Raw genomic sequence first — 72,089 nt, 5'->3', positions numbered from 1 at the left:
GTTGAACTTTCTCAATTTTTTTTTTAAAGTTTAACTTCAAAGTATTTAAAAGATAACATATAAAATATTTAACTAAAAGTAAGGAGTATTAGTTAATCATAATCAATATTTTATACTTGACGCATACATATTTAATTGAATATATTAAAAAAAAATATAACGTGTTTTCTACCTTTTCATGGCGTTTATAATACTATATTACTTAATAATCATTACTTTTGTTTTGATTATTTAAATTTACTCGCGATCAATGTGTTACTGTGTACATACATACACCTTATCACACTATTTAAACCTATCAAAATCTCACATGTATTCAATTTCTCGCAATATAATTTTTTTCATTCTCACACTATAAAAATTTATCTCTTAGTAGTTTTCTTTAAGTTCTATTTTTAATTAAATACAATGACTCTCCCAAATATATTTTTCTTACCGGATTTAATGGTCTAAGTTTTATAACTTCTTCAAAATATTTTTTTACGTAAATGTAAAATATCAAAATATTTCAATAAATATAATCAAAATCATACTCGATTGAAAGCATTTTCGCAATGAATGTAACTATTTACATTTTTGAATTTTTATCAAAATAATTTTTTACTAAATTTAGAATCAAATTAGGGTAATCTTTTTCTGTAATTTTATAATAAATTTATTAAACTATAATTAATATTTTGCTGAGATTTATACAGTAATTATTATGCTCATATTAAATGATTAGCTGTAATTAATGCTTGTCATTAAGGCTGTATAGTTAGGACACATGGCACATCCACAGCGTTTCAACTCGTTTATATATATATATATATATATATATATATATATATATATATATATATATATATATATATATATATATATATATATATATATATATATATATATATATATATATATATATATATATATATTTGGGATCCTATGAGAACCATCAAGATAATGAGAACTGTGAGAACCACTCATAGGCCTTAGATCTAGATGAATCGGACGGATGAAAACTCATCTAACCCATTAGACATACGCACCCCAAATCCCTGTTATCTCAATTCATTTTTTATAATTTTTTTTCTTACTTATCTCTCACTCTTCGCACAGCACAGTATCAAACTCACAACTAATTCTTCATCTCCCTTCGATTATCAAGATGTCCCAGGACGATCAACTACCATTGTTATGATTTTGAGAACATTACTCGGCCATCTTCAAGCTTGTTTTCTTCTTCGTTATCGCTAATTTCATCTACAGTTCTCTTCATTTAGGTAATTTCTCAATTTCCCCCTTTTCTTTCTTTTTCCTGAATTCTCATAATTTTCATGCTTTAAATTAGTTCGTTAATTAGGTTTTGCATTCCTGATTTGTTCTGATTTTTTCTGTTTAGTAAACCTATTACTCGTTCACATGTTGATTAGTAACTAAACCTATTAATCGATTCAGTTAAGTATGTAGTTAATCATTGATCGATGTTTTTGGCCCTTTGATCATCATATTTTCGACGTTCTCACATTCGCTTATTAAATTAGGGTTGAACTCATTCATCATTGTTCACACAACAAGCATTATCGCTCCTCTAATTCTCTTCAACTGCAAGTACTGAGATTCATTCCTGCAAAATCAGGTAATATACTTCTCAAGTTGTGTCATACAATAACCCTAATTTTCAGTAATTTCATTAATTTAAGCTAATTCATTGTTCTTTCCCTAATTTAAGCTAATTCATTTTGGATTTGAGGTTTATACAAGTGACTGGTTTATTGGTGCTTTGGCTGTATTGTTTCTGCAATGCCGTCGGAAGTGCAACCAAAATTTTATATTGCTGCCCACAGGGGTGTACTAGCCTCCCTTCTCCTTATAAACGTCGTGTCTCGTTGAAACGGTAGTAGGGATTTTAGTTAGGATGAAAAAATTGCCATTAGTAAATACAACAGAAAACAAACTTATTACCTTAATTAAAGACTTCTCTTCTAGATTTTTTTCTCTAACAATGAGATAATAATCCAGAAACCATCCAAGTTCAAGGGATTGTTGACATTTGTGATGACGACTGCAATTCTTGAACTAAACAAACATGGTTAGGTCAGTTATTATAATACTATTTGCAGAGTTCCATAATGCAATTTTATCCATCATTTTAGTCATACTTATCTTTCATAAGGTGCCTATATGTGCTCTTCCCTCGCTTCGATATTATTTTATCCAAGTTTTGATGTAAACATATTGTTATTTTTTAGACTGAGCTTTCCTATAACAAAGTCATGTGTACTATCTATGATTTGTTGGCTATCAACTATCAAAAAATGAATTTAAGTTTTGTTTTATGAGCCTAGCTTGAGCTTGTTGGCTCTCTGGCCATGTTGCTGTAAAAGCCAAAGTAAACTTCTAGCATCAATTGTGATTTGAGTTTCTTCCATGGATTTTTAGATGTGCGGTTTTATAGAGTAGTTCTTTTAAGACATTTTATTTTCATGAAATAAGATTATATGTGCATGAAATATGGTTCTATGTGCATGAAATAAGGTTCTATGTGCATGAAATAAGTGTTAAATGGGCATGAAATAAAGTTATATGTGCATGAAATAAGGTACTATGTGCATGAAATAAGTTTCTATGTGCATTAAAAAGTTCTTCAGTAGCGTCAGTTGTTTATATTGTGATACTAATTACTGTTGGTTAAGGACGTTAATTATATATGTGCATGAAATAAGGTTTTACGTGCATGAAATAAGGTTCTATGTGCATTAAGAAGTTCTTCAGTTGCAATATATGTGAATTAAACAACCTTGTACATGCATGAAATATGTAAAATCGTGTTGTTACATTAAAATAAGCTAAACCCTTTCCCGTCCTAATAGAATGACAAGAGTTTTGGCCTATGCGTGAAGTAGCCTTGTAGATGCATAAAAAGGCAATATATATGCATTAAACAAGCTTGTATATGCATAAAATATGTAAAATCTCGTTGTTACTGCCTAATCCAAACTTAATCCAATCTTAAACCTTTTTCTGTCCAAAATTTTAGGATACCCGTCCCCCTCGTTTGATCTCATTCCCCTCGGAAATGGTTCACTCTTTCCCTCTAGGGTGTCTTTTGTTCTTGAGGCCATTCGAATGACTTTACCGAAAAAGGGTTTAAGGTAGGATTAGCCAACTTTATCGGCCTAGTTAAGGACACTCATTTTAATTTAATTCTTATCCGATAATAGGGGAAAGGGTGTAGGGTTGTGTAGGAAATATCGGTATATTTCATCAAGAAAAATTTCGGATTATAACGAAATTATGAAATATGAAATTGCTAGTCATAAACGAATTGTATAAACAAAAGAATAGAGATTAGAATTAACCTTCGGTCCTAGCAATTTGGCCTAAGAACAAATATCGAGATCGATATTCTCCTAATCGTTGCACCCAAAATGCTTTGAGAAATGCCTTTGTTCTTGCTAGAAAGAGATCCATAATTGTTATTTATTTTTAGGGTTTTTGAGTGATGAGAGTTGTTGACAAAATGAATGAATAAAAATGATCCTCCCTATCTCCTAATATAACCGAAAAAGGAGAGAAATAGGGAAGATATTTTTCTTCTTTTTTTTCTTCCTCAAACCGTGTAGCCCTCAACCAAAATAAGAAGAAAATCTTCTTATTTTAGGTTGTTGTCAAATTGTATATAATGTGTATCATATTAATTGTCAATTATGTCGACATGTATTAATAAGTCCACACACAACAGTTTGCAGTCAATTTATTAATACCAGTCTGTCTTCATTTATTATGACAATTTCGTATAATATATACATTAACTATAAATATCGCATATTTATAATTTGTTTATTAAATATAACCGTTTATGTTTAATTACGAATTAACATCTTAATTCGTTTAAGCTAACATTATATACATTGATTAAATATAACAGTTTATATTCAATTTACGAATTAACAATTAATTCGTCTCAGCTGATATTATTTAATTGTATTAAATAATCGACTCATCATCACATTGACTAACCTTTTAGTCAAATACACGGACTAACCATTTAGTCATATATGGCATCAATGTATTTACATTTTCATATAATCACATTTCTCAAACACATCCTTTAGGTGTGACTTTTAGGGACCAGTTGATCACCGCCATCAGTATGATAATAACGTCAAACTTCTAGCAAGCCAACCGTTATTAGTAAACGTTAATCAACTGATAAAATACTAAGTATACCCTGTGAACCTATAAGAGATTTATACACGTTATCACACTAACTGTGGAGGACACTAGCTCCAACAATCTCCCACTTGTCCTCACAAGTGTATGTGCGATAACCGATTCTCATATCCTTAATTTATCCCACTCAATGTAAAACAATTTGGAAAATCCGTATTCACAAAGGTCGTATTTTACAAGTGATCAATATCAAGAGTGGTTTTCCCGACTAGAGAGTAACTTAACTGATAAACGAATCATCATTCGAGCATGGCCATGCATTTCGATTCAACTCCTCGAGTGGCCCCGAGAAATGACTAAACCTGATAAAGGTTGTATATTTTCTTCAACTCGAATCCTGCAGATATAAGCACAGTATGAAATGACCCAGTGAAAATCTGCTTAGCCTCCTGTTATGGTCGACCATAAGAAAGAAACCAAAGTCACCCAAAAACTGCCTTAATCTCAAGAGACAGTCGATAGTCAAAAGAATCGACTCTAGGAACACAATGGACGTCCAATCCATGACCTGGCACCGAATGTTTTTAAACATTTAGGACTCCATTACGTTGTCACAATGTCCTACGAGGTATCGTTATAACTCGCATCTGTGATCGATCAGCCAACTGTTTGACTTATGGCTCGTTGAACCCACCATCAATCAATTTCACAAAATAATAGCCAGACTTATCAGCTCATGTAGGCGATTACGGACCAAAACAAATATAATATAATTCAGTTCACTTTATGGCATTCAATGTTGTCGTACAATCCACCTGAAAAACAAAATATGAAATGATACGATGATGTTATAAATAGCATATGAAAAAGATAATGTATCGAATCCATTAGCAACTAGTACAACTCAGGAACACGTTTAATTCCCATGGAAATAACGTGCCCTTCATGCTTATCATATTTCAATGGTTTAGTGAGAGGGTCCGCGATGTTGTCATCCGAAGCAATCTTGTCAATCACTATCTCCTCTTGCTCCACGTAATCACGAATCAGGTGAGCCTTCCGATGTACATGTCTAGACTTGTTGCTAGACTTAGGCTCCTTGGCCTGGAAGATGGCACCTCTATTGTCACAATAGATGGTGATTGGGTCATTCGAACTATGAACTATGGTTAGTCCTTGTAAAAATTGACGCATCCATATAGCTTCCTTTGTTGCTTCTGAAGCGGCATAGTACTCGGATTCAGTGGTAGAATCTGCTACAACTTCCTGTTTGGAACTCTTCAAGCTGACCGTAGCACTATTAAGAGTAAAGACAAATCCAGACTGAGATTTCGAATCATCTCGATCCGTTTGGAAGCTAGCATCTGCGTAACCGATTGCACATAGCTTAGTATCTCCTCCATAAGTTAATGCCCAATCCTTAGTTTTCCGTAGGTACTTAAGGATGTTTTTAACAGCTATCCAGTGTGTTTCACCTGGATTGCCTTGGTACCGACTTGTCATACTCAATGCATATACCACGTCTGGACATGTGCATATCATGTCATACATGATTGATCCTATGGCTGATGCATAAGGAACGCGACTCATGCGCTCGACCCCTTCAGGTGTCTTGGGTGACTGAGACTTGCTCAAATGCATCCCATAAGTCATTGGAATGTTCCCCTTCTTGGAGTTGGTCATGCAGAACCTTTCAAGAATCTTATCTAAATAAGACTTCTGACTCAGTGATAACATCCGTCGTGATCTATCTCGATAGATACGGATTCCCAATATGCGTTGTGCCTCACCCAGATCTTTCATCTGGAAATGGTTCTTCAACCATCCTTTTACCGAAGATAAGAGAGGAATGTCATTCCCAATCAAGAGTATGTCATCGATGTTGGAGCTTGTGTCCTCCACAGTTAGTGTGATAACATATATAAATCTCTTATAGGTTCACAAGGGTATACTTCGTATTTTATCAGTTGATTAACGATTACTTAATAACGTTTGGCTTGCTAAAAGTTTGACGTTATTATCATACTGATGGCGGTGATCAACTGGACCCTAAAAGTCACACCTAAAGAATGTGTTTGAGAGATGTGGTTATATGAAAATATAATCACATTGATGCCTGACTAAAAGGTTCGTCCAAGTATTTGACTAAACAGTTAGTCAATGTGATGATGAGACGATTATTTAATACAATTAAATAATACCAGCTGAGACGAATTAATTGTTAAATTCGTAAATTGAATATAAACTGTTATATTTAATTAATGTATATAATGTTAGCTTAAACGAATTAAGATGTTAATTCGTAATTAAACGTAACTAGTTACATTTAATTAGCAAATTATAAATATGTTATATTTATAGTTAAAGTATATATTATGCGAAATTGTCATAATAAAATGTTGACAGACCGGTATTAATAAATCGATTACAAACTGTTGTGTATAGACTTATTAATACATGTCGACATAAATTGACAATTAAAATAACTAATACACATTTATACATTTTGAAAAACCAACCTAAAATAAGAAGATATTTTTCTCCTTATTCTGGTGGTTGGTGAAAACCGAATGAGAGTAAAAAGAGGAAGAAAAAATCTTCCCCAATTCACTCCCCAGGGCACGGTTTTAAGAAGAGGAAAATGAGATCATTTTCTCTCTAATTTTTCCTTGACCTAATTCTCTCATCACTCACACAAAAACCCTAAAAATTTACAAAAATTGGGGATCTATTCTAGCAAAGAAAAGAGGCATTTCTCATCACATTTTGGGTGCAACGATTAGGAGAATATCGATTTCGATATTGTTCTTAGGCCGAATTTACTAGGACCAAAGGTTGATTCTTTATCTCTACTTTTGTTTATGTAAATTCGTTTATGACTAGTTTTTCATTATTATAATTTCGTTATAATCCTAATAATCTTATAGGAAGTATACCGATATTTCCCAAAAGTGGTATCAGAGACAAGGCCACGAAATTATTTTGTATGATTTTCATAAATGATTTAAACAAAAAATAATTTGAAGAATCGAAAAAAAAAATCGGCCGTGAAAAAAAAAAATTGCCGAATAAAATTTTTATTTGCTGAAAAGATTTTTTGTTTTTTGTTATCCCTTATTTCCATTTTGATTTATTCATATTGTTGTTTTAATTAGTTAAGATGATAATATGATAATTTGTAGATGTTTTGATTTAATGAGAATTAAATTAAAATGTAAATGGAAATTCTTTTTAATTGTTGATGATTTGTTTTTGTTATATAGTTTTGGCATACAAATTAATTTAATCATGTTCAAAACAATTGTGATGAATCATATATACGGATAGTCGATTTAACCATAATTTGGATATTCATTTTAAGAGGTTAAATTGAATCATCTAGTTTGAATCCAATTTTAAATTAAAAGATGATGTTTATGCCAATCTTGTCATATTAGCAACCATAAACAAATTTGTTCATCTAAAAGAATTTGTTTTCTAAAAGAAAACAAAAAAAAACTGTTTTTTTTATATTATGGCTAAATGCCGAGACAAAAAAAAAGGGAGAAAAAAAAAATTTCTAATTTTTTTCGGGTTTTGTTGATATGCCGAGAGAAAAGGAAGAAAAAAATTTCTGTTTTTTTTTTGTTATTTGGGCAAAATGCCGAAAGAAAAAAATATTTTGGGTATTTTGGCTAAAATGTCGTGAGCTGGTATTAAGAAATTTTTTTGCTTTTGTTATTTATTTTGGGCAATATTTATTATACATTAAATTTATAATGTATGATGTTAGTTGTGAAAAGGTTCACATATTAAAGATACCTAATTATTTTAAAGAGGTTTAAAATAATGTTGGATTAATTCATATTACAAGATTAATATGTATTAAGATTAAAATTATTGTGAGTAATTGAGGAATTGTCACATAATTTGATCATTTAAATAGGTGGTTTGGATAAATTACTCTACATAATTAAGGAATTATGTCTTGAATGATTAATTTTATAGTTGATGCATTTTTATTTAGTTGAATGTTTTGTTGAATGGTTTAATTTACATATTTTTGCAATCGGTTGTAATTTGTAATACCTAGTGTGGCCTTAGTTAATTATGTTTTCGTAATGATGGAAACATAATTTTTATGTAATTTTGAGATCTCGTATCTCCGTTTGGTTTTCTTTTATTTTATGGTTTTGAAATTAGAATGTCAATAGGTTTATTTTGTAATTTATTAATTGTAATTTTGAGAAGACTAAAGATGGAGATTGGATTGCTCACTCCCGCTACATGGACCAAGATGGAACATCAAGACAAGCTTCTCGGGTCCTAGGAAGGATTCCAAAGTTGTATTTATGATCATTTTGGTAGATAGGCCACACTAGGACTTTGTTTTTGTTTTACGTTTTTCCATTCTTATTGCTTTTCATTCACATGATAGTTAGTGCATCATATTTCGCCTAAACCAAACCACCTACTACTAAAATGCATGAAAATTGACTCACATAGTTTGGATGTTAGTTTTCATAGACATTCAGATGTCACACTATTATAAGCCATCATCTTAGTTTATTCATTCTCGCATGCTAGATATTAGTTCACTTAAAATGAATTAAAATAAAGTTGATTGGATCTTCCTCTTAAACTGAAATTAAGACTAGTCTTTATAGGGCCAAACAACTATGAATCCCTTCTTCGTCGGTAGGCATATAGGACCTTACTCTCCATATGACCCCTTCTATGTTGGGTAAGTAGTTTGTGTTGACTTACTTTACCTCAACATTATAATCTGAAGAGTTTCTCGTGATTATGATGGACTAAAGATAGAATTTACAGAAATTTATCGACCAAGAATTCTAAAAGTAGAATTAGCCAAAAGGTTGGCTTATCAATTTACAGATAATTGAGTCTTTGAATCATTTATATAATTCTTGAGGGAGGTCAATTGTATAAATGCTTGAGTCTTCGCGTTATAACAGTATTGCATTAGACTTAAATCATAACGATGAGTATGCTTATTATATTTTTCTTCTTTTCGCAGTGTAGAATACGTTTTATTTTGATAATACTGCTTACAACAAATGGCTGGAAATAATGATATCCCTTTGCCAAGTGCCACACTTGGACGCGAGTCCTGGCTAAAAGCTTTCATGGACCACATGTATCAGTTTACACGACTGAAGAATGACGGGTCCAACTTTGCGGACTGGGAGGCATCATTACGGAATGCTGCCATTGCTGACGGTAAGCTCAAGTACTTAACTGAGCTAATACCGCCAAACCCAGGCCCCAATGCAATAGATAACGAGTCAATTGCTTATAGTGACTTCGTTATGGAAGCGGGTGCGATAAAGAACGTACTCATTTTTGCAATGGAAACCAATTTGCAAAGACGCTTCATTGCCCAAGGTGCAAACAAGATTTTCACCACGCTCACTAATGAGTTCTCAAAAGCGCCGAGAATCGTTACTTATGAGCATACCTGTCGCTTCTTTGATGCGAAACTCCAGAAGGGCCAACCGGTTAGCCCACACTTTCTTAACATGATTGAGAATGTCGAGAAATTGGAGGCACTTCATTGCAAAATCAGTGAGAGCATAGTCATTGACCGTATGCTTCATTCACTTCATGATGGTTTTGCCCTCTTCAGGGCAAATTACTACATGAATGACATGAAGAAAAGTCCTCATGAGCTACACTCACTTCTCGTACAGACCGAGAAGGATATGAAATTGAGTGGGAGCGTGAAGCAAGATGTTCTCATGATTTCCAACAAGAATACGGGTAAGGGCAAAGCTCACGGCGATCTAACTGTAGGAAAGCCAAAGTTTAAAAAGTCAGGAAACGGTAAGAGTGGGCCTGGTGAGACTAGTGGCTCACAAGGCAAGGCAAAGAGCAAGGGCGGTGACATTGAGTGCCACCATTGTCACAAGACTGGACATTGGAGGAGGAACTGTCCCGTGTACCGTGAGGACATAAAAGCAGGCCGCGTCACTCCTTTTGGTATGTCATCTTATATTCATATGATTGAGATTAACCATGCAAGTTTCGGAACTTGGGTACTTGATACTGGTTGTGGTTCTCATCTGTGTAATCATTTGCAGGGCCTAAAAAACATCACACATCTCGCAAAGGGTGATGTGGACCTGCGAGTTGGGAATGGAGCTAGAGTTGCTGCAGTCTCAAAGGGAACATACGTAATCCAACTCCCAAGAGGTTTTGAGTTATATTTATATAACTGTTACTATGTACCCAGTTTATCTAAGAACATTATTTCTGTTTCCGTACTTGTTAAAGACGGTTTTTCATTTTCAATAAAGGATAATAGCTGTATTTTCTGTTTTAATGAAATGGTTAATGGCAAAGCAGTTTCCATGAATGGAATTTACATCTTAGATCAAACCACAGATATATTACACGTGAATAATAAGAAATTAAAGGTTGGTGACAAAGATCAAACTTATCTATGGCATTGTCGAATGGGACACATAAATGAAAAACGTGTAAAGAAACTCGTCGAGAATGGGACTATTCCCGCATTCGATTTTTCTACTTTTGGCACGTGTGAATCATGTCTTATCGGCAAAATGACTCGAATTTCCTTCAAAGGTGTTGGAATGCGCACTAGTGACCTATTAGGACTCATACATACTGATGTATGTGGACCTATGTCAATCACCGCTAGAGATGGCTATAGATATTTTATCACTTTCACGGACGATTTGAGTAGATACGGATATGTCTACTTAATGAAGCATAAAAGTGAGTCCTTTGAAAAATTCAAGGAATACCAGAATAAGGTTAAGAACCAACTGGGAAGAAAGGTTAAAGCACTCCGTTCAGATCGGGGTGGCGAATATCTTTCAATTGAGTTTGATCAACACCTTAAAGACTATGGAATAGTTTTACAGTTAACTCCACCTGAAACATCTCAATTAAATGGTGTGTCTGAACGGACAAATCGAACATTACTTGATATGGTTCGATCCATGATGAGTCACACGGTAGTACCTGATTCATTATGGGATTTTGCTCTTTTGTCAGCTGCTCTTATACTTAACCGAAGTCCGTCTAAAGCTGTCGACAAGACTCCATATGAAATGTGGAAGGGAACGGTACCTAACTTGTCCTTTATTTGGGTTTGGGGCTGCGAGGCTTATGTCAAGTGGAGATACAAGGATAAGTTCGGCCCGCGATCGGTCAAGACATACTTTATTGGTTATCCAAAAAGAATGTTTGGTCATTACTTCTATTCGCCTACCGAACATCGAGTTTTTGTTGCGGCTAGTGCGAAGTGCATAGAAAAAGAATTTCTCGAGAACAAGTGAAGTAATAGAACCTTCGAGCTGTCGGAGATTCAAGAACCAACAACCGAGGAACAGATGGAGGAAGTTGTTCCTTCAACTGATGATACGGTTAATATTCCTCAGGAACCTAGGAGGTCGGGTAGAGTCTCTAATCCTCCAGACAGATACATTGGTATGGTCGAGAAGAATGACGTTTTGCTCCTAGAGAGTAATGAACCCGCTACCTATAAAGGTACCATGACCTGTTCTGACTCAAAGCTATAGCTTGAAGCCATGCAATCCGAGATGGACTCCATGTATGAGAATGACGTATGGGATCTTGTTGATTTACCTAATAAGGTAAAACCTCTACAGTGCAAATGGCTTTACAAAATAAAGCATTATCTAGACGGGCAACCAGATACCTATAAGGCACGACTAGTGGCAAAAGGTTTCACACAAGTGCACGGATTGCATTATGATGAAATTTTTGCACCCGTAGTCATGCTACGTTCCATTCGGATAATCTAAGCGATTGCCGCTTTTCATGACTATGAAATTTGGCAAATGGATGTGAAAACCGCCTTCTTAAACGGTTATTTGGAGGAGGAGTTGTACATGGTGCAACCCGAAGGTTTCATAGATCCTGAAAATCCTAATAAAGTGTGCAAGCTTAAGCGTTCCATTTATGGACTTAAGCAAGCTTCTCGGAGTTGGAATCATCGTTTCGACCAGGTGATAAAAGAGTATGGTTTCACTCGATCGGTCGAGGAACCATGCTTATATATCAAGTCGAGTGGGAGCAAGATTGTTTTCTTGATATTGTATGTCGATGACATACTCTTGATTGGGAATGACATTCCTCTCTTATCTTCGGTTAAAGGATGGTTGAAGAACCATTTCCAGATGAAAGATTTGGGTGAGGCACAACGCATATTGGGAATCCGTATCTATCGAAATAGATCACGACGGATGTTATCACTGAGTCAGGAGTCTTATTTAGATAAGGTTCTTGAAAGGTTCAGCATTACCAACTCCAAGAAGGGGAACCTTCCAATGACGTCTGGGATGCATCTGAGCAAGTCTCAGTCACCCACGACGCCTGAAGGGGTTGAACGCATCAGTCGTGTTCCTTATGCATCTGCAATAGGATCAATCATGTATGCCATGATATGCACACGTCCAGACGTGGCATATGCATTGAGTATGACGAGTCGGTACCAAAAGAATCCAGGTGAAACACACTGGATAGTTGTTAAAAACATCCTTAAGTACCTACGGAGGACTAAGGATTGGGTATTGACTTATGGAGGAGATACTAAGCTATGCGCAATCGGTTACGCAGATGCTAGCTTCCAAACAGATCGAGATAATTCGAAATCTCAGTCTGGATTCGTCTTCACTCTTAATGGTGATGCGGTCAGCTGGAAGAGTTCCAAACAAGATGTTGTAGCAGATTCTACTACTGAATCCGAGTACTATGCCGCTTCAGAAGCAGATAAGGAAGCTATATGGATGCGTCAATTCTTACAAGGATTATCCGTAGCTCCTAGTTCGAGTGACCCAATCACTATCTATTATGACAATAGAGGTGCCATCTTCCAGACTAAGGAGCCTAAGTCTAGCAACAAGTCTAGACATGTACATCGGAAGGCTCACCTGATCCGTGATTACGTGGAGCAAGAGGAGATAGTGATTGACAAGATAGCTTCGGATGATAACATCGCGGACCCTCTCACTAAACCGTTGAACTATGATAAGCATGAAGGGCACGTTATTTTCATGGGAATTAAACGTGTTCCTGAGTTGTATTAGTTTATTATGGATTCGAAACATTATCTTTTTCATATGATATTTATAACTTCATCGTTTTATTTCATATTTTGTTTTTCATGTGGTTTGTACGAAAACATTGAACGCCACAAAGTGAACTGAATTACATTATATTTGTTTTGGTCCGTAATCATCTACATGAGCTGATAACTCTAGCTATTATTTTGTGAAGTTGATTGATGGTGGGTTCAACGAGCCATAAGTCAAACAGTTGGATGATCAATCACATATGCGAGTTATAACGATACCTCGTAGGACAAATTGTGACAACGTAATGGAGTCCTAAATGTTTAAAAACACTCGGTGTCAGGTCGTGGATTGGACGTCCATTGTGTTCCTAGAGTCGATGCTTTTGACTATCGACTGTCTCTTGAGATTAAGGCAGTTTTTGGGTGACTTTGGTTTCTTTCTCATGGTCGACCTTAGCTGGAGGCTAAGCAGATTTTCACTGGGTCATTTCATATTGTGCTTATATCTGCAGGATTCGAGTTGAAGAAAATATCCAACCTTTATCAGGTTTAGTTATTTCTCAGGGCCACTCGAGGAGTTGTAACTGAAATGCATGGCCATGCTCGAATGATGATTCTTTTATCAGTTAAGTTACCCTCTAGTCGGGAAAACCACTCTTGATATTGATCACTTGTAAAATACGACCTTTGTGAATACGGAGTTTGCAAATTGTTTTACATTGAGTGGGAGAAATTTTAGGATATGAGAATCGGTTATCGCACATACACTTGTGAGGACAAGTGGGAGATTGTTGGAGCTTGTGTCCTCCACAGTTAGTGTGATAACATATATAAATCTCTTATAGGTTCACAAGGGTATACTTCGTATTTTATCAGTTGATTAACGATTACTTAATAACGGTTGGCTTGCTAGAAGTTTGACGTTATTATCATACTGATGGCGGTGATCAACTGGTCCCTAAAAGTCACACATAAAGGATGTGTTTGAGAGATGTGGTTATATGAAAATATAATCACATTGATGCCTGACTAAAAAGTTAGTCCAAGTATTTGACTAAACAGTTAGTCAATGTGATGATGAGACGATTATTTAATACAATTAAATAATACCAGCTGAGACGAATTAATTGTTAAATTCGTAAGTTGAATATAAACTGTTATATTTAATTAATGTATATAATGTTAGCTTAAACGAATTAAGATGATAATTCGTAATTAAACGTAACTAGTTACATTTAATTAATGAATTATAAATATGTTATATTTATAGTTAAAGTATAAATTATGCGAAATTGTCATAATAAAATGTTGACAGACCGGTATTAATAAATCGACTACAAACTGTTGTGTATAGACTTATTAATACATGTCGACATAAATTGACAATTAAAATAATTAATACACATTTATACATTTTGAAAAACCAACCTAAAATAAGAAGATATTTTTCTCCTGATTCTGGTGGTTGTTGAAGACCGAATGAGAGTAAAAAGAGGAAGAAAAAATCTTCCCCAATTCACTCCCCAGGGCACGGTTTTAAGAAGAGGAAAATGAGATCATTTTCTCACTAATTTTTCCTTGACCTAATTCTCTCATCACTCACACAAAAATCCTAAAAATTTACAAAAATTGGGGATCTATTCTAGCAAAGAAAAGAGGGCATTTCTCATCACATTTTGGGTGCAACGATTAGGAGAATATCGATTTCGATATTGTTCTTAGGCCGAATTTGCTAGGACCAAAGGTTGATTCTTTATCTCTACTTTTGTTTATGTAAATTCGTTTATGACTAGTTTTTCATTATTATAATTTCGTTATAATCCTAATAATCTTAAAGGAAGTATACCGATATTTCCCATAATCGACATACAATATCAAGAAAACAATCTTGCTCCCACTCGACTTGATATATAAGCATGGTTCCTCGACCGATCGAGTGAAACCATACTCTTTTATCACCTGGTCGAAACGATGATTCCAACTCCGACAAGCTTGCTTAAGTCCATAAATGGAACGTTTAAGCTTGCACACTTTCTTAGGATTTTCAGGATCTATGAAACCTTCGGGTTGTACCATGTACAACTCCTCCTCCAAATAACCGTTTAAGAAGGCGGTTTCCACATCCATCTGCCAAATTTCATAGTCATGAAAAGCGGAAATCGCTAAGATTATCCGAATGGAACGCAGCATAACTACGGGTGCAAAAATTTCATCATAATGCAATCTGTGCACTTGAGTGAAACCTTTTGCCACTAGTCGTGCCTTATAGGTATCTGGTTGCCCGTCTATAGAATGCTTTATTTTGTAAAGCCATTTGCACTGAAGAGGTCTTACCTTGTTAGGTAAATCAACAAGATCCCATACGTCATTCTCATACATGGAGTCCATCTCGGATTGCATGGCTTCAAGCCATAGCTTAGAGTCGGAACAGGTCATGGCACCTTTATAGGTAGCGGGTTCATTACTCTCTAGGAGTAAAACGTCATTTTCCTCGACTATACCAATGTATCTGTCTGGAGGATTAGAGACTCTACCCAACCTCCTAGGTTCCTGAGGAATATTAACCGTATCATTAGTTGAAGGAACATCTTCCTCCATCTGTTCCTTGGTTGTTGGTGCTTGAATCTCCGACAGATCGAAGGTTCTATTACTTGACTTGTTCTCGAGAAATTCTTTCTCTAAGAACTTTGCACTAGCCGCAACAAAAACTCGATGTTCGGTAGGCGAATAGAAGTAATGACCAAACATTCCTTTTGGATAACCAATAAATTATATCTTGACCGATCGTGGGTCGGGCTTATGTCAGCTTATCCTCGTGTCTCCACTTGACATAAGCCCTCGCAACCCCAAACCCGAATAAAGGACAAGTTAGGGACCGTTCCCTTCCACATTTCATATGGAGTCTTGTCGACAGCTTTAGACGGACTTCGGTTAAGTATAAGAGCAGCTGACAAAAGAGAAAAACCCCATAATGAATCAGGTACTACCGTGTGACTCATCATGGATCGAACCATATCAAGTAATGTTCGATTTCTCCATTCGGACACACCATTTAATCGAGGTGTTCCACGTGGAGTTAACTGTAAAACTATTCCACAGTCTCTACGGTGTTGATCAAACTCATTTGAAAGATATTCGCCACCACGATCTGAACGGAATGCTTTAACCTTTCTTCCCAGTTGGCTCTCAACCTTATTCTGGTATTCTTTGAATTTTTCAAAAGACTCACTTGTATGCTTCATTAAGTAGACATATCCGTATCTACTCAAATCATCCGTGAAAATGATAAAATATCTATAGCCGTCTCTTGCGGTAATTGACATAGGTCCACATACATCAGTATGTATGAGTCCTAATAGATCATTAGCGCGTATTCCGACACCTTTGAAGGAAATTCGAGTCATTTTGCCGATAAGACATGATTCACACGTGCCAAAAGATGAGAAATCAAATGTGGGGATAGTCTCATTCTCAATGAGTTTCTTTACACGTTTTTCATTTATGTGTCCCATTTGACAATGTCATAGATAAGTTTGATCTTTGTCACCAACCTTTAATTTCTTATTATTCACATGTAATATATCTGTGGTTTGATCTTAGATATAAATTCCATTCATGGAAACTGCTTTGCCATAAACCATTTCATTAAAAGAGAAAATATAGCTATTTTCCTTTATTGAAAATGAAAAACCGTCTTTATCAAGTACGGAAATAGAAATAATATTCTTAGATAAACTGGGTACATAGTAACAATTATATAAATATAACTCAAAACCACTCGGGAGCTGGATTACGTATGTTCCCTTTGAGACTGCAGCAACTCTTGCTCCATACCCGACTCGCGGGTCCACATCACCCTTTGCGAGGGGTGTGATGTTTTTTAGGCCCTGCAAATGATTACATAGATGAGAACCACAACCAGTATCAAGTACCCAAGTTCCGAAACTTGCATGGTTAATCTCAATCATATGAATATAAGATGACATACCAACAGGAGTGACGCGACCTGCTTTTATGTCCTCACGGTACACGGGACAGTTCCTCCTCCAAGCCCAGTCTTGTGACAATGGTGGCACTCAACGTTACCGCCCTTGCTCTTTTCCTTGCCTTGTGAGCCACTAGTCTCACCAGGCCCACTCTTACCATTTCCTGACTTCTTAAACTTTGGCTTTCCTACAGTTAGGTCACCGTGAGCTTTGCCCTTACCCTTATTCTTGTTGGAAATCATGAGAACATCTTGCTTCATGCTCCCACTCAATTTCATATCCTTCTCGGTCTGTACGAGAAGTGAGTGTAGCTCATGAGGACTTTTCTTCAGGTCATTCATCAAGTAATTTGCCCTGAAGAGGGCAAAACCATCATGAAGTGAATGAAGCATACGGTCAATGATTATGCTCTCACTGATTTTGCAATCAAGTGCCTCCAGTTTCTCGACATTCTCAATCATGTTAAGAATGTGTGGGCTAACCGGTTGGCCCTTCTGGAGTTTCGCATCAAAGAAGCGACTAAGTAACGATTCTTGGTGCTTTTGAGAACTCATTAGTGAGCGTGGTGAAAATCTTGTTTGCACCTTGGGCAATGAAGCGTCTTTGCAAATTGGTTTCCATTGGAAAAATGAGTACGTTCTTTATCGCACCCGCTTCCATGACAAAGTCACTATAAGCAAGTGACTCGTTAGCTCTTGCATTGGGGCCTGGGTTTGGCGGTATCGGCTCAGTTAAGTACTTGAGCTTACCGTCAGCAATGGCAGCATTCCGTAATGATGCGTCCCAGTCCGCAAAATTGGACCCGTCATTCTTCAGTCGGGCGGACTGATTCATGTGGTCCATGAAAGTTTTGAGCCAGGACTCGCGTGCAAGTGTGGCACTTGGCATAGGGATATCATTATTTCCAGCCATTTGTTGTAACCAGTATTATCAATATAAAACGAATTATACACTGCGAAAAAGAAGAAAAATATAATAAGCATACTCATCGTTATGATTTAAGTCTAATGCAAAACTGTTATAAGCGAAGACTCAAGCATTTATACAATTAACCTCCCTCAAGAATTATATAAATGATCCCAAGACTCAATTATCTATAAATTGAGAAGCCAACCTCTTGGCTAATTCTACTGTTAGAATTCTTGGTTGATAAATTTCTGTAAATTCTATCTTTAGTCCATCATAATCACGAGAAACTCTTCGGATTATAATGTTGAGGTAAAATAAGTCAACACAAACTACTTACCCAACGTAGAAAGGGGCACATGGAGAGTAAGGTCCTATATGCCTACCGACGAAGAAGGGATTCATAGTTGTTTGCCCTTATAAAGACTAGTCTCAATTTTAGTTTTAGAGGAAGATCCCATCAACTTTATTTTAATTCATTTTAAGTGAACTAATATCTAGCATGCGAGAATGAATAAACTAAGATGATGGCTTAAAATTGTGTGACATCTTTATGTCCATGATAACTAACATTCAATCTATATGAGTCAATTTTCATGCATATTAGTAGGTGGTTTGGTTTAGGCGGAATATGATGCACTAATTATCATGTGAAGAAAAGCAACGAGAATGGAAAAACGTAAAACAAAAACAAAGTCCTAGTGTGGCCTATCTACCAAAATGAACATAAATACAACTTTGGAATCCTTCCTAGGACCCGAGAAGCTTGTCTTGATGTTCCATCTTGGTCCATGTAGCGGGAGTGAGCAATCCAATCTCCATCTTTAGTCTTCTCAAAAATACAATGAATAAATTACAAAATAAACCTATTTACATTCTAATTTCAAAACCATAATACTAAAGAAAACCAAAAGAGATTCGAGATCTCAAAATTACATCAAGATAATGTTTCCATCATTACGAAAACATAATCAACTAAGGCCACACTAGGTAATACATAAATTGCAACCGATAGCAAAAATACGTAAATAAACCATTCAACAATTCATACAACTAAATAAAAATGCATCAACAATAAATTAATCATTCAAGACATAATTCCTTAATTATGTAGAGTAATTTATCCAAACCACCTATTTTAAAATGATCAAAATTATGTGACAATTCCTCAATTACTCACAATCATTCCAATCTTAATTCACATTAACTAGTGATATGAATTAATCCAACATTATTTTAAACCACTTTAAAATAATTGGGTATCTAAAATTTGTGAACTTTTTCACAACAAACAATCATACATTATAGATATAATGTATAATAAAAATCGGCCAAAACAAAAAAAAATTTTTAAAATGCTCTCGACATTGCTCAAAACAAAACAAAAAACATTTTTTTTTATTTTAAATGCCCTCGACATTCCAATCCTAAAAAAACAAAAAACAGTTTTTTTTCTTGCGGCATTTTGCCCTAAATACAAAAAAACATATTTTTTTTTTCTTTTTAAAACCTCACGGCATTCAGCCGTTTTTTTTTTTTTTTCTTCTTTCTTTTCTCGGAAAACTTTTTATGTGAACAAAATGTTTAATGTTGCTAATATAACAAGATTGGCATAATCATCATCTTTTAATTTAAACATAGATTCAAACTAGATGATTCAATTTAACCTCTTAAAATGAATATCTAAATTATGATTAAATCGATTATCCGAATATTTGATTCATCACAATTGATTTGAACATTATAAATTAACTTGTATGCCAAAATTATATAGCAAAAACAAATTATCAACAATGAAAACGATTTCCATTTACATTTTAATTTAATTCTTATTAAATCAAAACATCTACAAATTTATCATATTATCATCTTAACATATTAAAACAACAATATCAATAAATCAAATGGAAACAAAACATCAAAAAACAGAAAAATGTCTCGGCAAAAAAAAAAATTTGATTCGGCCGAAACCCCTTTTTTTCCTCAAATTTTTTGTTTAAATCCATTTATGAAAATCATATAAAATAATTTCGTGGCATGTGCTCTGATACCACTTGTAAGAAATATCGGTATATTTCATCAAGAAAAATTTCGGATTATAACGAAATTATGAAATATGAAATTGCTAGTCATAAACGAATTGTATAAACAAAAGAATAGAGATTAGAATTAACCTTCGGTCCTAGCAATTTGGCCTAAGAACAAATATCGAGATCGATATTCTCCTAATCGTTGCACCCAAAATGCTTTGAGAAATGCCCTTGTTCTTGCTAGAAAGAAATCCCTAATTGTTAATTATTTTTAGGGTTTTTGAGTGATGAGAGTTGTTGAGAAAATGAATGAATAAAAATGATCCTCCCTATCTCCTAATATAACCGAAAAAGGAGAGAAATAGGGAAGATATTTTTCTTCTTTTTTTCCTTCCTCAAACCGTGTAGCCCTCAACCAAAATAAGAAGAAAATCTTCTTATTTTAGGTTGTTGTCAAATTGTATATAATGTGTATCATATTAATTGTCAATTATGTCGACATGTATTAATAAGTCCACACACAACAGTTTGCAGTCAATTTATTAATACCGGTCTGTCTTCATTTATAATGACAATTTCGTATAATATATACATTAACTATAAATATCGCATATTTATAATTTGCTTATTAAATATAACCGTTTATGTTTAATTACGAATTAACATCTTAATTCGTTTAAGCTAACATTATATACATTAATTAAATATAACAGTTTATATTCAATTTACTTATTAACAATTAATTGTCTCGGTGATATTATTTAATTGTATTAAATAATCGACTCATCATCACATTGACTAACCTTTTAGTCAAATACATGGACTAACCATTTAGTCATATAAGGCATCAATGTGATTACATTTTCATATAATCACATTTCTCAAACACATCCTTTAGGTGTGACTTTTAAGGACCAGTTGATCACCGCCATCAGTATGATAATAACGTCAAACTTCTAGCAAGCCAACCGTTATTAGTAAACGTTAATCAACTGATAAAATACTAAGTATACCATGTGAACCTATAAGAGATTTATACACGTTATCACACTAACTGTGGAGGACACTAGCTCCAACAGGTTGGATTAGGCGGGTACGCGGAATCAAACCCTAAACCCTTTTCCCGTCCTAAAAGAATGATAAGAGTTTTGGTTGCAATAGCCTTGTTAGTACATGAAGTAGCGTTTAAGGTGCATGAAAAAACAATATATGTGCATTAAACAATCTTGTACTTGCATGAAATATGTAAAATCGCGTTGTTACATTAAAATAAGTTAAGTTGGTTTATTCCGGGTTGCCACCATATAACCAAACTCTTTGGAGCAGTTGGTGTGCCTAAAGTATTGTTAGCTTGTTTGCCTTTTTCAGCTAAGACATTTCCCGTTGTCAAGAATCAGCATCGCTTGCTCTGTACTTTACTTATTGGCAATTCAATGGCGATGGAGGTATCCAAATGATGTTATTCTTCGAAGTTTAAACTGTTAGTCTTGAGCATTGTTGTCAGAATCCCGATTCGATCCTACGATTCTACGACTTTACGATCTAAAAATGCTTGACCGATCCTGGATCTTACGATTCTATCATGGTTGTAGAATCTTACGATCCTAGTCATATGAAAGTTTCTAGAGGTAGAATCATAATAGGATCCTATGATCTTACGATCCTACGATCCGATTTCATAGTAAAAAAAATTAATATATATTTTTATATAATGACATCGTAAAACTCAAATTTCGTGTAAGTTGTAGAAACATGTTCATATAATAATATTAAAATCAATAATTATCAGTATTTTATGGATAAATATGAATAAATAAATATTTTGATCTTCAATGATATGTTTTTACCAAATAAAAAACTATAGTTTGTGAGTTTGTAGAATCTTACGATTCTACGATCGGATTCTATCGATTCGATCCTATCCTCCTCATCGATCCAAAGTAGAATCCTGATCCTAACAACATTGGTCTTGAGAACTCCTTGCTAATTTGTTCAAATGGACTGCATCATGTTTTATGCTTTTGAGCAGGCTTTTCCTATATTTTTGGATAAACTTGTGCCTCCTTAGGTTGCAATCATAATTTCAGTCACTCTGATTCACATGTTTGGCGAGGTAACTATAATTCTCACATGATTCATGACCGGATATTTGCATAAATGGAATTATCTGGTTTTTAATTTTTTTTTTTACCTTCCAGATATTGCCACAGGAATCTCCACACGCTATGGTCCCCTTTGTTTGTGCTCTCCTTTGGGTTTTATTACCCTATTGCATATCCAATCAGAGGGTAGCCATTGAAATGGTTCACTCTGCCCTTCTAGATTTTCTCACTTTCTTATATTCTTGATTTCTGATAACACACTGCTGATCTTTTTAATGTATCTTTTACCTATTTTAACGTATGTTATAAACATTTTAGCATGCCTATGACAAATAGTGTAAAATTATCATTTTATTTGTGTTTGTTTTAATGTAACAAATGAAAAACGAAGTCGTGATACTTTAAGAAAAACCTTCCCCTGGGTCTTGACATATTTCTTCAGGCTTTTAGAATTTGAGTTCGGATAATCTTGGCATTATGATGTTGTTAAGGAGCCTGACTTGCGCAGCTGGTGAAGGGCCTGAGTTATGACGCATTGAGGGAGAACTGATAATTTTTCTACTAACAGACGTTGACAGACATTCCTGCCACATTTACTCGGGCTATATATCGTGTGTTTGTGTTTGACTCTCTTCTAAATTCTTTAATACTCTTATCATGATTGTTAGAATGTTTTTATTTATCACTTTGGAGTAATTGTGTTATGTATACCCCTCTTTTCATTCTTTTTTTTTATCGTATTTTAGAGGCTATTAGCTCAATGGTAGAGCGATGTGCAAATTTTGCACAAAGGTATGGGTTCGAATCCCATATAGCCTATTAAATAAAAAAACACATGATTGCAACATGTCGAGATGCAACGGTACACTACAACTATGATTAAAACATGCCATAATCATACTTAGCAAAGACGAGCATGCCATAATTTTACTCGTGTGTGCTGGAATAGGCAATGTGATAACTTTGTAATAATCACAATTTTGTAATAATCAAAATGGCAAAGACTAGCTTATGCATAGAATAATGACCATATATATTTCAGTCTTTGGTGATCTCAATGTAAAACAAATATTAATACTCCTAGCCGATGTGGGAGTTGAACCCACATCTTATGCGTTGCACAATGCTCTGCCGTTTGAGCTAATTGGCTTTCGAAAAAAATTTATACTCAAGTAAATATCAAGTACCTAACCAAGCAAACTCGTCATTCTGATGTTCTAGCACACAACTCCCAGTTCGGGATAATGGCCTAGACTTGACCAATGAACCAGATACTAATCGAACAAAAAACCCAATCTGTGATGCGCTTCATCTTCCGACTGAACACAAACAAGTCAAGCCTCAAGTTACACATATCGATTTGTGCATCTCAAATACTAATTTTCGCATCTAACATAAAATTTTATGTACCCGCAACCTACACCTAACCCAAATACAAACAAGGTGATCACCAAATTCAGCCTTTAGTCTGTGAAGAGCAGAATTGACTCGTTCTTTTGTGATAGGCGTGTCATTATAGCGGCTTTAAAAAGTGTGGAATAAAGTGCACATGAAGCAACGAAGTAATACTTATGTGATCTTGAACAACTAATGACTAGCTCTTACTTTTAGAAACTCTGTAGCAAGTGCATAACATACTCCTATTTGGGTTGCAAAACTTATAAGGATAAGTAGGTACGTAATGTTAAGATAACTACGACAACAATTATACCATAATCCATATCATCAATTATCAAAGTCAATTGAGTTCAAAGTGCATTTATAAAGTACAAAGACAAGAGAAGATTCTATATCAATCTTTCAGTAATTTGATTTTCTTAAAAGAATAATGAATTATTAAATTTATACTTCATACAATTGAGGAATGCGAACGAATTTATAGATAATATATCTCCACAATTTAAAAGATCTGATTTTTTTTTAAACAATTGTAATTTAAATAAGAGATCTCTAAAAAGCGCAGAAGAATCGCAAGGAAAAAACTAATATGTCGTCCCTTTTGCCTTCTGTCGCCGGCCTACTTGCAGAAACACCACCACAATTGGAGGGGTTTTATCACTTTAAGAAAAAATGGGGACTAATAGTTACAAACAATGTTAAATTAAGGTCTAACAACCAGATTCTATTGTTTATGAACCCTAATTCACTGCATATTACTCAAACTAATTCGACATCGCATCAACTTAGGTTAATATCGAAGTAATCAAACAAATCGGCACAAAATCATTGTGTTACTGCAATAACACGGAAATATCTTCTTGCGCACAAAGTTGAATAGATTTGAAATTTACCTGTATCAATGGTGCTAAAGAAGTATTACAGTGGTCGATCGCAGTGAAGAAGGAGAAACGTGGTGGTCGGCAACGGAGAAGCTGGAGAAGCGCGATGATCAAATGAGGACAAAGAGAAGAGAAAAGTGCGTGGTTGTAGTTTGTGATGAAAGAGGATCTAAAGTTTCCATGACTCTGACAAACAATAATAATGGCCGTATTGGACCGTGCCAAATCTAGCGGTCTTTGAATGCTTTACAAGTTCTCACGGTTCTCATTATCTTATAGGTTTTCATAGGATCTCGATTTATATATATATATATATATATATATATATATATATATATATATATATATATATATATATATATATATATATATATATATATATATATATATATATATATATATATATATATATAGAGTGAGATCCTATGGTGAGAACACTCATTCGGTGAGAACGGTGAGAACGCACTAGATACATTAGAATATATATATATAAAAGGTGCACCTTTTTTTTTTTTTTTTTTTTTTTTTACCAAATCTCGTATACACTTTTAACTAAAGCAGGTACACTTTTTTACCAAAATTCTATATACGCATTTTAAGAATGTAGATACACTTTTTTTTTTTTTTTTTTTTTACCAAATCTTATATACACTTTTAACTAAAGCAGATACACTTTTTTACAAAAATTCTATATACGCATTTTAAGAATGTAGATACACTTTTTTTTTACCAAATCTCATATACACTTTTAAATAAAGTAGGTACACATTTTACCAAAATTCTATATACACATTTTAAGAATGTAGATACACTTTTTTTTTAGTAGATATACTTTTTTATTCTAGGTACAATTTTTAAGTGAATTCTATATACACTTTTTTTTATCCTAGGTATACTTTTGACTTGCATTCTATGTACATTTTTTAAAGAATGTTAATACACTTTTTGCTAGCATATGTACAATTTTTTGATAGATTTTTTTTTAACTAATCATATAACAAAAATATTCAGTGAGAACGGGTATCTAACACAAATATCCACTAACTAACTAACATGCTGAATAGTCCATTAGTCCCTCGGTCATAATCCACTAATTAAAATATTCACTCCAAGGTTTAAATAATCCACAAATTTCAGAAATCCCAACATTCTCTTTCCTGTATACACAACACACATCGTCATCTATCAACCTCCATCACCTCGGGTTGCCATCATCGGAGGTCCGACATCACCTCGTCGGCGTGCACTAAATTACATCATGGGAAATGAACATTATTTCGTCTACTCCGCGCCACCACACATAAGGCAACCACTGCTTGATTCTCTCTTTGCACTCGACTACTCGATCCAACATGTGAAACACAAAATGGGTTTCGAAGGATTCAGCATTAAATGACAACAAAACTGCAATTTAGAACTCTTGATTAACCTCGTCTTCGATTCGAGGAAACTACAATATGAGAAGCATGAATGCATGATCGCCTGCTGGAGTTGTTATTATCGATGTGAAGGCGCCGGTGGCACGATTGTTGTGGTCAATGATAAGAGGGGCATACAAGAAGGGACAGCAGCGGGTGAAGATTGCGGAAGAAAGAGGTCGGGTTAATTGATTTTGACTATGAAAAGAACATGCACCAGCGAGTTGTGGTGTCGGCGTGGTATGTCGATGGAAATCCGGCGAGCACAATTTCCGGAGTATAGATGGAGAAGAGAAAGAGAACGACTACTGAATATTAGTGTGGTCAGTGGTCTTCTCAAACAATGTATATACACCATAATATTGCGTGAATTGAAGTGTATAGATTGACGAAGTAATTAAATTCGCGCGCTTCAATTTCGCTTCGAGACGGTAATTATTTACCTGAGATAGGACGGTGATGTGGTGTAAATGTAAGGAAGATGGACTGGTGGGTAAAGAGGGCGAAGGGTTGTGAGAGTGGAGGTTGATGGTGGCTACCGGAGCTTCGATGTCGGCATCAGTAAGTAAAGAACGACTACTGAATTCCTGAGCAACCTCTGAGTTGTGTTGCAAAGGAAACGTTCGCCTTGTGGTGATGGAGGTTGCCGGCGTCTGGTAATGGTGGTTGTCGCCGGCGTCAGGTCGTGGTTGTGGCTAATCGGAATTTGTGCTGGTGGTGGGTGGGGTTAAGAAAGAATAAGAATGACTTGGTTATACACAAATGATACGTGGGCTGGGTGCTTTAGTCTCAAGGCGTTGGATTGTTTTTAAATCCAATGGTTGTAGGTCGTTCTCACCGGATCCTAAATCTATATATATATATATATATATATATAGATTTAGGATCCGGTGAGAACGATCACTCGGTGAGAACGGTGAGAACCACTCTCCACCCTTGGATGAAGGTAAGATGAATGGCTTGGATTCTAATAAATTCACTCCCACATCTCTTATTTCCTTCCCACAACTTACTCCAAACTCTTTCCTCAACCACTCACTAACACTGACTACCACCATGAGTCCACAACCACAACTATCTCTCGCCGGCACCACCACGACCCACGCCGACGAAGTGACAATCCAGCCCAGAAGTTATCGGCGACGTCTCCGATCACCCTTAACGACGTCGGCAACGTCTCCGTTCACACTAAATGACGTCGGCGACATCACGAGCAACCCTCGACGGCCCCAATCCACCGTCTAGCTGCCGCCGTCGCGACGACATTCACCCATGAAAACAAGAGTCAAGAGGATGCGATTCGATCTAGCTCCTTCTTATAATCCTCATCTTAATTTTGATGAACAGACTGCTTAGCTTATGCAATGCAAGCCTCTTTGTAAAATTTATCGGTGTTTTTTGTGATTATATTGATGTTGATAGGAAATTGTTTGAGATTTGTTTGATTTGTGTGGTAACTGTTGATGCAATCAAGCTTTTGTAATTTTTTGTTGTTTTGTGGTGCTGTGAATGAAATCTATGAGTTTGGTTTGTGTTTTATGAATAATGTTGCTGGAATCTTATTGTTGACCTTTTCATTAATCAAAGAAGGAAAAAGGGTGGAAATTGATGTATATCCGAGGGAGTGACTAGTGATTTCGATTTTTCATTTGATGTTTATTTTTTGTGTATCGAGCCATGTCATATACATGGGTAGTTTGTATTTTTTGTATTACATATTCGAGAAAATGTACTTAATGTGAAAAAAAATGTGTATTTACATTGTAATATAATGTATTTATAATCTATGTAAAAAATGTACCTAAGATATCACAAAGTGTATCTGAAATTTGGTGGAAAAAAAGTGTATTTGGCATATGTTTTTATGTTTTGCAAATCTCAAATATACTTTAGAGCATCATCGGTATACGTTTTAAATGAATTCTAGATACATTTTCCATCTTTTTTTGTATACACTTACATTTTCTACCTACATTAAAATATATCTCAGATACACTTTTTTATCCGTTACAATTAATGTATCTAATAGTATAATTAATGTATCTAACAATAATTTTAATGTATCTAAAAACAAATACACTCCTAATTACATAACTAATCCCTCTTCCACCACCACAACCTCCCTCAATAATGATAAACATTAACACCGACCAGAAAATGTACAAAGAAAATTTCAAAAATGAAAAAAATATAAAAAGGCCCAGTATCAAGTTACCTTTTCGATGCTGATGAGTGATGTCCCTTCAATTTCAATAATCACTTTTTTAAAACAATTCAATTATTATCACTCATAAGCAGGTTCTTCTCACGGAGTATTTTTTAATAATTGTTCTACATGGAGTTTGTTCAGCATGTCGAACCCACAATTTTCGAACTTCAGATCTTGATTATCATCTATATTTTCCGGCGAAATCTCAGGGAAACGTAGGTGTATGTGAAGACGATATCACCAGCATCCACATAAGACACTCATCACCTGTCATCACCGGTTATCGACTCTTACCACCGCTCATCACCTGTCGTCGTCGCCGTCGACGATCACCACAACTCCGACGAACCGTCGCAATTTTGTCGGCGCAACTCCAGGGGCCTCCTTCAACATGTCGAACCCACGACTTTTAGAATTCCAGATCTCGATTATTATCTAGATTTTTTGGCGAAATCTCAGGGGAAAGCCGGTGAATGTGCAGGTACGATCCTGGTCATCGAAATTGAGCGAAGGTCGCCGGAGTTCCTAGTGGTGCTTTGGCATCACGGGTCCTCAATGGTCTTTCATCAGTGGACCATGTTGGTACCACAAATCAAAATAAAAATCATTGTACCTAATATATAATTAGTGTATTTGGTTTGTTATCGATGTATCTCACATCAATTTTGTTGTACCTAATAACTAATTTTGTGTATCTAATGTCAAGATACATTAAAAAAGTGGTTAGATACATCAAAGCTCAATGTAGATACATCTAGTATATGGGAACAATTGAAGGGGATGTGGTGAGGTAATTAGATGTCCAGCGAAGAAGAGGGCAATGAGAATGAATACAATTGAAATGGAAAATGTGTCGTTGCCAAATTTAAGGATGGTGAATTTGTTTCACCAACGACGGGTAGTTTGATTGTCGGTTGTGATAGTGGTAGGGAAGGCGGCAGCTAGGCAGGCCTTGGGGTTGTCCAGTGGGTCGAGATATCGTCGGCGTCGTTCAGGGTGGTATGTGACGTCGTCGGTGAATTCTGGGGTAGATGGTGTGGTGGCTGCCGGCGACGGTTGGTTGTGGTCGTGGTAGTAGGCAGTTGTGAGCAAGTTATTGTTAAAGATGGTGATGACAGATGAGTTGTATGATCTCAGCTTTTTTTTTTTTTAAATCTAAGGTGTTCTCACCGAATGATCGTTCTCACCGGATCTAACCTATATATATATATATATATATATATATATATATATATGATTACCTAAAAAAATAGTTTATAAATTATTCAACTATTCCTTCTATCAGCAACTTGTTTCAAATAAACTTCATTTGACTTATGACTAGGCTTTCATTTTTGGTTCTTTAAGACCATGTTCTTTTGGATCAAAATTGTCTGAACTGAACTTAATGGAGTTGAACTGAAATTAATGGAGCTGAGCTGAACTTAATGGAGTTAAACTAAACTGAAGTAAGGAGTTAATTTGTGAAGAAAAGAGTTGAACTGAATGAGTCTGAACTAGAGGTGATCAAATGGCAGGACACGGGCGGGCCCATTGCTAAAAAAGTGTCCGCGGCCTTATAATCTAGCCCGAGTCCGCTAAACGGGCCGCTTCAATGTCCGTCGCCCACTTTAAGAGAGCGGGTCGGACCGGGCCCTGACTTAAATCAAATACGTAAATTAGTGTTTTATTAAAACACGAGTTTTTTTTTATCGCTACATCCTCTAAAACTTAACAATTGTCTTTAAAAGCTTACCTTAAGAAAGTATACTAATTTTCAAAAGATAAGTTTACTAGAATTTGGAAAAAACACAAGTTTGGCAATGTTCTACTGTTCTACTACAAACATCAAAAGTTCATTTTTGCGTTAGTATTTGTGCGGCATTGTTAGCGGTTACATACACTCCCGTGTAAATACTTGAAAGGTACTATCTTTATAGACAATCCCGTTAGCATGTCCATTTTAGGAGAATCTTTATACGACAAGTGTAAATATCAACAATCTCCCACTTATACGTAAGGCATAAATATTCATTTGCGCTACCTAATTGGTTTAGAGTGTACAAATTGTAAATGAAATGAGTAGAGAACGTCGGAGGATTGAGAGTTTGAAGACTTTTATGAGGTTACTTTTAATAGCGGGCTGTGGTCATTCCACGGGCAATTTTGTTTAGTCCAAGCCCGCCCATTTATTCTAGCGGGCCTAGTTTTCTTGTCCGTTACCCGTTTAATTTTTGTTTTTTCTTGTCCAAGCCCGCTATTTTAGCGGGCCGAACGGGTTGCGCTAAACGGCCACCAGATTGATCATTTCTAGTCCAATCGAACTAAACCGGCCTAAAATTAAGTCCAAAAGAACAGGGCCTAACTCTATAAGCATGATGTGAACTCGTGAAGGACTCGACAAGTTAGTATTAGTCTGCTTGAACCCAAAAAAGGAGACATTGTGACAATGCTCAAGACAATGTGGGGGTAGCATTGTGACTTGTGAGGCAGAGTAGCACACCACCATAGTGTTCTAAGTTCACTGGATGGATTACATACCACCTATTGTTGTACCCTTGAAGGTAATATAATATCGTTATTGGGCAAGTAATAAAGAAGCCTGCCTATAACTCCCTCTTTTCACCTCAGCTGATAGATTAATGAATTTTCGATCAACTCTGTTTCCTAAACACATCTACGTGATATATAATACTTCGTACAAGATATCAAACGAGTCAAATGATGTTGAAGGCTGCATAACGTGCACACTAAACAAAGGTAGGTAATGGCTCAAGCAGCATGAAGTAATATCATGTGACCACGTGCCAACATACTTCAGTTTCCTAAACATGAATCGCCTATTATCAATACAATTCAACGTATATAATATATTCCGTCGCTGAATCCAAGTGCGAGATGCTATGCCCACAACCTAAGGTCAACAAGCCTCAAGATGATGATTAAAGAAGCTCAAAGATTCGGTTCATATCACTGCAACGTTGCAGAATAGTTGAAACAATGCTCAACCTTTTCTTTATTGCTCCAATTTGAGACCACCATAAGATGTCCAAAAACACATGCGTTTAAGTTCGCATATCTAATCCTACTTTTTCTTTTGCCCACTGTAGCGTAATATTCCATTAACGTCAATGATGCCTGGTGGAAATACTGGGTCAGTTGCGGCTCTGACAGCAACTTTAGCCACTGCTGTTACACTAACAGGCGGAGTGAATAACGGACCAACCAGCGGAATCTGGGTCAGCGGCTTTGTGTATTGGAATACCTGCACCAGATTCCACTTTATCAGCATCGCAACAATAAAAAAGGGCAGCCCGGTGCACGATGGCGTCCCCGCTAGGCGAGGGTCCGGGGAAGGGGAGCCTTGGTGCACCGGTTAAGGTGTTGCTTTGTGACCGTGAGGTTTTATACGGAGATAATACTACAGGTTTTATACGGAGATAGCTGAGAAAATCAGCTGGGAATGAAATACGATTCAGGCTTCATCACATAATCTCAAGACCAATACAAGCATCACAGGTAGCGACACTGACCCAAGACGATTATGGAGCAACTGCTGAGTATAGCAAAGAAAACGATGTACCAAAAAAACCCGGAAAAACAAGTTTATGCAAACTATGGAAGCTTATGTACCATTTCCAACGGTGATCCAATAACACCTAATGGGACCTTCATGCTTCCAACTTGACGTGTTCCGTGAATAAATCCAGGCCTCAGTATGACACCTGACACACAAGTACTCAGATTGATTGATAAGCTGCCTTAATAGTTTGTGTAGTTTGTGAAGATCACTATAACAGCTGTTACAGCTACATATTCATAATAGTGGAAGCTCAAGTTTAGGCACTTTAGAGCGATAGCATTAACAACACCTTTGGCTAAGTGATGAGGAGTCACAACACTTGCAATGGGTTTGTAAGTCTTATAATTTTACAGCTGCCAAAAAAAAAAAAAAAAAAAAAAAAAAACCTTTTCCACTTCATTCTTGGGTAAACAATGGAATATTCATGTAATAAGATTTCAACTTTCTTATGATGTTAGCCTTCGCAAAATGGCACAAAGAAGCACAAGGGAAGGTTCATAAAAACTAACCACCATATGGAAATTTTGTCAACAGCTCTGTTTCTGCTGCTCTCTGTAATCAAATGGGGGAAAAAAACACAAGTAAACTCTTCAGTAAGAAAGATATTCCACATTTGCTACAATCATTATGCACATAGCATATCTACAAACAATATCCAGAAGGCAATAAAGGGATGACAATAGGATTCTTGACATCTATGAAAGAGCATTAGGGTCCTTAATAACTGAAACTACAAAAAAAAAGAACAAAGAAAAACAAAACAAAATCAATGATAATTTAACAACGACAAGGCTCTATAATCATCATGGTATCACAATGACTTGGGGTGCAATAGATGGCATGGCAAAAACAAACAGAAACAAAATGTAAAAGCTTAATTATATAAAGTCACCAGAAAAAGGTTAAATCCTTATTCTATGAAGTCAGGGTCACTAATTGATTTGGATTGAAAAGAGCCTAAATTTATTTTAAGAATAAATGCTTAATGCCACAAGATAACACCAAAAGTGATCAGTCTTAAAACCAGCTTTAATAAAAGAACGCAACCAAACAAACCTCCCAGAAAAGGGAAAAAAAATTCAAAAAAGAAGAATGAATGAGGGGATATATAAGCCTCTATTGGAGATTGATGACAAAAATTCTTTCAGAAACAGTGGTTGATAAGACCAAAACAAATTCCTCTAACATAAGCCTCTATTGGTTAATAAGCCTCTATTGGTTATATAAGCCTCTATTGGTTAATAAAACATGCATTATTATTGGTCTCTGTGAGGCTGTAATGAAATTTTGTACAAGCCCATCTGTTGAAACAAGTCAGTACCACGGTAATTTCCTTGGTTCCAAAAGAAATTACACCCTCCAAGGCTCTAACATGAGTAATTTACAAGCAAAAGCACGATGTAATGTTCTTTATCGGCAATTACTAAAAATCTTGGCAAACAGGATGCAAAGTTGACTGGGAAGCAGCAGGCATTGTTCATCAAGGTGCATAAAATCTTTTAACATAGCTTTGTGTCGTTGTGATGCAAGTTAAAGAATTACTAAACCAAGGTAATATTAAGATGGATATTCAGTTCATCAAAAAAAAAGGTGGATATTCAGAAAGCTTATGACTCCCCGAACAGTGTTTTGATAAGAAGGTTTATTCCCGAAACCAAGCTACTATTCCAATATCTCCTCATCCTGTTATAGATTTGAGGAAGTTTCCTCTCTCACCTGTCTCTCTCACCTGTTACAAGATTCGAAGAAAGGAAGGTTTCCATCCAAAGTGTTTAAATACGAGGCTTGCATTCCTTGTGTTTGCAAATGACGTCTCTACAGTTAATAGTGAACAAAAGTTCTCTAAAGTCCGCGTGCTATGATGATTTCCAAAGGAGAGGTCCAAAGAAGTGTTAAATGTCTGTAATATGTGTAGAAACTGGGTCACCGACACTAAATGCATGTTACGTGAACAAAATGACGAACACTTGTCTTTTTGTTGCTAATTTTTCCTCAGTTTGGGCAGTAGCTGAGTGCACTAGCTGTGTATTGGTTGAATGCTACAAGATCATATACAGGAGAAGAAATCATTTTGAAGTTACAGATGGGTAAGCAATTGAAGAAGAGGTTGATGAGTGCTGGGGCTATCTATGAATTGAATTCAGATTATTAGGTGGTTGTAGATTATTAGGTGGTTGTATTTGTATATGCCCTGAATTATTTTGAAATTACATTGCATGTAGTCCCTTTATGCTGGGGCTATCTATGAATTGTATTCACGGTGTCCGTCACGTTCAGTTCTATGTTGGCTCTGAATTATCAACATGTTGGTGCTTTCAGTAGGTTTTGGACTTATGACACGTTTCTTTAAGTTAGTTTCCGGTTGTTCTAGCTGTTTTATGCTCGCTTTCTGAAGTTATGTTAGTCGTTGCAAATTTTTGAAACCTGTTCTCCCTCCCTTGAGGATAAATACAATATCGCTCATCTTCATAAAATAGTTAGACAAAGATTACCATCTAAGATCAGCGATTAAAAAGCAAGGGAATCCACCCAAGGCTAATACTTCCTCCATTCCATTTGGTTGTATACGTTTTCAAAATTGAGAGGGATTTTGAAAAAAGTATGCAACCAAAATAGAACAGAGGAAACAGCATCTATTGAAATAAATAGCTACTTAATTCAACTGAACACAGAACCCAGACCCAGGAAACAGAATTTTTAAAGTGTAGCAAGTCGAATCAACCTTAGCCCACCAAAAAGAGAGGGCAGTCATTAATGAAGGGATTCCATGCTGTATGGTAAGCTCAAAAACACAAATAGCATAAAGGGACTACATGCAATGTAATTCTAGACAATGTCCATAGACAGTTGACATTACCTTCCCCTCGTAATATCCTTGTAGTAGATAATTAACCACTCCAAAATCAGCAGCAGAGATGTAAACAAATCGCTTTACACCTGTAGATCAAATGGTTATGTTATCCAACCAGAGTGGAAGCTATCCTGCTATAAATGACAAAACAAGAGTCTAGTTCAAGTCTCAATTGTGTAGCAATAACACCTATAGTGGCATGTTAGGCTTGGATTGCATGGCTAATCAGGTGCCCATGTATATTATAAGATGGAACAAAATACTCAGATTGTAGCATCATCATGAAGTATAGAGTTATTTTAAATCTGTAAAAATGAAATAAAAAGCACCAAGCAAAATTATCATAGAAAAAATGCATTTGATGCTTGGAAGACTTCTCCCCTCCTTTTCACTACTCACTTTCTCCTCCCTTTACCTTTCCCTTCTCTTGAGTTTATACAAATATGGAAACATCCTCTTACCTCCCTCCCGTCACCTCCTTTGCTTCCATCTCCGCTCCCTTACCTCCAATATCGTAATAAGTTACTACCCGACATAACTTTGCAGACTTGAATGACATGGTATGAGAACTTTGTCATCCAATTCAATAGGTTAGCTCCGAATATGTTGCTCACACAAGTGCACAATCATATAACTAAGACTTTAAGTTAGGCTGAGCTTTCATTAGTAACTCTGCATGACTGAAGAGTGGCCCATCCACCATGGCCTTAACTAGTATATGTTCCATCCCAAACATAGCCACATCGCCCGCACGATCAAGAATTGAAGCAAAAAGTTAATCTATCCACCTTGAGCTACTGATATTTTTTTTGACAAAAATGATCTTCAGATGTGGAAATAGTTAGGTCACAACATAAATCGAAAAAACTGCAGGTTTACAAACTAAGGGACAAACTACTAGCATAATACAGAACCAAAGACAATATACTTAACTTTGATAAGAGAAGAAAAAATAATAATAAAACAGCAAACCTTTCTCTGCAGCAGCTCTAATTGCATTCATATTTGCAGTACCATTGATCTTATACATAACTGAATTGGACCCAAAACCACCAACACAGGATATCTGCAAAGTTTCATAAGCCCAATTAAGAATCCAATCTCTGCAACTAAAGTTGTTAATAAATACTTAAGTTTCAGTACGCCATGGAGGTAAAAGTAATCTGAAAAACACGTATATGAAATTCAAGGTCTCACTGATCCTAACAAACACCACAGCTACATAATGAGGATCCGCACTATTACAACCGGTAGATCAAGGTTCACTTCACATGTAAAACCAGTTTTCTTACGAGACAGAAACCATTTCTTCCCTTTTCTCTCTATATATACTGTGAGGGGAAAAAAACAGCAGAAAGCCCCGCAGGAACAACATAACCTCAATGCTTCAAGTGCCATTTCCTATCAGCCTATGGCAGATAAAGAGCCTATTTTCGAATAGGCTCCCTCGTAATATTAATTATGTATATACAATAAGAAAGCTCAGACAGTTTGGTGAATAATTTTGATTTATTCCATCATATTTCCAACCCAAAGAATAGTGAGTAGGACTCCATGGACAATACTGGAGGCTTACAACAGAAGTCACTCCCTCAAGCTCGTCCTTAAATGCTTCAGGTGAAAAGAGGTTTCCTGCATTAAACGCAGGACACATAAGATAACCACCATAGAATCTTGAAGCTATTCCAATCATTCAACAAACTAAAAATATAACTAACCTTGATGCCAGGTCACGCTATTAGCCCAAGAATCATTGATGGATGGCCTTCCAGATCTAGAAACAAAAAGAAAGTAATGAAAACATTTCATACAATCAGTCATTGTCATGCTTCTGACTTTTCCAATGACGATTGCTGGTAACTAATTTGTACAGCGGCCTAGGGAAACAATGAGCATATCTAAGAAAGGTCATGCCTCCCTCCAAGGCTGTCTTATAGATTTAAGAGACCCTATTCGAAAAGTCAACATGAGGCCACAAGTAACAAGAAAACCATAACTACAAAAGTGTGTATAGAATCATCTCTCTATCGACCCATAATTAGATAACTTGACCTTGCAAAATTGACCCAAGCAGAAGGATCCAACCTATTAACGCTGACGCAAAATTGACCTGAACTTCACAAAGTAAATATGATCTGAAACTCGTAGTGACCCGTCCTAACCAAGACCTAACCCGAATTTGCTATACTTGAAAGTTATCTGACCCAAAATGACCATATTCGAAACCACCTGACCCAACATAACCACATCCTGAATGACTCAAACACCCATAATATTATCTACTTAGTATATTAAAACAAAGGATCAATTGTCATACACTCCCTTCTAAAAAGAAGTGTTGCAAAATGCTCGTCTTTAGCGAAACATTTTAAAATTAGGACCTTTAACAACTAGCTTGAAAGTGTTTTGGCTCAAAGTGACTCGTAGCTCCTACCCGAAAATGAACCAACTTGAAATGACTTGTCCAAAAGTGTTCATAACATATTTACCCGAAATGACCTGTTAATAACTTATTTAAAACAAACACGAAACCCAAAATGTTTAACACACCCACAATGAGCCAGACGCAAGCGAATCCACCAATACCCAGCCTAAATGACCCATTTACCAAGTCTACCCATAACTATCATTTAATCTATCAACTCACCTCATGAAAGCAGTCCAGGTTTGTAATAATTCAATTATTAAGTGTTAATTCACCCACATTTTATGCACCTTGTTTTCACAAACTCCCACCTTTTATATATTTTTTTTAAATTCCCAGCCTTTATGAACATTTCTTCTAAAACTCCCGCCAGAGCTCATTTTTGAGTTACTAAAGACATTCTTTTAGCAAACATCTAAAATGAAATGCTCCCTCTGTCCCGGTCCCGGTCATTTGTTGTCCTTTTCCATATTGGGGTGTCTCAGTGAATTGTTGTCCTTACTATTTTAAGAATGAATTTGATGAGCAATTTGATTATTCACACTCAATTTGTTCCACTTGTCATTTTGTAATTGGCCCCTTCCTCTTTGCTTGGTCTTTGTGCCAAAACCAAAGGACAACAATTGACCGGGACGGAGGGAGTATCTTCACTTTTGCCCAAATCTAACTTTTGGTAGAAAGGAAAGACCATTAATGATGGATATTGTCAAAAAACTGCAGCTTCTCTTGGAAGAAAGGAATTTTAGTGGGAGTTTTAGAGGAAACGTTCAGAAAATGTAGGCTTTTTAAAAATTAAACTTACAAAACTAATAAAAAGGTGAGATTCAGAAAATGGGGCATAGAAAATGTGGAAACTGACAGCTAACCTATTTAATAATTATCCTTTTGTTTTTTGGTGTCAAAGGAGGCAGAACAGAAATATGACAAGGACGAGGAATTCGAACCTTTGGCCTAATGTCTAATTTACCTCCGTCTTAACCAATACACTAGAAAATTCTTCAGTTCTCTGTTTCTTATAATGATAGAAAACTAAACTACTGGACTTTGCAGTTTCAGCCTCATGTTTTTTTTGGCCTAACATTTACCGGCCATGGCCTCCAATTATTGAATGACCGTCAAAATAGACAGTGTCTTCAATTGCTATAGAACATCTATATGAACAATCCTATGCTAAAAAGTGAAAGTTTGATGAATGGGTTAAATATAAATAGATTTACTCTAAAATTCCCAACCTAATCACAAATATCCTCCTGCCCAACCAACTCTCATACTTACAAAAGATCAACATGTCAGACCTCCCTGGATAGGAAAAAACATTACACCCTAAGTCGTTGGTTGTTAGAAGTTCTGATCCAGACATTCCAAATAATTCTGAAGACTTTAGACACTTAAATAAACATTTTTGTTTGAAATTAGTTTTTTAGATGAAGTACTTTCCCTCCGACCGAATAGACTCAAAATACCATCAAATTTCTAAGCTAATTTCTTAATGGTTACACAACCAAAACAAAATGATCACCATAAAGATTTCTCATGAACATACATACACAGATGGAGACACACTTAAAAAATATATCATTTATTTTCGCATCTAAGTTAGGGCAGAAAACGGTACCTGCTTAGGCTAGCAACTGGCATCCCATGATCTAAAGCTTCTTTGCAAATGTGAGAACCAACAAATCCATTGCCTCCCAGAACAAGCAGCTTAACCAACAGAATGTATTTACATCAGGATGACTATAGTACATATAAGTACATAACTATAGAAGTAACTGTAAGCAAGTAAATAACTGGAGTAAGGCAGGCTCAAGAACATGAAAAAGCTGAAAGCCAGAAGAAGATACCTTCTCAGAAAGGGAAGGAGGAACTTGGACTGTCTCTGCTTCTTCTACTTTAGTTGAACCATTAACCGTTGTAGATTCCGTTGAAAGAAATCTAAAGTTTCTTGACATAGCCATTGTACTAGTCAAACAAGAAAATCACAATCAGATACAGAGTATCTAATTACAGCTATTTCTGCTTATCAAAGAAGAAATCAAAGGCATAGGAAAGTTAAGTTGTTCTCCCAGTAACGAGAACAGAACCCCAACTCACCCTCCACATAAAAAAAAGGAGAGAACATAACGATAACATTAAATTTGGACAAATTACTTAACACGCCAAGGTATGCAATAATACCATAGGCCTCACAGATGAAAATAAGCTTGATTTCATTTTCGAAAGAAGTTTAAGGTATAACAATGATCAAATTGATAACAGTATAAACTAGTACAACTAATATGTTTAAAATAGATTCTTATTTCGTATAATTATTGTTTAAGCTTTCACACAATCACTTAAACAAACCATCCTTATTACTTCCATTATCACCTTCGAAACCTACAAAATCATCAATGATGATCAGTTCCTCCCTAACTTATCCTGCTTGAACACCCCAAAAGTCCAGAACTACCAGTACACAGTTTCATCCTACAAATATCTACTTGCATGACAATGAAGGCGTCATGTCACCACATACCAACTTCATGTGGCTCTCCATACAAGTATTAAACTCACATGTCATGCGGTAATGATTACATCGTTCATTCCTAATGCTTTCAGCTCCGCAAAAAGGTATAATGAACATAATGAATCATCATAGTAACATACTGAGCATCTACGTCGCTTTTAGGGATATTTCTGACATTAGATCACAAACTGAATACTATTTTCAAGTAGCCCGGGGTATTAGACGCCCCTGAATCCCTTTAAACTCGCCAATTGTTTACTGACTCAAAGTCCGCAACAAACTGCTAAACGTCTAGATTGTGCCTACATTACTACGTCTCAACTGAAATTGGGTGACAAACTGCAGCCAATGGCGAACTCGGGCAAGAAAGGTTACACATGATGATCCACATGGTGTATCTTGTATGCAATTCCACCTATTCATTCTTTCTTAGATGCCGAAACTCAGTATCATCGAAATAAAACACGTTCATTTAGGAATATCGTCGAACAGTTGGAACGCTAATAATCACGAAAAGAATAACGTAGGAATTAAGACAAAAAATAACATATAATTTCAGCAATAAAATTACATATTATTATGTACAAAGATCGAAATCACAATATGATTTCAGAAATCAAAAACAAGTAGATTGCAAGCATTTACAAAAACAGAAATCACGAATAAAACGATAATCATATGAATTGCAGTAGAAATTAAGAAAAACGAGAATACAAGGGAAGAATCTTACTGCAATTTAGAGAAAGAGATTCTGGAGTGGATAATTCGAGACATGATTTGAAATGGAATTAGGTAGCAATGAATGAAAAGAGGGAAAATGAATGGGGAAGGAAGGAGAAGCTTGTGGGATGGAATACTGTTGTGTTGTAAGAATTGATGAAACTGAAATTAGAGAGAGAAGCGGAGGTTGTGATACGTGGCGACCCAAAAGTGTCAATCCTTGAATCCATTTTTGAAATAATGGTCAAAAATAAAATATTTTTTGTTTTGGATCGGTTTTGAAAATATTTGTCAAAATGGTGTCCGCGTAGGCTCAGGATTTCTGGACCTAAAACACGCCACTAATAATGGCGTGTTTATAATGAGTAGGGAAAGAAACTTCATTAAAAAATGGACTAAAACAAACAAGCCACTGGGAATGGCGGGTTTCGGAGGGGAAACACGCCACCCCTATGGCATGTCTTATGTAATTTTTTTTTTTTTTTTTTAGAGTTCAGTCAGTTGAGGAAAAAATTGTTGTAAAGACATGTCACTGCTAATGGCGTGTTTCTTTCACAAAACACGCCACCACTAATGGCGTGTTTCGTCTAGAAATCCCCAGCCTACGTGGACACCATTTTGACAAATATTTTCAAAACCGACCCAAAACGACAAATATTTTATTTTTGACCATTATTTTAAAAATGGACTCTCAATCCTTAGACTATGGTATATCAATAACATTCATAAATTGTGTGTTGGGAATATAAAAGTAATATTCTCGCATTTTTGCTACTATTAGTTTTAAATCCATGCAGAAAATGTACGGTTGTAATAATAATTAAATGTTCAAATTTTAATGCAATACATAAAAACATATTATAACGAACAATCCTAATCTCGTCAAATTACAATTTGGCCGACATTCTCACTGTTATAAAAGCTCACACGACCATAGTATGCGTTTGATTTATGAAACTACTACTCCTTCCGTTCTGATCACTTGTAATCTATATTTATATATTATTCATTTGTTATCTAGTCTATATTAGCTAAGTTGGGTTTTTTTACTAAATAACAAACATGACGACAAATTTTAGAATAAGGTGGTTTTATACTGTGAGACGGTTCATTTTAATAAAAAAATATTCATCGAATGCTAATAAACAATTTGTATTTTGGACATTGAAACCGTCTCACGGGATAAATCATCTCGTAAATAGTAATAGCTATCGCTTACACAAATCATCATTTAAGACGAGCAAGTATTCAGTGATTAAAATATTTTAAGCAAAAAATAAAAATATAAATAACTTGTGGAATCGGAGGGAGTAACTATAAATTTAAAATATCGAGTTATTAAAATAATTATAATTCTTACATAACAATTTGTGATAAGTGATAACCATATGTTAACAAGTGTGATTTATTATGAATGATTCTTTACATGTTATTTTGAACTTGTTTGATTTTATGGATTGGAGATTTAAATTTTGATTTTTCTTTTTTTTTTTTTTTTTTTTTTTGCAAAGAATGTGATTTTATTTTTTATTTTTTCTATGATTTTATCAACCAAAAAATTTAATTTTTTCCGATTATTTTATTTTATGTTTTCTCAAATATAGATCTAAAGAATAAATGTTGATTTGTATTTATTATGTTATATTATCAAGCAAAAAATAAATCATTTATATTGTAATATAAATTTTAAAATTCATTGATTAGTTATTCTTTAGATATAATTTTGTAAATTTTGTAAATTTTAGATTTTAGATGTTCTTTAGATCTATATTTGAAGTTGATTAATTATAATATGAATTGAGTTGAGTAGAGAGGGTAATTAATTGGCATAGAAAATATGATATGACCCATATGTTAATTATTCTTAAAACTCAGCAGCCAATAAAAAACTTGGCTTTTATACTATGTAGATTCCACATGATAAAGAGTCAATTAAGGAAATAATTACACCAATATATCATGAGATTTTGAATAGTGAACTCATAACTACCATGCTTAGAGAATTAATGGTGTGATTATTTCCTTAATTGGCTCCTTATCATGTGCCCAATACATGTGCCCATTGGTCACATGATAGAAAAATTCTTATTTATTACGGAGTATTACTTTTTGATGATTTTTTTTCTTATGATAAATGTTATTGATGAACATAATCTTAGACTATACTCCCAGGAGTATAGTACTACGTACTCTTTATACATTTTAAAAAAAAAATTAACAAAGTCCACTGATGCGTGCATTTTATATAGACTTTTTGTACCATATTTGCACGCATTTCTATGCATATTTCGCAATATTAAGCTACAAATGTCCCCCGAATTGTCTACTTTGGTTTCTCTTATCCTATTTGCAGGAATGAATCAAAGAGAAGTGGAATCAAGCTTAGAACATGTCCCTATGCGTGCATTTAGGAGATGAGTTGAATCGGAGCTTGGAAACTACTATTTGGTGATGCGCGTAGAAACAAGGTAGCTAGACGAGCAAAGGAAGAGCTTCAAATTACTAGTGCCTACTTTGAAGAGCCATATCTCAAATTCTAAAACTGATATTCATGTGATTCTAACTGGAGGTAAAAGCTTATCCTCTTAGCTTTCCAACGCCATGAAAATCACTTGTTTCCAACAAGTAACGAAGAAATGGCGGCCGTTTGAAGTTCAGTGCGCAAAGCAGGAATTACGCGCTGAACATTGTTCGATCGAAGGGTTAATCTACTAGATCGACCCCTTTAACCACTCGATCGGCCACCTAATCTACTCGATCGAGCACTTAAGTATTCGATTGACCACTTTTGAGCACTTTACTGTTCGATCGAAAGCTTTTTGGGAAGATACCTCTCGATCGACTAAATTATAGTTGGTCGATCGAGCAAATCAAGTCTGACGCAGCATATTTCAAGTCGAGACCTTCTAATTTTATCTTAGTTTAATTCTCTTATAAATAAGAGATTATTAGGTCATTTAGGGGGGCGAATACGACGACAGATTAGTAGATTAGTTTAGTTTTAGTACGACGTTGTTCCCTTTCTCTATTCTCTGGATCTAAACTATGTAATCTCTCCCCTTTTATTCTTTAGTTTAATTCTAGTTTTTATTATTCCTTGCATCTCTTAATCTCTACTCCATTAATCCTTGTTCTTCTCTAATTGTTTTTTAATTAGTTTAAGTTGTTATTTAATTCTCTTTATAATATGCTTGATTTAGTTATTGCAATCGTTACAGTTAGATTCATTGTTTCAATCATGTTTAGCTAATCCTCTCGCTAGGATTTAGGGGAATCAATGAATAGACGATAGTTTCTAAATAGGTTTGCAGATCTGATGCTTGTTTCATGTCTTTGTTGTTATAAGTAGCTTTTAATGACGATTAGACAGTTAATGCGCATAATTGTTCTAGTTGTTTTTGGCAAACTCTGACCAAGATCGGAAGATTGGAAGGAGTTAGACTTGCTACGATTCTTTAGGATACTCTAATGAGGGCGGAAGCTAAGTTAGTAGTATTTTAGGGTGAATAGCGGACCTGAAGGACCTTTTCAATACACCTTAGACTGATACATGTGATTGATTTGTGACCTTAGCTGCAATTATCTGACATTTATTGATGAAAATACAATCCTAGTCTCTTTCCTTTACTGCTAGACTCTTTATTTATCATTGTTTAAGTTTAGTTTCCAATCAAAACCCTAATCTTGTGACACCGACAGACTTAGATTAGCAAGTAGATAGCAACATAGCCTCCCTGTGGATTCGACACCGACTTCCCTAGCTGCATTAGTTAGAGACCCCTCGGGTTTATTTTTGATAGGTTGCGACAGCCTCATCAAATATTGGCGCCGTTGCCGGGGAGGCAACGCTATTTACTTGTTTTATTTGAGTTTGTCTTTAGCCTCAAGGAATTTATTCCTTGAAGCAGTTCTTATCTTCTTTTTTAGTGCTGTTTTGATTGGTCCTATAGGTTTAGCTAAACAGGATTATTAGGAGAAGATCATCAAAGGGAAGGCTTGAGTACCTTTGATCTTGCACCTATGTTCTATCTCATGGTGCATCAGGTGGCATTTTGTGAGAGATGTGGTGTTGCGGGGCACGATGCTGTTACTTGTTATGCGAAGAATGACCGAGTCTATGCCTATCAGCAGTATAGACAAGGTCGTTATGGTTCTCAAAGTGGGGGTTACCCAAACTATTCTCCACTTTCGCCATATAATTACTATGTGCCGCCACATCCGATTCAGCAGCAAGGCTTTCAAAAGCCTTTATTTTCTTTTCCGCCGGAGCAGGTTTCTCTCTCTACTATCAACAAGGAAGAGATTGCTGAATGGAAGTCTTTAGTGAAAACACTTGGACTTCTAGTGCAAGAATCTGATAAATCTATAGAAGCTTATTTCAAGAGATTTTAGTCCCAAATAGCTCAATTAGCTGTTGAGTTGGATTTTAGGCACTCAGAAACGGTATATGTTATCTGTACCGAAAGCGGTCTTTCCTATGAAGGACCTGAGTTGCCTATTAACGATGATGATATGTATGACTCGGAATTCGAAGATTTAGTAGAAAATGAAGCATCCTACGAAGACTTCTGCACTGTACAACAACAAAAATTTGATCGAACTAGCTACAGTGTTCGATTGAATGAATTATATGAGGGAGAGCTCAATCGAACAGAATTCAACATTTGATCGAACAGTTTGTACGAGGAAGACCTCGATCGAACTAATGCAAGTGTTCGATCGAGCAGTTTTGGCGAGGAAACATCTCGATCGTGTACTGTTCTCTCTCGATCGAATTATTTGGCTATGGACAATGTTGATTTGTCACTTACGCCTATCCCGGATGACGATAAGAAGGTAATTGAAGACCAATCCTATCCAATTGAAGGTAATGCTATTCCTTTTATTGATCCCGATGAGGTTCCTTATAATCCTTCCATTAAATCATATATTGTTGTTGATTTGACGCCTCCGCCAACATGGAGGAATATTGTTTTGTTTCTTCTTACACATGTCTTAACAGGTTAGAAGACCCGGGAGGAGGATTTGAAGATTCCATCCCACATAAGAACAAGGCGTGGGATAAGGCCAAGAGAAGACGTGGCGTAGTTGATGCTGTAAAGAGTCGTTGTTCTTCTGATGATGTGCTGTGGTGACCAAAAGTGAAAATCATGGATGCTGAAGGGACCGCTTTTAGTCAGAAGCCTTGTTGTGGGCCATTGATTTGCGTGGGTGGATGAAGAAAAGAAGGTCGAGCTGGGACCTATCTGAAACTAGTGCTGACCGGGAGGCAACCCGGATTTTTATGCTTAGTTGGATTTTTCAAACATTTTAGTTTTTATTGCGTGTTTAATAATTAGTTTTATCGACTATAGATTGCGGAACATTTTAGATTTGGGTTTGGTAGTATTTTTGGGGCGCTGTTTGCATAATTGCAGGTACACTTGCATTCTTTTCGCGAATTGAGTTGCTCCGGTGTTGCTACTACGACCTCCCATGTTACTGGCTGGTTTGGGGAGGTCTCTCCTTATGTCACGCTATTTTGTGAGTTTCTTAGCTCTTTATCTCCTTCATTTCCTTTAGTTTGCATTTTCCCTTTTCCCATTTGCTGTTGTTGTTAGCTGTTGAGTACAATTAGGGCATTGTACAACTTGGTTTGGGGGAGGGTATATGCATCCATATCCGTGTCTGCATATTGTCTTTATTGCATTTCAGTTAGCACGTTTAATTTTTGCATGCATTGTTTATTTTAATTTCAAAAATTCAAAAATCTCATAAAAATAAAAAAATTCGAAACTTCAAAAAATCATGTTTCTTTTAGCATATAGGTTGAGTCGGAACGGTAGTTTCTGATGATGAAATTGCACTACACTTAGTCATTTTGCTTAAGCCTTGCATAAACTAACATCTTTTAGTACGTCTTTTGCATAATCTACGAGTTTATGTTTAAATTTAGCTGAACGAATAGACTTGACTTGAGATTTTGGCAACCTACTTATAATTTCTAAGGATTTAGAGCTGTATAAACTGGTGACATCTATGACCAGTTCATGTAGAGTTGTGAGTAGTTACTCCTTGTATAACATGTAACATTAAATTGCATAAGTATAAAATTCAATTTCTTATTGCCTGTATACATTCGGGTTAGTGGTTGGTGTCACATGTAGGAGAGGTGCTTACATACCCTTTATTTCATTACTACCCATTAACTCCACATTTAGCCAAATTTGCCTTTTGACCCCTTAACTACATCCAAATTTAGCCTGCCTTGTCAAGCTACTTTAGTGTTTGTTTTTGCGGGTATGTTGCTTATTGTGCCAAATCTGGTTTGCATTGTAATTTTGGGAGTTGGTAGTCTTGGAAAAGGAGAATGTTGAAAAAAAAAAAAAGAAATGAAAATATGAAAATGAGTTTGAATAGTATCGGTTTTGCTCCTATGCTCTCATTATATCTCATAAGGAGTTGTTATTATTTGGTTTAGTGAGTTTTTATGCCGAATAAAGGCAATTGTGCTTAAGTTTTTAGATGGATTAGAAGCGGGATGTTGTATTATTGGTTTTGTTTAGACTACTAGCTTGGCTTATACCTCCACATTCCCAAAACATTTTCCCCCTTCTTACCTATTATCTCACTTTCCAAATCTTTTGTAAGCACTCGGCATGTGACAGGACCTTGATTGGATGGAGTGTATGTGCACGGTAGCTAGAATTGTCTATCATATTAGATTGCATGCATGTTTATGTAGGTCGTAGTTTAGGTGAGCGACTATATTTCTTTCTCTCTTATATCTATATGCTTACCCTTTGCTTCATTGAGAGAGAGTGACCCGTGAGAGTCCAATTTTAAAGGTCTTGCAAGGTCGACGGTTTAGCTATTTTCATAAACATCTTCATAACTCGTTTGCATCTGACATTGTTGCTATTTTGTTAATTTGTTGCATTAAACTGGTTTAGGTGGACGATTTGTAGCTAGCTCTGAGTTTCACTCCGTTCCATTAGTTAGTTGCATATAGTTTGCTTGGGGATAAGCAAAGGTTTAGTTTGGGGAGGTTTGATGCATGCATTTTATATAGACTTTTTGTACCATATTTGCACGCATTTCTATGCATATTTCGCAGTATTAAGCTACAAATGTCCCCCGAATTGTCTACTTTGGTTTCTCTTGTCCTATTTGCAGGAATGAACTAAAGAGAAGTGGAATCAAGTTTAGAAGATGTCCCTATGCGTGCATTTAGGAGATGAGTTGAGTCGGACCTTGGAAACTACTATTTGGTGATGCGCGTAGAAGCAAGGTAGCTAGGCGAGCAAAGGAAGAGCTTTAAAGTACTAGTCCCTATTTTGAAGAGCCATATCTCGAGTTCTACAACTGATATTCAAGTGATTCCAACTGGAGGTGAAAGCTTATTCTCTTCGCTTTCCAAGTCCACGAAAATCGCTTGTTTCCAACAAGTAACGAATAAATGGCGACCGTTTGAAATTCAGTGCGCAAAGCAGGAATTACGCGCTGAACATTGCTCGATCGAAGGGTTAATATACTCGATCGACCCCTTTAACCACTCGATCGACCACCTAATCTACTCGATCGAATACTTAATTATTTGATCGACCACTTTTGAGCAATTTACTGTACGATCGAAAGCTTTTTGGGAAGATACCTCTCGATCGACTAACTTATAGTTGGTCGATCGAGCAAATCAAGTCTGACGAAGTATATTTCAAGTCGAGACCTTTTAAGTTTTTTTTTGGTGAAAATGTGAAAATATATTAATAATATGGATAATTAAGTTTACACTATCACCAAACTACAAGGCATTTTCCAATCTAATACATCAGGTAATCGATACTAAACATACACTGGCTCCCATAGTAATTTAGTCATCTTCAAAGTCCATTTTCGTTCTTGGCACCTCCCTTGTATATCTTGCTTTACTTGCCGCAGGATGTATCTAGGCGCCAATACTCTAGCTTCAATTCTCGCAATGTTCCTAGCAGTCCAAATGTGATACCATAAGGCTACAATTGCAGCCCCAATAATCTGCTTCTTCATCAACAAGGGGCATCTCCAAGTAATAAACCAATCCACCACTCTTGTCTTAGGAATTGACAGGCCAAGCCATCCATTGAGGAGGTCCCAGCAAAGTGTGCTATAAGTACAATCAGAGAACAAGTGCTGATGAGTTTCATTATGTGAAGAGCATATTGCACAAACCATATCAGTAGTGATCCCAAACTTAAAGAGCCTATCCCTAGTCATCAGGCGCCCCTGGACTATAAGCCAGCCAATAAAGGCATGTCTAGGCAACATGGTCTTATTCCATATCAGAGGATACCAGGTTACATGATGCTGTTGCCCCATAAGCCATTTATACCCATTGGACACAAGATAACTACCTGGTAGTACAGCCCAAGTCTCAGTAGCAAAACCATCTTTCATAATGTCCTTTACTTGACAGATTTTCCTCCAAGTCCAACTAGTGTTAACAGAGGGTTTATAATCAAACCAGTCCCTTCCTTTCATATAAACATGACAAACCCACCTCAGCCAAAGGTGATCACTCTTCATAGCCAGCCAACTAGTGTATTTGCCAATCATAGTAGTTTTCCATATTCTGGAATTAACAATACCCAAGCCACCATGCTTCTTGTCTTTGCAAATATTAGCCCAGTTGACAGTAGGAGTTTTACCATACTGGTCGGAACCAGACCAGAGGTAGTTCCTACAAATTCCTTCAATCCTATCAATTACTGTAAGAGGGATAACAAAAATACGAGTCCAATAGGAGTGAAGCTGACTAAGACCAACTTTAATGAGGACAAGCCTCCCTGCATAACTTAGTTTCTTAGCCCCCAGCTTCGAATTCTAGTCACCATCTTCTCAATGAGTCTTGTACAGTTACCAATGCCCATCCTTTTATGATAAATGGGTACCCCCAGGTATCTAAATGGAAAGACACCAGGCTTGAAACCAGAAATTCTCAGAATGTAGTCTATCTCACCTTGCTCCATACCATTAAAATAAATGTCCGACTTTTCAGTGTTCATTTCCAAACCAGATGAGCAAGAGAAAGAAGCAAAAGCCCTAAGAAGCACCTTAATGGAAGTTCTGTCACCCCTACTAAACATCAACAGGTCATCAGCAAAGCAGAGGTGAGTTAACTTTAATGGTCTACAGAGAGGGTGATAATTGAACTCAACCCTGCTAGTGACTTCTTCCAAAACCCTACTCAGATAATCCATACAAATAGTGAATAGGAGGGGAGATAAGGGATCCCCCTCCCTAATCCCCCTTTTGCCAGGGAAATACCCAAAAGAAGACCCATTAAGTGCAATGGTGTAACTAGGAGTAGTCACACAAGTCATGATCCAAGTAATCATTCTTTCTGGAAATTTCAAGGCATGTAGCATTTGCTCAATAAAACTCCACTCTACTGAATCATAAGCTTTCTTTAAATCTATCTTCATAATACTTCTGGGAGAGCAAGTTCTCCTCTTATAAAGCCTCACTAGGTCATGACAAATCAGTATATTGTCCACAATGTCCCTACCCTGGATGAATGCACTTTGGGATTCACTTATAATAGAAGGCAAAACTTTAGCCAGTCTATTACATAAAACCTTAGAAATGATTTTGTACAGGACATTGCAACACGCAATAGGTCTGAAATTAGTAACAGTAACAGGTCGAGTTTTTTTAGGTATAAGGGTAAGTGTAGTGGAGTTCACCTGTCTTAACAGCTGCCCAGAAATGAAAAATTCCTGCACAGCCTCAATAATACCCTTTTCAATGATCACTGATGCATCCTTGAAAAACTGAGAGGTATAACCATCTGGCCCTGGGGATTTGTTGGCAGGAATAGACTTTAAAGCAATCTGAATTTCTTCAATAGTAACATCCCTAACCATCTCCTCCCCTTGCTCATTACTCACCACCTTCCCATTCCTCACAACAGGGACATGAATCTTCCTGACAGGCTTACTAGAGCCTAGGAGAGCTTTATAATAAGCAATGAAGGCCTCTTCAATTTCAGGAATGGTATTACAATGATGCCCTGCCATATCCTGAATAGTCAGGATCTTATTGCTCATTCTTCTAGCTTTAATAATGCTATGAAAATAGCTAGTGTTGTCATCACCCTCCTGCATCCAGTGTGCCTTAGCTTTTTGAGCCAAGAAACTCCTCCTAGCATTCTCCAAATCCCTATAACAATTGGAAGCTTCATTGACTTCCTGCTGAATCAGCAAGTTGAGTGGATCAGCATGAAGTTTTTCCTGAACAACATAAAGGTGATGCTTAGCAATCTTAGCTGAGGTTTCTATGTTAGCAAAAGCAGTACCATTCAACCCCTTCAGAGGATGTTTAAGCATTTTCAGCCTCTTCACCACGTGGAACATTTTAATACCATACAGAGGCTTGTCCCAAACTTCTTGGACTAATTCAAGAAACTGAGGGTCCTTACCCCACATGTTAAAATACTTAAAAGACCCCTTTCTTCTGTCAACACCAGCAACCAAATTAATAGTGCAGGGACAGTGATCAAACATCCCTTCAGGATGAAACATAGGAATAACCTCAGGGAATTGATCAAGCCACTCATCATTACTCATGGCTCTATCAATCCTACTGAACACCATGGCACCTGGTTCATGTTTGTTGTTCCAGGTGAAAAGGCACCATGGGCAGGAAGGTCAACAAGACCACAATCATCCACACAATCCTGAAATCCTCTTAATTCATAATTGGAAACTTCAGACCCCACTCTTTCACACATAGCAAGAACATTATTGAAATCACCCATGACCAACCAAGGGCCATTAACAACTTGCCTCATATTTCTCAAAGAATCCCATAAAGGAATTCGTTCATGGACCTTATTAAATCCATAGATAACTGACATCCACCATGTCTGACCATTAATACAAGAGATCTTAACATGAATTACTTGAGCTTCAATATTAATGATATCAACAATATAGTTTCCAGAATCCTAAATTATCCAAATTCTACCCCCATCATGAACAGAGGTATTATGCACCAGACTCCATTTATCACCAATTCCCTGATGAACTTTATTGATAGCATTAACCCTGACTCTAGTTTCTAATAAACCAAAAACTCCTATGTTATTATTATGCAGAAAATAGCTAACCTCCTTCTGTTTATTTACACTATTAATACCCCTCACATTCCAAAAACCAATGCTACCCATTTTCCTTTTGAGCAGAACTACCCTCCATTTCCCCTGCAAGGACTCTCCTGTAATGAACAGAATGTTCCAAAACCTCCATATAAGTGCTTGTCCCACTGCCCAAACACATCCCACCATGCCTAGTCATCTTGGTAATGATTCTGGCAGGTGTGAAGGACGTCAGAATAGTTGGCATTGGTGTAACCATCCCTGGCATAGGAGTAGCCATCCCCCCTAAACTCTTAAGACCCAAAGGACCCCGAGCTTGAACCATAGGTTGTTCAGGTAGTTCAGATTGTTCAGGTGCCACCCCATGCTCAGCAAGAGGAACTGTCACATTCTGTGGAACCTTCTTAGGTCTCCAGACCTGTGGAACTGGCCTAGAACCCTTAGAATTCTTAGCTTTTCTGCAGTCCCTGGCAATATGACCCAATCCCTGACAAGCCATGCACAAAATGGGCTTCCATTCATAGTGAACAATTTGCCTGTGATTGTTGTCAAGTTCATCAGCAAAATGAATGACATCAGGTAATTCAGTCCCAATTTTAACCTCCACCATAATCCTAACATGCGCAAGGAAGGTTTTCAGCAAGGTATTGCTGTCACATCTCACTGGCTTACCCACAAGACCTGCAATCTTCATCAACGCATTCCCCCAGAACTTCAATGGAAGGCCATAAAAACGAATCCAAATAGGCACTACATCAACAGCTTCCTTCACCATTTTAGATTCCGGGGTCCATTCCTTAACAATCAGAGGTTTATTGTCAAAGAAAATTGGTCCTGCTTGCAACACCCTCAATTTCATTTCCTCATTCTTAAAACGCACCAGGAAAGTACCATTAGAATTAAATGAAATCTTATCAAAATCAGTGTATCTCCATACGCGCTTAATAAAACCATCAATAACTTTAAAAGGAGGATTCGCCCCAAGTACATAACAAAAGACCGCAGTAGACCAAAATTTTAATTCAGAATCAACATCTTCATTAGTAAGCTGTAAGGGTCTTACCATAGAATCAGTTTCTGAATCAGAAGTTTGAACCCTACCTTGAACCTCCGTCCATTCAGACTCAGAGCCGCTCCCTTCTTCCGAGATGGAATCCATAACAGAACTGAGATTATATGGCCGGATAATCGAATCCTTTTCAGACGAGCGAGCATCCAGGTGATTAATCCCCAAAGACTCGTCATCATCCTGATCAATGATTCGATATCTCGATCCACTAGCTTTATTATGTGATTTATTAGTACTAATTGGTGTATTTTTTTGTAGATTTTGTGATATTAATTTGATTGTTCTATTAGATTTAGGGGAATTTTTCTGAGTACGTGCCATTGCAGAAATGAAAACGTATCCCTAAATCGCCTCTCTTACTAGACTTTCTCTCTCATCATGTTCCGAGTACGTGACCTTTTAATTTTATCTCAGTTTATCTTATACTCCCTCCAATTTTCTTTTATCTTCCCCTTTCTTTTGGGCACAAAAATTAAGAAAGGGGAAGAAAAAAGGAATAAAGTAGAATAAAGTATTGTAAGTTGTGAAATTTATAGGGGAGAGAAAATAATAAAGAATGAATAATGAATAAAGAATAGATAAAGTAATGAGAGTTGTTGATCTTTTAGGAGAGAGAAATTAATAAAAAAAATGAATAAAACTTACCAAAAAAGGAAAGAGGGAAGATAATCAAACTTGTGTGAAAAAGGAAAGAGGGAAGATAATAGAAAATTGGAGGGAGTAATAATAATTATCTCTTATAAATAAGAGATTATTAGGTCATTTAGGGGGGCGAATACGAGAACAGATCAATAGATTAGTTTAGTTTTAGTACGACGTTGTTCCCTCTCTCTATTCTCTGGATCTAAACTCTGTAATCTCTCCCCCTTTATTCTTTAGTTTAATTCTAGTTTTTATTATTCCTTGCATCTCTTAATCTCTACCTGTAACACTACGGATTTTCTTTGGTGACTACTCGACCGAGTAGAGCCTACTCGGCCGAGTAGTGCTATTGTTATGAGTTGTTTTGGTTCTGCCGATGAATACTCGGCCGAGTATAGTGAATACTCGACCGAGTAGAGGATACTCGGCCGAGTATAACTTTACTCGACCGAGTATTCGATCTGGCGAGTATTATTTTGACGGTTTGATTAGGGAGCGTTTAAGATTTATTTTATATCCCGCGTCAGTTTTCAAAACATCATTTCTACTTCATCATTTTACGTTAACCCTAATCTCTCCCTAATCACTCCTTAATCACCCAATTGCTTTGTTGTTTGCGAAACCTTCTTGAGTCCTTACGTACAATCCCTCATCCCTTTGTTGGTAAGTTTTATTCTATGTTGTTGTATTCGTTGGGGTTACTGTATAATTATGGAATTGGGAATATGGGGGTTGTGCAATGTGTAATTGTGTGATATGATTATGATATAGGAGAAGACTTCGTAGAGGAGCCTTTCTGAGTGTGCAAGTTCATTTCCACTGTTGATTTCTAAGGTAGGGTTTCCTACTCAGTTTACTGTTATTATAAGACATGTTGTTGTGTTTATTGTTATCTGTTGATCATCGGAGTATGGAGTTTGTGGTGATGATGTTGGTGTAAGGGTGTTGAGATGGCTGTGATATCTTGTGATTGTGATTGTGGTGGAGTCACTTGCGGGAGTGGCTTCACACCCTAGTTCGCCCTCCGTGGAACCCGCCACGGGAGGGGATGTGCACATTAAGGGACAGGGATTGTGTGTCGCTCATTGAGGAGCTGGACTAGGTGGGATCGGCTGCGGTCACCCACTGGCGGTGAGGATTACCTGTTGCGATGGGTAATCTGGCAGGGCTACACACTTTGGTGTGTAGTCGGTTACAGTATGGGAACAAAGATTGGAATTGGAAGATGATCAGTTGATTGTATCGTTTGTCTGTCTTATATTGTTGAGTAATACTGACCCCGTTGTTGTTTGTGGAATCTGCGGTGATCCATTCGGGGATGGTGAGCAGGCTTGACAGGTATTGCTAGTGTGAGCTTGGGGACTGTCTTGGGAGGAGTGCCATCACGAGTCATAGCATCACCGTCTGAGTCTTAGTTGGATTTCTTTATTTGTCAGACTTTGAAGTTGTATTTTGTTTAAAACAGTATTTGAGTTTGGATGATGTAAGCTTTACACTTTACAGTACTTTAATAAATGTGCTCAGTTCAGACGCTTTTTGATATATACTAACCTCGGGCAACCGAGATGGTAACACACTTTCATGGTAGGGTGGTCCTGGTAAGGCACCTTGGTATGAGGGGGTGTTACAAAGTGGTATCAGAGACGAAGATTCCGGCACCTAAACAAATGAATATAATGAACCTAGGGAGTCTAAGTAAAATGAACCCGGGGAGAGTTGTTTGGAGCTACCGCAAAGACTCGGGAGACGTCCCGGAGTCGCAAATTGGCCCTCACTAACTCGAGCCGGTAACATGGGGAAGTGTGATGAGAGCTAGGTTTTGTATGTGCATGTATGTGAAGATGCATGTTGGTAAAAGTTGATAGTTGAAAGTATGTGTGTTGAAGTTCCTAAATGTTGTGATGGGAGGAATGGTAGATGAGACGGGTTGTGAATGTTGGTCATGTTGGATTTAGCATATGTACGAATTGTATCTTCGATATGATTCTAATGTGGCATTAAAGTTCTTGATATATGAATTGCATGCTGATGTGATTATAACATGGCATTTAAACTCGTAATATTATGCGTTTGCTGCGGGGAATAGTGAGCATGATAGGGGAACTTTATACTGTATACCCGTCTATTTTGTAACTCGGCCGAGCAGGGCAGGTACTCGACCGAGTAGGGAGCACTCGGCCGAGTAACCAAGAGCTCGACCGAGTATTGATTTACAGTGAGTAGCAGTAGCTACTGTTTGTGACAACTCGACCGAGTAAGAGGTATACTCGACCGAGTAGTGTCTACTCGGCCGAGTGTTGTTTTACCCGACCGAGTGTTGTTTTTGAGTTTTTGAAGTTCGCTTCTGGAGTCGAAATACTCGACCGAGTATTCGTTACTCGACCGAGTATGTTTGTATACTCGGCCGAGTGTTCTTTTGGCGGAGGTTACTACGTTTTGAGTGGTAGGCTTTTGTGTTTACGTTTCCGTGTTTCTTGTCAGTTCAGTATGCCGCCCAAAAGAACTCCCGCGCAGATCCAAGCTTCAGAGATGACTCTTGATGAGGTTGCTCGCATGATTGAGCAACAAGAGGCTCTCCTTGAAGCTCTCAAAAATGTGGGAAAAGGGAACGAGAAGTCGATGGATGCAACACAGCTTAGCATCAACATTGCTCATTTCCACCCTCCTACATATGACGGGGTAGGTGAACCAAAGCTACTCGAGAAGTGGCACCGTGAGATTAAAGCTCTCATGGAAATGGTTAAGTGCCCCGAGGACATGATTGTTGAGCAGGTAGTGTACTACCTAAGAGGTGAAGCTGCAGTTTGGTGGCAAAATGTCAAGGAAGATGCTAGAGCTTACTACCAGGCGGAAGGAGCTATTCCTTGGTCTGGGTTGAAGAGTGCTATGAGAGAGCAGTTTGTGCCGGAGCATATCCGACACAAGATGAGATCCGACTTTGATTCCTTCACCATGACCGAGGAGATGACAGTCACTGATTACTATCATCGGTTTTTGGAGCTATCTCGTTATGTTGAAGATATGCAGATAGGACAGAGAGGTTTGGCTCTCCGTTTTGAGAGGGGTTTATCTGCTAAGATCGTGAGTCGTATGCCACCTGGGGGTTGCTACTGACCTCAAGGAAGTGTACTTGAGAGCGGGTCAAGCTGAGAGAATGGTAGATCTCTCAAGAGAGATCGATGAGAGGATTGCTGCAGAAAAGAGAAAGGCTGATGGCGGAAACAACAGTCAGCCAACCAACAAGAAAGGGAATTTCAACCATGCTAAAGCTTTTTTTGGTGGAGCTGGTTTCTCGGGAGGATCTCGTGGTTGGGGAAAGAATGGGGGTCGGGCTGTGAGTGACAACACCAACCTTACTTGCTTCAACTGTGGTGGGATAGGCCACAAAAGACGGGAATGCACGAGCTACAAGCCCGTCAATGGTTCAGGAGCTTGGTCAGGGAATTTTTCTCAGGGGCCGACTCAGAGTTTCGCTAGTAACCGACCGGGAGGTTCATGGGGCAACAGAAGTGGACAGGGCAACCAGGGCGGTTACAACCGCGGTGGTGGTGGATCTTATCAGCGCTAGAACAATAGCGTCACTCAGGATTCGGCAGCCAAGCCGAGTACCTCCAATGCTTCAGTTCAGGGTGGAGGACAGAAAAATAGTGGAAAGCTCTTCATGATGGACAAGCAGGAAGCACAGGATGATGCTCATGTAGTTACCGGTACCTTTCTTGTTCATAATGTACCGTCCTTTGTTTTGTTTGATTCCGGGGCTACACATTCGTTTGTGTCTAAGAGTCATCTTTGTGTCTATGGGTTTGGGAAAGTTTGAGGTTGTAAAAGATGATGTATTCATACCTTCAAGGAGTCGTGTGTCGTGTCTCAAATCTGTATAAGGGGGTATCCATGGTAGTTGGAGGGGTAGATTTGAAGAGACTGTTAGAGTTTCCTTTGGATGGGTTCGAGGTGATTGTCGGGATGGATTGGCTGGGTAAGTATGATGCCAGGATAGATTGTCGGCAAAAGAGGGTGTCCTTAAAGGGTCCCAAGGGTGTTAGAGTGTCCTATAGAGGGTTTGTGGTAAAGCCTAAGTGTAGGTTCATAGCTGTGATGACTTTAAAGTCATGTTTGAGGAAGAAGTGTCCCTTGATTCTTTGTCATGTGAGAGATCACCGAGTAGAGTCACCGACAGCCTTCCGAGATATCCGTGGTGAGAGAGTTTGAAGATGTTTTTCCCGAGGAAATACCGAGTTTGCCTCCCAAGAGGGATGTTGATTTCAGCGTGGAGCTTAAGCCAGGAACGGGTCCTATATCTAAAGCACCTTACCGTATGGCACCTAAGGAGTTGGCGAGTTGAAAAAGGATACATGAGTTGCTAGGCAAGGGTTACATCAGGCCTAGTGTGTCACCGTGGGGAGCTCCAATTCTTTTTGTAAAGAAGAAAGATGGAAGTATGCGATTGTGCATTGATTACCGAGAGCTCAATCGTGTCACGTTGAAGAACAAGTATCCGTTGCCGAGGATTGATGACTTGTTTGATCAGCTAAGTGGAGCAGGTGTGTTTTCCAAGATTGATCTGAGGTCGGGGTATCACCAGCTGAGGATAGCAGATGAGGATATTCCCAAAACAGCGTTCCGATCTCGATATGGTCACTACGAGTACGTGGTGATGCCTTTTGGGTTGACCAATGCGCAAAGAAATTTTTATGGACATGATGAATCGGATCTTTACACCGTTTTTGGATAGGTTTGTGGTTGTTTTCATCGACGATATCTTAGTCTATTCTAAGACTAAGGAAGAGCATGAGGAGCATTTGAGGATAGTTCTGCAGACTTTGAGAGATAATCAGCTTTATGCCAAGCTATCCAAGTGTGAGTTCTGGTTAGAGGAGGTGGCTTTTCCGGGGCCATGTTATATCTAAGAAGGGGTATCCGTGGATCCTAGTAAGATTGAGGCCGTTACCAAGTGGGAATCGCCGAAGAATGTTGCTGAGATTCGGAGTTTCTTAGGCCTTGCAGGCTACTACAGAAGATTTGTGAAAGATTTCTCTACCATAGCGCGGCCTATGACATCCTTGATGAGGAAGGAAGTCATATTTGTTTGGGATGAGAGTTGTGAGACGGCGTTTCAAACCCTAAAGGAACGCTTGACCACAGCTCCTATCCTAGCCTTGCCAGAGGGTTGTGAGAACTTTGAGGTATATACCGACGCTTCAAAGAATGGTCTTGGTTGTGTTTTGATGCAGGGAGGGAAAGTCATAGCCTATGCTTCGAGACAGCTGAAGCAATATGAGGAGAATTACCCTACTCACGATCTGGAGCTGGGTGCAGTTGTGTTCGCTCTTAAGATATGGAGACACTACCTTTATGGGGAAACTTTTAAGGTGTTCTTTGATCATAAGAGTCTAAAGTATATCTACACTCAGAAGGAGCTTAACATGCGACAGAGACGGTGGATGGAGCTGATTGGAGATTATGATATGGAGATTATCTATCACGAGGGTAAGGCTAATGTTGTTGCAGATGCATTGCGTAGGAAGAGCGTTCATTCGCTATGTACAGCTATGTCCTTGCTGAAATTGAGGGATGAGATGTCTAGTTTGTGGATCTTTATGATTCGAGAGGGGGATACCATCGGGGATTTGACGATCGAGCCAGAGTTGTATGAGAACATCAAAAGTAAGCAAGAGCTTGATCCTAAGATTCAGGAGTGGAAGTCAAAGGTAGAGAGTGGAACGGCTTCCAGGTTTTCTATTCATCCAGATGGGAGTGTTCGTTTTGATGGGAGATGGTGTGTTCCTGAGGATGCAGAGTTGCGGAGAGTGATCTTGACGGAGGCTCATTGCACTCCATATTCAGTTCACCTGGGTGGTGACAAGCTTTATAGAGATCTTAAGAAGACTTTTTGGTGGCCAAACATGAAGAGAGATGTAGCTGAGTTTGTAGCCAGATGTTTGACCTGTCAAAAGGTCAAGCGAGACCACAAGGTAAGATTCAGTCTTTGGATGTACCAGAGTGGAAGTGGGAGTCGATCTCCATGGATTTCATTGTGGGGTTACCTAGGTCACAACAAGGTAACAACATGATTTGGGTGATTGTTGATCGGTTAACCAAGTCAACCCATTTCGTTCCCATGAAAGATACTTGGTCTAAGATGCAGCTGGCATTGGGTTACAGGAGGCATGTGGTTCGGTTACATGGTATACCTAAGGATATCGTTTCTGATCGTGATGCGAGGTTCATATCCAAGTTTTGGCAAGAGCTGCAAGAGTTGATGGGTACGACTTTAAAGATGAGTACTGACCTTTCATCCAAGCAACCGATGGTCGACAGAGCAGCACCATCAAGACCTTAGAAGACATGCCGAGAGCATGTGTTATGGACTTTGGGGGCATTGGGAAGACAGACTTGATCCGATCGAGTTTTCATACAATAATGCTTATCATACAAGCATTGGGATGACACCTTTTGAAGCTTTGTATGGCCGGAAATGCCAAGTCCGTTTGTCGGGATGATAGTTACGAGACGGTGGTTTTAGGGCCACAAATGGTTCAAGATATGGTTGAGCAAATCCAGTTGATTCGCAAAAGATGAGAGCAACTCAAGATCGTCGGAAGAGCTACGCCGACTTGCACCGCAAGGACATTGAGTTTATGGTAGGTGACAAGGTTCTTTTAAAAGTATCACCTATGCGCGGTGTTATGAGGTTTGGGAAAAAGGGTAAGCTAAGCCAAAAGTTTATAGGTCCTTATGAGGTTTTAGACCGTGTTGGCGAGGTGGCCTCTGATTAGCGTTACCACCAGCTTTGGATAGAGTACACAATGTTTTTCATGTATCTCAACTTCGAAAGTATGTGAGCGATCCGTCGCATATCCTTGAGATGGAGAACATCGAGCTTGATGAATCCTTGTCCTACGCCGAAATTCCTAAGGAGATTCTTGATCGCAAGGTTCGTAAGACCCGGAATGGTGAGACGGTCTTACTCAAGGTCCTTTGGTCTAATCATAATGTGGAGGAAGCCACATGGGAACCCGAGGAAGCTATGCGAGAATGTTTTCCTAACCTTTTTGATCAGGTATGTTTGGTTACGGGGACGTAACCGTTGTCTTTTTAGGGGGGTAGGAGATGGTCGCGGTCGTGTTTTGTTTGTTGTTGTTTTGCTTTGAGTCGGGGTAATGACTTTTGTGGTGATTTGTATAGTTCCTTGGTGTTGTTATATGTGGTTAGTATAGACTTGTGGCGTAGTGTTGTGCTTTGTTTTATAGTACAGTGTGAACTTCGGGACGAAGTTCTTTTTAAGGGGGGAAGATTGTAACACTACGGATTTTCTTTGGTGACTACTCGACCGAGTAGAGCCTACTCGGCCGAGTAGTGCTATTGTTATGAGTTGTTTTGGTTCTGCCGATGAATACTCGGCCGAGTATAGTGGATACTCGACCGAGTATAACTTTACTCGACCGAGTATTCGGTCTGGCGAGTATTATTTTGACGGTTTGATTAGGGAGCGTTTAAGATTTATTTTATATCCCGCGTCAGTTTTCAAAACATCATTTCTACTTCATCATTTTACGTTAACCCTAATCTCTCCCTAATCACTCCTTAATCACCCAATTGCTTTGTTGTTTGCGAAACCTTCGGAGTCCTTACGTACAATCCCTCATCCTACTGTTGGTAAGTTTTATTCTATGTTGTTGTATTCGTTGGGGTTACTGTATAATTATGGAATTGGGAATATGGGGGTTGTGCAATGTGTAATTGTGTGATATGATTATGATATAGGAGAAGACTTCGTAGAGGAGCCTTTCTGAGTGTGCAAGTTCATTTCCACTGTTGATTTCTAAGGTAGGGTTTCCTACTCAGTTTACTGTTATTGTAAGACATGTTGTTGTGTTTATTGTTATCTGTTGATCATCGGAGTATGAAGTTTGTGGTGATGATGTTGGTGAAAGGGTATTGAGATGGCTGTGATATCTTGTGATTGTGATTGTGGTGGAGTCACTTGCGGGAGTGGCTTCACACCCTAGTTCGCCCTCCGTGGAACCCGCCACGGGAGGAGATGTGCACATTAAGGGACAGGGATTGTGTGTCGCTCATTGAGGAGCTGGACTAGGTGGGATCGGCTGCGGTCACCCACTGGCGGCGAGGATTACCTGTTGCGATGGGTAATCTGGCAGGGCTACACACTTTGGTGTGTAGTCGATTCTGATATGGGAACAAAGATTGGAATTGGAAGATGATCAGTTGATTGTATCGTTTGTCTGTCTTATATTGTTGAGTAATACTGACCCCGTTGTTGTTTGTGGAATCTGCGGTGATCCATTTGGGGATGGTGAGCAGGCTTGATAGGTATTGCTAGTGTGAGCTTGGGGACTGTCTTGGGAGGAGTGCCATCACGAGTCATAGCATCACCGTCTGAGTCTTAGTTGGATTTCTTTATTTGTCAGACTTTGAAGTTGTATTTTGTTTAAAACAGTATTTGAGTTTGGATGATGTAAGCTTTACACTTTACAGTACTTTAATAAATGTGCTCAGTTCAGATGCTTTTTGATATATACTAACCTCGGGCAACCGAGATGGTAACACACTTTCATGGTAGGGTGGTCCTGGTAAGGCACCTTGGTATGAGGGGGTGTTACACTACCCCCTTAATCCGTGTTCTTCTCTAATTGTTCTTTAATTAGTCTAAGTTGTTATTTAATTCTCTTTATAATATGCTTGATTAAGTTATTGCAATCGTTACAGTTAGCTTCATTGTTTCAATCATATTTAGCTAATCCTCTCGCTAGGACTTAGGGGAATCAATGAATAGACGATAGTTGCTAAATAGGTTTGCAGATCTGATGCTTGTTTCATGTCTTTGTTGTTATAAGTAGCTTTTAATGACGATTAGACGGTTAATGCGCATAATTGTTCTTGTTGTTTTTGCCAAACTCTGACCTAGATCAGAAGATTGGAAGGAGTGAGACCTGCTACGATTCTTTAGGATACTCTAATGAGGGCGGAAGCTAAGTTAGTAGTATTTTAGGGTGAATAGCGGACCGGAAGGACCTTTTCAATACCCCTTAGACTGATACATGTGATTGATCTATGACCTTAGCTGCAATTATTTGACATTCCTTGATGAACCGACAATCCTAGTCTCTTTCCTTTACTGCTAGACTCTTTATTTATCGTTGTTTTAGTTTAGTTTCCAATCAAAACCCCAATCTTGTGACACCGACAAACTTAGATTTGCAAGTAGATAGCATCATAGCCTCCCTGTGGATTCGACCCCGACTTCCCTAGCTGCATTAGTTAGAGACCTCTCGGGTTTATTTTGGATAGGTTGCGACAGCCTCATCATCCACCGTTAAATTTGGAATTACCCAAAACCCACTCCTCATTTTTCTCCTTCGTTTCCAAAAACAGTTACTTAAAACCCCTACCCTAATTTTTTCCCCAATTTCAATCGCTGCATTCTATATTCACAAAAACCCAGCAAACTATGCACTTTTGATCTTATTTAATATTCTAATCAGGTATGTTCTCTCAATATTGATTAGTAATTGCAATTATATTTATGTTTTTCGGTCATCATTGATTCTTAATTTGTTATAATAGGTGATTAGGGGTTATCCTAAAATTAAAAGCCGCGGAGGATTAAAACGGTAAGTTTTTCGACAATAATTATCTTGTAGACGTACAAACTGTGAATATTCGTTGAGTATATAGCTATTTGTGAATATATGAATATGACACGAAAATGGCTTGAATGTGAAATCAATCAGTTGTATGAATTATTAAAAGTATGGTGAATATGTCCAGTATAAATTTTGAATATCAAACAACATGCAGATTTGAATAAAAATGGTGTGAATATGTGTGCAACTTTATGTGAATGAAGTACCATTGCTGATTATGATAGTTATTTAGTGAAAATATGGCACATTCTTGTTGTGAATATGGAACAACTGTGAATATGAATGATATATTGAGTGAATAATGTCAATTAGGTTACCAAGCTATGTGATAACGATAGTTCTATGGCGTGAATATGACAAATATAAGTTTTGAATATCGCACAAACTGTAAATATGAATGATATCAGGTGTGAATATGTCATGAACGCATTGTGAATTAGGCGATTAGGTTCTCTGGCTATGATAGTTCTTTATCGTGAATATGACATACATATTCTGTGACTATGGCTGTGATAGTTATGTAGTATGAATATGACGCACATATGGTCTGAATCTTGGACATTTTCAAATATGAGAATAATTTGCTAGTGAATACAACAACTGCATATTGTGATTATGTCTATTTATTCTGATAGTTAGATAGTGTGAATATGAGATCAATATGCTTGTGAATACAATAACTTTATGGCGTGAATATGTGTAATTGTTTTATTATTTTTGATGCAGTGTTGGTACCAGAAACAACGATAGTGATGAAGAATGTAGACCTAAAAATGTTCAAAGCAAAACAAGGGAAGATCCGATTTTGAATAAGAAACCTAATAATACCAATGATGTATTAAGAGATGATGAAGTTGATACGAGCTTGACTATAGAAGATATGTCAGAAGATGAAGATGAAGATGAAGAGGGAGATGAAAATGGGGATGAAGATTGTGACGGTGAAGGCGATAGTAGTAATGATGAGGAGGAAGGTGAGAGTGAAAGTGAGGAGGAGGGCGATAACGTTCATGAGAGTGAAGGTGAGGATGAGGACGATGACGTTGATGAGAATGAAGATGCAGCTTCAAAAGAAATAGTTGTCAGCAATAAAACTCCGGCCAGGCGTAATAAAAGTCGTGCAAAACGAGGAATTCCGATGGAAATAGGCTCTTTCGAGGTAAATGTGTTTCCTAAGTCTCTTAGAATAAGAGTTTGCATAGCTAAGTTTCAGAATTTTATCAAAAGATTGAGTCTTGAGCATAGAGAAGCTGTAAATGAAATTGGTTTTGGGTGTCTTCTAAAATTGGAGATTACACAAATTTGTGGGGATCTGGGAATTTGGTTAGTGCGAAACATTAATCCTTATTCTTTATCATTAACATTGGCGCCTAATTCGTCATTTCGCATTACCGAAGTTGATGTTTATCTAGCACTTAAGTTACCACGTGGTCCAAAATATGTTGAGGAAGCTAAAGATAGAGGTAATGACGAGGTTGTCCAAGAAGCAATCATAAATTGGAAGAAATGTTGGGGTGTAAGAAACGGTGTGGCGGCTCCTGTTACCACTACGATGCCCGACAAAATTTTAACTCATGGGCATGGTGACGACTTCAAAGTCGATTTTGTTATATATATAATACTTTCTCCAATCTACTTTATGGACACCAAGCAAGACATTGTAACTACAAGCTACTAATGGCGCTTTTAGAACCATCACAAATCTGTAACTTTAATTGGTGTGAATATGTGATTCGAGCATTGGTTAAAGCTGTAAACGAATTTAGAAATAATCCATCAGGGTTCTTTTGTGGACCTCTCATCGTAGTTCTGGTAAGTTGGTTGTCAATAAATTTACATATTAATGTTTTTTTTTGGTATTGATCTTATATTTTCTGAATTTTGTACTTATGCTATTTAGATAGAGTTGAGTTTGAAAGCAGAACCGTCGAAAGAAAATTCCCTATTTTGTTGGGGTGGGAGGATAAGAAGGTCACATAAAGGAAGAATAACGAGTTAAGAGAAGGTGGTTATGGACAAGGTTGCGTGGTGCCTCTTATGAATTTGATTAAGTTATACCAGTTAGGGTGTGTTCCTCAACAAGACTTTGTTAGACTGAAACAAATTCTGATGAACCTCCCAAGACTTGACAACCAGAGAGAAGGTGGCCCAAGTGTAGATATTAATGCAATACCCCGAAGTACTGATATTGGTTGTAGATACCCAGTTTCTGTACCTTCCAAAAACCACCCGATGATGATTGGACTATAACGTGTTTTTGACATGCGTGCATGGATTGGCTATACATGAGACGGTTTAATGCATTACTCGAATATGAAAAATGATTTCAAAAATGGTTTTCTAACTTCATTTGCATTAAAACAACACTATTTAGAGTTAAAACCGTCTTCAGACCCAAAATCGACTCAGAAACCCGCAACTCGAGTCAACCTGAGTCAACCCGAGTTAACCCAAGTCTCGAATGTCACTAATAATGCCATAAATGGTTTTATCTTGCCATTTGAATTAAAATAACACTAATTAGAGTCAAAACCGACACCGGGCTAAAAACCGACTCCAAATTCAAATCCCGACTCAACACGGGTCAAACCCGAGTCAAACACACAAAGTACCTACCTCAAGTAACACCCAAATCATCTTATTAGATGACCACACTGTTACACGACATCCTATTTGGATACGACAAATCAAACATACCAAACAATAGATAGGGGAAAGGCCACGTCCAAATTGGGATAGGGCACCCTATTGAGGCACTAGGTGGCTCGCGCCTCAATAGGCGTCCTCCTTAGCCTCCAAGCAAAATCAACCGACCTATCACCCCACATTTCTCTATACATACCCACCTTCACACACCACAATCCTTACGCGAGCATCCGCCCCCTCACATCTCCCTTAAACTTCTAGACTCGACTTCTTAAGTCAACAAATCGACACGTGTTTTCGACCTACCGATCGAAAACACAAGCTTACACATTTTGTTTGGTAACATCGCCGTGCATTCGACCGACCCATTCGACCAACTCAACATTAATCAACATGCTTTTCAACAACATATTTTCAAAACAAAATCCTTTCTTAAGGCACTCTTTTAAACTTCTTTGATTGCGAGTAGTCACAACGAGAAAACCGTCTCTAAAGTCGTCTACCTCGCAAACATCAATACACGTAAGTTTGAGGGTGTAAATAACTCACTTATTTCATATAACAATGCATAACACGATCCAAAAATAGGAGAAATGATCCAAAACCGTATTTTGGCCTGAGACAGGGGCTACTTGCGTAGCAGAGGAGCTCGCGCCTCTATGCCCTCTCAGGCCTTAATCCAGCCGTGTTTGTGTTCATCTTTCCGCAACATTTTCCTTTTATTTTCTTTTACGACTTTTACCATTTTAATTCATTTTTATGATAAACTTTTAACCAAAAATCGTAATCACCCTTGGTTCCTCATACTATGATGGTTTTATCCTTGACTCGGTGATATTATTTGGTTAATTACATTTTAAAGGGTATTATAACACTCTTTTCTTTTATTTACCATTTTTCTCATTTATTTACACTTGCAAACATATTAGTCATAATTCATAATCATCCTTGGTTCCTTATACCATGTCGGTTTAATCCGAGTACGATGACAAACTTGACTAATTACAAAGAAATGAACTTAACATATTAGTTCATATCAAACATTTTACATTTTTATTTGTAAACTATACTTTTCAAACTTGCAAATATGACAACGAATATTACTAAGATAATAGTAATTATTGCGAGTCATGCAAATCATTTAATCACGAAAGCGGTTTTAAACAACCTTTTTAACAACCAGGAGACGCCCCTTTAGGTCGTCGTCTGACTCGCGCCCCAAGAGGCCGTCTGTTTTTATATTTTAAAACCTATACAGGCTCTATTACCTCGCCTAATGGCTCGCGCCCCAATGGGGCGGCCTCGCACTGTTCTATTTCATTTCGATACATGTCTAGGACGATCCCGATTACGGTTAATCCGAATACGTGACGGATCAAATTGACGAGTTTGCATTTTATACTTTATCCTTTAAACATACCTTTTCAAACAAATAGATCGTGTTAAGCATCATAATCCGAATTTGGTAAATGGATGTTTAATTTCCGTTTTCACATGCAAATCAATCTAAATCCAACTTTGGCACCAATTACTTTGTACATGGATAAACAAACCGACTTAGGAATTTCTCATATGTTAGGTTAAGCTTTTGGATGCGCATTCATGCATTTAAACCGTTTTATCAACTTTTGCACTTAAACAACCACGATCGATCAGTAGAGGCCGCTAACGCGGGCGAGAGTGGGTGTCCGATTAAAGGGCTTCCCAATACATACCCTCACCCCTTACTCAGAACCTTTGGATCGTGGATGGCCTTATCCAGGGCGTACGAGAGTCATTCTAGCGATATGATGCTAAAGGGGGACGAGTCCTTATCTTTAGTACCTATGGCAAGCACCGCTTTTTGCCTTGATTGACCTAGGTATAAAGTGGATTCGAACAGTTTCCAGGCATCCCATAATTGCTTGGTGGCGACTCTGAACATCTCTGCATCATTTCGAGACCTTTGCCGAGACGAAACCGACCGATCTAAAACGATCCGGCCGAAAGCATTTTTACGCCACCGAGCGTGGCTTTCAAAAGACCGCTGCATGTCCATAGATTGGCTGGGCGTCGCAGGTGGCCCATGTCCACATTGGTGAACGTAGAGGGCAAGGTGACCAGAGGACGAGTTCATCACAAATACATGATGAGAAGAAGGTTACACTTGTTCTATATTGAAAAGTAGATAATATATCCATTGATTCTTTGAATGTGTTGATCATATGTATTAGCGACATGTTATTTTAAAACTATGAAAATGTTTGATTAATTGATTGAATATGACAGTTCAATTGAGGAAATATGGTAGTATATCAAATGATTAGGGTGAATTAATAATTATGAATATGTTAATTCTATATTATGAATATGGTAGTCCTTCATGAATATTATTTCTGCAATATGAATATGCCAGTTTCAGTAACTGATTCTTTCTTTAATATATAGGTGTACATTGAAAGAGTGTTGGCTGTAAACAAAAAATTATCTACAAGTGTTCTAGAGTGGAATGAAGTGATGAACAAGGCGTCAAAGTTCTTTCCCAGCAGTAAGTTTTTGAAACAAATACCCGAACATGTCGTTCATATGGGTGATGACAGTTCTTATTCTCCAGAAGAGAAATCAGGTCAAGTAAGTGGGGAGGATACAAATGATGATCATCTATGGCTTAACAGTGAAGAAGACGATATATTTGAATAAGATGAATTTATGGAAGTCTTTGAAGTTATTGAAAGGCTCAAAGGAAGAAAAAGACCAATAGGGTGGTTGACCCTATGATGCCTAGTTTTAGTTTAGGAATCATAGTGACCTAAACAATGAAGATTTTGGTGAACAAAATAATGAAGCTGGTGATGAACAACTGGAAACTAATTCTTGCACATACATTGAACCTGAAGCTGATTCTTGCATCAATAAAACTGAATCTAAAATGCAAATGGTTTTTCGGTCTAGGTAGCAAAAAAACCTTGCGTCTGCATTGCGGTCACCATATTGCTTACGATGTGTTGACCCACCAAAGGATTTGAGTAGTTTGCAAAGGAGCATTGTGGATTATGTTATTCACAATGGTGATGAAAATGAGTAAGTTTTCGCAAAATTTGACTTGCGCCTAATATTGAGTTTATAAGGTTATCCAGGTCAGATGACTAATATTTATTGTCATTTTCGAATTTGAAGGGAGATGTACTGTGATAATTATTTATCTTGTACAAGAAAAGGTCTACCTTAATTGGTAGGAGGTCAACATTTTTGCAGCTCTGCTTTGAGTGTGTGGTGCCGCTTACTAAATTTGGAGGAAAAGAAACGCTCACAAAGTTTATCCAAACGGTTCTTCTTCTATCCTATATGTCATGTAAGATATCGCAATTAATTATTTTTATTTAATATCATTCCTTCAGTGATATTATACGTTTTGAATGAATCTTGATGTTGGCATTTGTTGGTTGCCAGGCCTTACTGAAAAACGTGGCAATTTCGAAAGGTAAAAAAGGATGTAATGTTGAGGCGTTTTATAAAGCCGTTAGGAGTGAGCTTCAGACTAGTGAAGAACTAGACACACTCAAAATGGATATGGTGTGTTGTAATTCTGTTGATGAATACATAATATCTTTCTTGTGAATATGTTTATTCGCAGCTATTGTGACACCCCCACATACCAAGGTGCCTTACCAGGACAACCCTAGCATGAGAGCTCGTCACCATCTCGGTTTCCCGAGGCTAGTATATCAAAGTTACCATTCCACAACAACATTTATTTAATTATAAAGAATTAACGATGCTAAGATAGATTGCAGGCAAAAGAAAGTGTCCTTGAAGGGCCCCAAGTGTGAACCCCCGCGATAAAGCGGAAAATATAACTTATAAAATTAAGCGGAAATTAGGAAATTTTTGAAACTTTTAAAGTTTAAAGCGCGGGTTCATTAAAACCTAAAACCTAAATAGAGAATGCGGAAATAAAGATTTAAATTATAAAAACGTGATAGTCAAGGTGAGGAAAAATATATCCCTCGAATGACAAATGATAAAAGGTGAGTCTAAGCAATTCTACTAAACCGACTACTAGTCCAAGGTACTCGCTAGCTCACACGTCTGAACCCCACAAATGCATCTTCACAAACCTGTTATTCATGTAAACATGAAAGCCACAGTCAGTGGGGAGTAACTCAGGGTTCTCCCAGCCACATTATGTTAAAATAAACGTAACAAGGAACTCAGTTAAGTGGCCAAAAGCCGTACTTGCCAGAACAGCACAAGTAGGCCAAACCTGTACTTGCCAGAACAGCACAAGTAGGTCAAACCCGTACTTGCCAGAACAGCACAAGCAGGGCGGAAATGTATGTCAAGCATATACGATGGTATTATGGCATTTCTACAAGAATACGACTCTATTCAATTAATCATGTGGAATAAATTACTCGTATATGAAATACGATAAATAAATGAGATTAAATGAATTAAAACTCATATAATAGATAAATGAAGATATTTCATATAGTTATGACATGAATAAACAATAAGTTCCACATTTATGATTCATGTGAGAAATATATAAATAAACGGCAAATAATGAATTTAAGATACATAAAACATGTGACCGAATTCAATTTAATTAAACCCGAACAAAAATATTTCACGGATAAAAATTAACTCAATTTAATTAACATGTAGAATAAATCATACGTACTTGAGTCGTGATAAATAAATGAAAAAGAGCAAGTAAAAACTCGTAAATGGAGTATTCCACGTCATTTCATACTTTTATAACGAAGACTACCATTTTATTTCATATAACAAAGCCATTTGAGCAAAAAGAAAACAAGCGGGAATGAACAATTGCATTATGTAAAACATGAGATGAAACGTAAATAATCACATGTGAGCCATTCATAAGCATATGCCACAATATACGAGTGACCCAAGAACCACAAGGCATGTCCAAAACTTAACATAGGATATGAGAAGGCATAAAACAAAGGAGGAAAGACGGTCACGGACTACACAAAAGACGAGCTGGACACACACGGATTAAAGCCGTGCTGCCCAGCCGGCCTGCTCGCCCCTGACGGCCTGACCACTTCCCAGGCCTGGCCTGGCCCTGCACAGAAACACGCACAAGCAGCCTGTAGTACCCAAACAGTCCAGCAGTACAGAGCACCTAAAAAAAAAACGCAGCTCCCCCTCATTGCCCAGCCATCTTAGAGCGGTTTTCTAGGCCAAACTAGGACGGATTCCACCCGAAACAAAGACTCAATACAACCACGTACATGTACTTGAGATAATAGCAAGAAAGTTGGTTCAATTTAACATAAATAAACCCGTCAAAACAGCCCGCAAAAACTGCTCAACAAAGTCCATTTTCACGATTTATGAAGATCATTTGTGACCGTCTTAAGACGAAATTTTAAGCATGAAAAGAGTGGAATTTCTCACATACAACCAACCTATTACATACATGGATATACACATGAGATGAAAATTAACTAATTGGCTCAAATCGTCCGCGAAATCGACTCAAAATAGTCCAAGAAAAACACCCATTCACAACATATATACATTGTTTCTAGACAATTTGTGAAGCTGTCTTAAGACAAAATTTTAAGCATGTTACAAGGCGGAATTCATCCAAAAAAAAACTATATTCATTCATATATATGCACAGAAGACATGAGAAATCAAATTGACTCGAACCAACAACCGTTTCAACCTAAAAATCGCGTCCAAAACTGAACCAATGCAGCCCATTTTCAAGGTTTTATGTTCAGTTTTGCGTCCGTCTTAAGACGAAATTTTAAGCATGAAAATGATAGTATTCATCCAAACAAATTACCCAACATGATTACCCACTTTACCAAGAATCCAAAGGTACCAACTTTTCTCAAAATCGATAAGTAAAACTCGAATAAAACCGTCTCAAAGGACATCACATGAAGTCAGTCAAGACAAAAACTTTGTTTTGTAAAAAGTAAGAACACATGTAAATACATATAAATTTCAACATAGTGTCGAGTAATCCCATCACCGTTACCTTATTTGCTCTACCACGAACAAGGTTCCGGCTCAAAACTACTCCGGGTGTCCAATGGCACACCTAGACACAAAGGAAACGATTAGCACTGGATTTTTGAACCATAAAGGACACGGTCAGAAAAGGATAGGAGGAAAGTTTGACTCTTTTTTACCTACAAAGAAGGAGAATGAGAAGAGAAAGCTAATGGAACGAGAATTAGCAAATTTGGTCGAGAAATGAAGACGGAATCTGAGTTTTTGTGTGGCGTAAAAATGGAATCTAAGGCTCCTGCGTATAATGCAATTGTTGTTCTTCGCTTTGTGGGATTTTTCGAAAAGAAGGGAGAAAGGTAAAGTGGGTTGGGATTGGTCACTTGGTGAGTGTGAGAGTGAGACAAAGTTATTTATTTAAGTGTCGAGTATAAGTGGGTGTATATATATGTTGTCCAAATGTGGTTTGTCCGAGTAATCTAGTTTTAATAAGAGAAATGTGACGGTTTTATAATAGACGGAAATATGTCTATAACTTAAGACGGAAATATTATTATTATCATTATTATCGCTATTAATATTTTCCGACTACAAATATTTATTTTTATATAAATAAGCTTATAAAAATATAGCTTTTGTTAAAATCAAGTTAAAAAAAATTAATAAAATTAAATAATTTAGAAGTACAAAATAAAGTAATAGAATGGTTAAATAAATTATAAATGTCAAAATGAGAAATTCACGGGTGTTACACCAAGGGTG

At 37.1% G+C, this 72,089-nt stretch overlaps 2 protein-coding genes across 2 annotated transcripts; both read right to left on the bottom strand.

The window, feature by feature from the left end:
- Positions 1 to 30,747: 30,747 nt before the first annotated feature.
- Positions 30,748 to 40,422, bottom strand: LOC141628537 (uncharacterized protein At1g32220, chloroplastic-like). Its single transcript, XM_074441664.1, has 10 exons — positions 40,227 to 40,422; positions 38,832 to 38,949; positions 38,603 to 38,691; positions 36,281 to 36,336; positions 36,139 to 36,194; positions 35,535 to 35,628; positions 34,569 to 34,648; positions 32,221 to 32,263; positions 31,762 to 31,853; positions 30,748 to 31,393 (listed from the first exon to the last, which is right to left on the bottom strand). The coding sequence occupies exons 1-10, from the start codon at positions 40,268 to 40,270 to the stop codon at positions 31,214 to 31,216; spliced, it is 852 nt and encodes a 283-aa protein (XP_074297765.1). The 5' UTR covers positions 40,271 to 40,422; the 3' UTR covers positions 30,748 to 31,213.
- Positions 40,423 to 48,037: 7,615 nt separating this feature from the next.
- On the bottom strand, positions 48,038 to 50,799 carry LOC141632032 (uncharacterized). The gene is made up of 2 exons (XM_074444622.1): positions 49,092 to 50,799; positions 48,038 to 48,939 (listed from the first exon to the last, which is right to left on the bottom strand). Exons 1-2 carry the CDS (start codon positions 50,797 to 50,799, stop codon positions 48,038 to 48,040), a joined length of 2,610 nt encoding a protein of 869 aa, XP_074300723.1.
- Positions 50,800 to 72,089: the final 21,290 nt, after the last annotated feature.

Source organism: Silene latifolia, chromosome Y, assembly GCF_048544455.1.
Source record: "Silene latifolia isolate original U9 population chromosome Y, ASM4854445v1, whole genome shotgun sequence".
Lineage (NCBI taxonomy): Eukaryota > Viridiplantae > Streptophyta > Magnoliopsida > Caryophyllales > Caryophyllaceae > Silene > Silene latifolia.
This window is presented reverse-complemented; position numbering and strand designations above follow the sequence as displayed.

Excerpts from the sequence above, each read along its gene's own strand:
- LOC141628537 (XM_074441664.1), bottom strand. The coding sequence starts at position 40,270 with ATGTCTCGAATTATCCACTCCAGAATCTCTTTCTCTAAATTGCA. Across the intron at positions 34,649-35,534 it reads TAGAGCTGCTGCAGAGAAAG|GTGTAAAGCGATTTGTTTAC; the intron begins GTTTGCTGTTTT and ends TTTGATCTACAG. Across the intron at positions 31,394-31,761 it reads TTGGATCACCGTTGGAAATG|GTATTCCAATACACAAAGCC; the intron begins GTACATAAGCTT and ends AATCTGGTGCAG.
- LOC141632032 (XM_074444622.1), bottom strand. The coding sequence starts at position 50,799 with ATGAGTAATGATGAGTGGCTTGATCAATTCCCTGAGGTTATTCCTATG. Across the intron at positions 48,940-49,091 it reads TCATAAAAGGATGGGCATTG|TAATTGATAGGATTGAAGGA; the intron begins GTAACTGTACAA and ends TCCCTCTTACAG.